Genomic DNA, 72,089 nt, shown 5'->3' on the forward strand with positions numbered 1-72,089 from the left:
TATCGGACTATTGATGTAAGCCCATGAATTATGCAATATTATTCATGTGCATGGTTTTATCACATAAAATCTTTACCTGGCCATCGGGATCGATGACATAGTTGAAGCGTTTTTTTTAACAAACCTCTTGCAATTACTGCAAATTCCACGATACTTCCGGTTATAACTTAAAAGCTTCTAGGGAGAAACAAAGTCAAAATAAAGGTTTAAAAAGAGAAATTTTCAACCGTTCTTGTTTCAGTCGAAGCAAGCAGCAGAGAAGGGAGTAAATGAATCGGGTACACAAAGTATTTTTTAAACACTGTTCGGGGAGAAGAGTCTGCACTGCGCAGGCGCGTGACGTAGGGCGCCAAGGTTTAAAAAGAGAAATTTTCAACGGTTCTTGTTTCAGTCGAAACAAGCAGCTGTGAAAAAAGGAGTGAAGAAATCGGGTACAAAAAGTATTTTTTTAAAACAGAGGGACGGGTTATACTTGAACTACAAGGGGACCAATATCCTTTCAGGGAGGTTTTTTACTGCTGTTGGGGAGGCTTTAAACTAGATTTGCAGGGGGATGAGAACCAGAGTGCCAGAGCTGACAATGGGGCTGGGGTGAAAATAAATGATGTTGAAAGTTCAAGCAAAGCAGCAAATAGAAAGGTTGTGAGTGGTGGTAAAAATCTTTTGAGGTGTATATATTTCAATGCTCGGAGTATTGCGGGGAAGGCAAACGAGTTGAGGGTTGGATTGACACGTGGAATAATGACGTTATAGCAATTAGTGAAACTTGGCTACAAGAGGGACAGGACTGGCAGCTTAATATTCCAGGGTTCCAATGTTTCATATGTGATAGAGGCAGAGGAATGAAAAGTGTGTGGGGGGGGGGTAGCATTGCTTATCAGCGAAAATATTACAGCAGTGCTCAGAGAGGACAGATTAGAGGGCTTGCCTATTGAGTCCTTATGGGTGGAGCTGACAAACAGGAAAGGTATGGCTACATTAGTGGGGTTGTATTATAGACCACCAAACAGTCAGCGAGAATTGGAGGAGCAAATCTGCAGAGATATAGCAGGCAACTGCAAGAAACATAAAGTGGTGGTGAAAGGGGATTTTAATTTTCTACATAATGATTGGGACTCCCATACAGTTAGGAGTCTAAATGGGTTAGAGATTGTAAAACTTGTTCAGTAAAGTTTTCTAAATCTATATATAGAGGTACCAGCTAGAGGGGATGCAATATCAGATCTACAATTAGCAAACGAGTTAGGACAAGTGACGGAAGTGTGTGTAGGGGATCACTTTGTTTCCAGTGATCAAAACACCATTAGTTTCAACTTGATCATGGATAAAAATAGATCTGGTCCTAGGGTTGAGGTTCTAAACTGGAAGAACGCGAAATTTGAAGAAATGAGACAGTATCTAAAAAGCGTGGATTCGGACAGGTTGTTCTCTGACAAGGATGTGATCGATAAGAGAGAAGACTTCAAAGGAGCCACTTTGAGAGTGCAGAGCTTGTATGTTCCTGTCAGGATTAAAGGCAAAGTGAATAGGAATAAGGAGCCTTGGTTCTCAAGGGATATTGCAACTCTGATAAAGAATAAGAGAGAGTTGTATGACATGTATAGAAAACAGGGAGTAAATAAGGTGCTTGAGGAGTATAAAAAGTGCAAGAAGATACTTAAGAAGGAAAACAGCAGACATGAGGTTGCCTTGGTAGTCAAAGTGAAGGATAATCTAAAGAGCTTTTACAGGTATATTAAGAGTAAAAGGATTGTAAGGGTAAAATTGGTCCTCTTGAAGGTCAAAGTGGTCAGCTATGTGCGAAACCAAATGAAATGGGGGAGATCTTAAATGGGTTTTTTTGCGTCTGTATTTACTAAAGAAACTGGCATGAAGTCTATGGAATTAACGGGAACAAGTACTGAGATCATGGAAACTGTACAGATTGAAAAGGATAAGGAGCTTGCTATCTTGAGGCACATTTAAGTGGATAAATCCCCAACACCTGACAGGGTGTTCCCTCGGATCTTGAAGGAGACTAGTGTTGAAATTGCGGGGACCCTGGAAGAAATATTTAAAATGTTGGTGTCTACGTGTGAGGTGCCGAAGGATTGGAGAATGTCTCATGTTGTTCCGTTGTTTAAAAAAGGATTGAAAAGTAATCCGGGAATTTATAGGCCGATAAATTTGAAGTCAGCAGTGGGTAACTTATTGGAGGGAGTACTAAGAGACAGAATCTACAAGCATTTGGATAGACAGGGACATATTAGGGAGAGTCAACATGGCTTTGTGCGTGGTAGGTCATGTTTGACCAATTTGTTGGAGTTTTTCGAGGATTTTACCGGGACAGTGGATGCTGTCTACATATACTTCAGTAAGGCCTTTTGACAAGGTCCCGCATGGGAGGTTAGTTAGGAAAATTCAGTCTCTAAGTATACATGGAGAAGTGGTAAATTGGATTAGACATTAGCTCAATGGAAGAAGCCAAAGAGTGGCAGTGGAGGATTGCTTCTCAGAGTGGCGACCTGTGATTAGTGGTCTGCCACAGGGATCAGTGCTGGGTCCATTGTTATTTGTCATCTATATCAATGACCTGGATGATAACGTGGTAAATTGGATCAGCAAATTTGCTGATGATACACAGATTGTAGGTGTAGTGAACAATGAGGAAGGTTTTCAAAGCTTGTACAGGGATTTGGACCAGCTGGAAAAATGGGCTGAAAAATGGCAGATGGAGTTCAATAGAGGCAGGTGTGAGGTACTGCACTTTAGAAGGGCAAACCAAGGTAGAACATACAGGGTAAATGGTAAGGCACTGAGGAGTGCAGTAGAACAGAGGGATCTGGGAATGCAGATACAAAATTCCCTAAAAGTGGCGTCATAGGTAGATAGGGTCGTAAAGAGAACTTTTTGTACATTGGCCTTTATTAGTCAAAGAACTGGAATGTTATGATGAGGTTGTATAAGGCATTGGTGAGGCCGAATCTGGAGTATTGTGTTCAGTTTTGGTCACCAAATAACAGGAAGGATCTTAATAAGGGTGAAAGAGTGCAGAGAAAGTTTACAAGGATGTTGCAGGGACTTGAGAAACTCAGTTACAGAGAAAGGTTGAATAGGTTAGGACGTTATTCCCTGGAGCATAGAAGAACGAGGGAGATTTGATAGAGGTATATAAAATTATGATGGGTATAGATAGAGTGAATGCAAGCATGCTTTTTCCACTTAGGCAAGGGGAGAAAAAAAACAGAGGACATGGGTTAAGGGTGAAGGGGGAAAGGTTTGAAGGGAACATTGGAGGGGGGGTTTCTTCACACAGAGAGTGGTGGGAGTATGGAATGAGCTGCCAGACGAGGTGGTAAATGCTGGGTTTTTTTTCACACTTAAGAACAAATTGGACCGATACATGGATGGGAGGTATATGGAGGGATATGGTCCGTGTGCATGTCAGCGGGACTAGGCAGAATATGGTTTGGCACAGCCAAGAAGGGCCAAAAGGCCTGTTTCTGGGCTGTAATTTTTCTATGGTTTTCTATGGTTTTATCTAAAGCCTTAGATTTATCTTTCACCGTGTTACTAATCATAAATCTGTTATCTTTCCTGCTCCATCAAAATTCAGACAGAGAAGTGTTGTCACGATAACACGTTGCGAATATTCGAAAATCGTCGAATCTATATTTCCCTCGGTTGAACGTTGGCATTAGTGTGCAAGAATTTTTTTTTTAATTGGCGGGTTTTCCCTGTCAAACTTTTTTTTTTAATTCTCGCCGGTGGTGGCGAATCTCTGGATTTATTTTTTCATCCTGTGGGGTCTGTGGGGGCAAAACTATTGGGACGTTCGAGGGGAAGTAAGTTTTTTTTTGTTTGAAAGATCGGGTCTGTGGGGAGGATTTCAGGGTCACCAAGAGAATAGTAGCGTAGGGAAAATCTTTCGAGCAAAAAAGAACGTAAACTACTCCAAAGTGGAAATTAGACAAATATTTAGTATTGTATAACTATATCAATCAAAGGGGCATGGATGGAGTCTAAGTACAAGAATAAAAAGTCCGCTCAGTAGGCTAATAATATATTGTAAACAGACGCAGCAAGACGAGGGGCCTAGCTCCCCTGAAGGCTAGCCAGGACGGAGATAATGTGAAAGAATCGGTGAATCTGACTTTGATTCTTAGAGAGATTCGTGATTTCCGACAAGATATCAACAAACAGCTGGAAGATATTAAAGGATAAATAGGGAAAACCAATCTGAGTTTAGATGAAGCCGAAGCGAGGGTTGTAGGGACTGTGGAGAGGCTACAAAACGCAGAGGAGGTGATAGGAGAAATGCTGAAGCTACAAGACCAGCTCCAGTGGAAGCTAATTGACCAAGGGGGCCGCTCGAGAAGGGAAAATGTGAGGATCTAAGGAGTTCCCGTAGGAGCTGAAAGTAAACCCGGATTGGTGATTCCATTCGTGGAGAAGCTGTTTCGAGAGAACCTTGAAATACCAGACGCAAAAGACCTACAGGGACAAAGGGCCCACCGCGCCTTGGCACCAGATCCCCCGGCTGATGCCCAGCCCAGATCGATTTTAGTCAGATTTCTCAGTTACAGAACGACGGAAGAAGTGCTTAAACTGCATGACAAAAGAAAGGCTTTATGTAGAACATCTGTAAAATCAGTTTAGACCAGGATTACACACCGGGCATCCTTGCCAGACGGAAGGGATACGCGGAAACACGGAGGGTCCTGAAGGAAAACAACATCAGATTTCAGGCCCTGTATCCAGCTCGGCTAAGAGTCTTTAACGACGAGGGGACAAAAAGCTACGCTGCAGTGGAGGAGGCAACGATGGATTTGGCGGTTCAGGGCTACCCAGAGAAGTTATCACCCAAGCGGAGTGGTTACTGGAGTAGATTCCGCGGTGGACATGGCAGCCAGTGCGGCGAGGATGGTCCATTCGAACCACAGTGCCAAGCTATAAGAAAAAGCTGCAAGTATTCAGACGCGAACCTACAGAGTGCAGAATATTTCAGAAATGTCTGAAAAGAGTAAATCGTCCTTAAAGTTAAAATGAAAGCTGATAGTTGAAAATAATCTAGACTGAATAAATTGAATGATAGCAATATGGCCGAGACATGAAAAGGAGAGAGTTCTCTATGACTGTTCACACTGCGGAGGGCCCTCTCACACAGATTGGAGATCGGGGTTATCCCTCTGTACTGAGGCGAGTCCGTGCTCTGGCCTCAACGTTGGAAGTCGGGGAAATGTTCAAATGTTCTATGTTCAAAAATGCCTCGGGTTTGGTTTTCTTTTCTGGTTTACTGTTGAGAATGGTTTGCTTACTGTGGGTTTAGAGAAGGTGCGTGTTTTTTTTTTCTATTGGAGAAAAACACAAATTGAACTGGTAAAAATAATTTCCTCTAATGTAAATGGGGTTTTGAATCCAATTAAGAGAAATCAGATAATGTCTAAATTGAAGAAAGGGATGACACAAATAACTTTCCTTCAGGAAACGCACATGAGCCACACTGAACTTGCAAAAATTTTTTTTAAATGGTATTTAAGCATTCATTTTACTCATCATATAAATTGTGCCACAAAGGAGGAGTAGCTACTTTAATATCAAGTGCTCTTAATTGTGAACATATTTCAGAGACTAAAGACAAAGATGGATGTTTTGTAAAAATTACAAGAAGTATAAAACGTACCGAAATAACCCTGTTGAATGTTTATGCTGCACCAAGTTGTGAATGATCAGTCTTTCGACACATTTTTGTCCTAATGGTCAGCACTCAAGGGGTAGTAATCTGCGGAGGGGATTTTAATATTAGGTTAAACCCTGTATTAGATTCTTCAAGAACAGCTATTCGGAATAAACCTATGACTAGGAAAGTGAATCCATTGATGGAGGAGCTGTGTGGAATTATAGATATGTGGAGGGAATTACAGCCCACTAGTAAAGACTATACGCATTTATTCTTTCCCTCGTTCAGCTTATTCAAGGATAGACTCCTTTTCTATTTAACAAGGATAGATTAAGGAGGAAACAGTATAATATTGCAACAATTTACCTGTCGGACCATAGTCCAGTCTCTATGACTTTAATTCTGGAAAAGAAAATAAGAAACTCTGAAGGAAATAGCTGTGGAGATTGCGGAGGTGTTAGCGATGTTCTTTCAAAAGTCGATAGATTCTGGCATGGTTCCGGAGGACTGGACGATTGCAATTATCACTCTGCTTTTTAAGAAGGGGGCAAGGAAGCTTGGACGTTAAATTCACATATACACAATAACGTGAAAGTAATGGAGAAATTCCGGACAGAAGTCAAAGAATGCTTAGACCATAATGACACAGGCGAAACATCAGCAGTGATCTTATAAGATATACTGATGGCTGTACTGAGAGGGGAAATTATTTCCATTCCTACCTACATGAAAAATTCGATGCACAAAAGTTCGCAGTCCTTCAAGGAAAATTAAAACAACTTCAAGTTGTGGATAGCAACAAAATTATTTCTAATTTAAAACAGGAAATTTAGAAAGTACAAAGTGAAATTGATTATATACACATTGGAAACTCAAAGAAACTTTATTTACCCGAGACAAAAGAATTATGAAGTAGGAGGAAAATCGGCATATAAGTTACATAAGCAACTAGCAGACAATACAATTCATAGAATAAAGAATCCAAAAACAAAGCTTGTGGAGAATACATTAGGGAAAATTTAAGAGAGTTTTGAAACATATTATCGAGCGCTGTACTCTCAACCCCGGGCCTCCAATGACCCCCATACAGACACTTCCCTGAATTCTTTAGATCTACCCAACCTCATGGATTTACAAAATGAATGCCTATTAGAACCAATAACTGCCAAAGAACTGAAAGCGGCCGTCTCTGATTAAAGGCTGGAGAATCTCCAGGCTCAGATGGGTTTACCTCAGAGTGGTACAAATCGCTGAAGACTCAGCTAGTTCCATTATTACTCAACACCTTTAATTGGATCTTGCAGAGGGGAGAAATTCCAGATGATTCACGGGGGGGGGGGTGCGGGGGGCAACGGCTTGGTGCGAAACGGGTTAATACAATTAAGGTGCCCAATATTTAAGTGTGTATTGATTAGTTGGGAGGGGTGAAATGTCGACTGGCATGTGGTGTGTCTACCGACCAGGTAGAGGGCAGTGCTGAGCCGTGACAGTCGCGGCTCTCTGGAAACAAACTACAAATTACTTACATCTATATTAGCGTGTAGACTGTACAAGCTTCTACCTGGCCTCATCCACTTAGACCAGACTGGATTCATTCAGCAAAACAAAATCAGGACAACATAAGGAGAACTTTACACCAACTGGAACAGGTTTTTAAGAACGGGACAGAGAAAGTGATGTTGGGATTAGACGCTGAGAAAGCTTTTGATTCAGTTAGTTGGGTATTGCTTTAGAGAATGTTAGGAAGATTCGGCTTTCAGGAAAGTTTATTAAAGTAATCCAGACTTTATATGACAGCCCTGCAGCTCTAATTAAGATAAATGGAGACCTCTCTAACTCTTTTATTTTGGAGAGAGGAACTAGACAGGGATACCCAATTTCGCATCTCATTTTTGTATTAAACATTGAACCTCTTGCCCAACAAGTAAGACAGAGCGAAATTGTGAAAGGTATCAAGGTGGCAGGGATTGAAAAGAAAATGGCGCTATTCGCAGATGGAGTTTTAGTCTATTTGAGTGAACCAGAAAAATCATTTAGAGGATTGATTACACTGTTGGACGAGTTCGGGAATATATCAATTTATACAATTAATGTAAAGAAAACACAGGTTTTGTCCTTAAATTATACAGCATCAAAAAACTGCAGGATACATATGATCTTAAGTGAGAAGCTAAATCATTAAAATATTTAGGAATAACCCTGCCAAAAGATCTTTCAACATTGTCACAGGTAAATTAATTTCAGAGATAAATGCAGGTATACATAGGTGGAAACTTATCCCCTTTTTAAGTTTAAATTCAACGATAAATACCATAAAATGAATATTCTCCCTCGTTTACTTAACCTTTTCCGGGTTTTACCTGCGGAGGTGGACGATAATCAATTTAAAGAATGGGACAAATGGATTTCCCGCTTTTTCTGGCAAGGGAAAAAAAAACCTAGAATCCGATTTAACACCTTACAGTTAGGAAAGGAAGGAGGAGGTATGGCATTTTCTTGTTTGAGAAATTATTTTTGTGCTTCACGGATAACCCCTCTGTTATATTGGTGCAATAGTGTATATAGGGCTAGATGGAAGGAAATAGAATTTGGATTGATTGACAGTTTTCCTCTACAAGCCTCAATAGCGAACAAAGGATTGATGGCCCAATTGGAAAAGATTAAAAACAGCTGCATAAATCTCATATTGAAAGTATGGCAGAAGGTGGCTAATTCATCTGGAATTAATAACATACAAAACTTTTCAAATGGTGTGGTTATGATACCGAATTTCCTCCCAGCAGAGGAGACAAAAGATTTGAACTGTGGATCAGGAAAGGACTTACAACCTACCTCTTATTCACACATAAAAGTGTATTGCAAAGTTTCCAATCCCTGCAGGACAAACATGGCCTAGAAAAGAATGACTTTTCAGGTACCTTCAAGTACGACATCATGTTAACCAGAGTTGTAGATATACAGACTTATCAACAGTAGGATTAGAATTTTTTCAAAATTCACAATTCGGCTTACAGTTCAATACTAAGTAAATCAGTTTCTCGATTATATAATGCCCTCTCACATGCCAGAAAGAAAAGGAAACACATTGTATATTAAAGAGAAGTGGGAGAAAATGCAGTGTTGGTACTTTCAGAGGAGGCTGGGGAAAAACTATGCAACTTCCAGTGGTCTTCGACTAACTCTTTGATTTGTAGAGAACCTTGTTGGAAAAATATTATAAGATACTTCAAGACGCTATACCAGGAAAAAATATAATGTATTGGGTGGGCACAGGAATACACTCAGCCAGAGACTCATTCTACTGAGATGCAGCACAGAGAGACATAGGAAGGCATTCCTCCCTGTGGCCATCAAACTTTACAACTCCTCCCTTGGAGGGTCAGACACCCTGAGCCAATAGGCTGGTCCTGTACCATTTCATAATTTACTGGCATAATTTACATATTACTATTTAACTATTTATGGTTCTATTACTATTTATTATTTATGGTGCAACTGTAACGAAAACCAATTTCCCCCGGGATCAATAAAGTATGACTATGACTACTATGACTAATATAAAGACACAAACGTGTCGTGTTGAAGAAGGTGTGGCTCCAAGGAGGCAAATCATTTCCATATTTTTTAGGATTGCCCTAAATTACGTTTATATTGTGAAGGTATTCACAGAACATTAATTAAGGTATTTAAGACTCAGATAACTCTGAACTTTGAGGCATGTATTGTTTTTTGAAACTCAAGAAAGATATAAAGCTGCTGCATGCCTTTTTAAAGGCAAGTAAGAAATCAATCGCCAGAAAGTGGTTAAATCCAACATCACCTACAGCAGAAGATTGGCATGAAATCATTTTAGAAATATTTAACATGGAAAAGATGACCTAATCACAGAGAATTCAAAAGAAAAAAAATCAAATCGGCAATAAATGGATTGAATTTATAACCACAGAGCGATCAGACTTTAGATGACTCTCCTAATGGTTTATACTGTTTAATGCAGCAACATAGTAATAATGTTAACGTAAGGACCCTTCGCTCAAATATCTACCGATTTTTTTTTTTTTTTTGGAAAATGTGGAATTAATACAAGTAAAGAAAAGATCTGTGGAAATTTTGGACCAGAAGAGACACATGAAAATTAATATTCAACCTCTATTATTAATATTTTGTAACAACTATTATCATTATTTAGTTTAATAGCGTGGAATTACAATTGCACATAAACATCTATTTGATTGTCTAATTATTTTCTCTTTGATCTCAATGTGCACTTGTGAATGTACAAATTAATATAGATTTACTCACATAAAAATAGAAAAGGTTATGTATGAAAAAAAGTTTGTGTATTACTTGTGAATACCTTATCCAAATAAAAATAAAAGAAAAAATAAGAAAAAAAAGGAATGATTGGGTCTGTGCAATAGACCGGAAGAGGAGATTCCGACTGAGCATATCAGACATTATCACCTTGAACGGCCGGGCAGTAGACAGGGACGGAATGGCTTGTTGGTGTTCTTTTAATTTTCTTTCTTTTATTTTATTTTATGACAATTGTCTCTAATGAATCGGAAAAATAACCATTTATCTTGCCAATTGTTACATGTGATATCCGTCTTCGATGAATGCAAGAAACGAAACGCAGCGATGCTCTGGCCTGCACTCATCGATAATCTATAGCTCTGAACCGCAATTGGATTCTCAGCTTCACAGCTTCTTTGATGTATTTACATCTGCGTATAATGTATGTTTGCTTTGATCTTTGGATGCCGGTGCGTATTTCGAATCGGGAATCTGCAGAGCGACATAAGTCAGTTTGTCAGCTCCACTTCCAGTAGTCTGTGAAATTAATGCAAAATCAGTGGTCAGTCGAGCACCTAGTGACTAATTGAATCACACGATTGTAAAATAATTTAGAGATGTACTCATAAGTAATGAACTTTAGGTTGCTTTCACTTTGTATACAATTTATGTCAATGTTGTTTCAAGATTTCACTTTATGATTTATATATTAGAGTTTCTTTCCTTACTTAAAAAGAACTTTAACCAAATCAAGTTAGGACAGCAAAGAAATTCTTGAAGTAGCAGTAATGGTACAAACTAACTGGCTAACTTATAATAACATCGCATATTCTGTCATTTGAGTCTGATTACCGCATCCTGTTTCATCTCTAGAGATCACAGGTGTTTACTCAGCTACACCTGCCAACGCAGTTCCAAATGCACATGGGCGTTGTCGTCAATGGACAGCGCATAACTGATAGAACTGTTATGCAGCTGATAATGGGCGTTGGGATGGACGACATACCCAGTTTCGTGCTATTTGGCGTTTCCTCACGTGAAAATTACATGTGAAATTAAATTCGTAAAGGAAAGGAAAAAGTAATCTCTAGAGATTCTGCAGATGTTGGAAATCTTGAAGACTGCAAACAACATACTGAAGGAAATCATTAGGTAAGACAACATGCAAGTAGGTAAATGAACTGCCGGTTGTTTCTGGCAAAGACGCTTTATCGGGATTGGAAAAAAAGGGGCCAGAACCTAGAATATAAACTATGGCGGGGGTGCGGGAAAAATAGCAGGTGACAGGTGAAACCAGGTAAATGCTAAGGTATGTGCATGATTGGTGAAAGAATGACGTAAGAAGCTGGGAGGTGACGGGTGGAAAAGGTAAACCGTGTTTAATGGGTTTCTCCTTTATGATACTGTTTAGGCTAATCAAAATGGTTTCTTTGTTATGTTACTGCTGAGAAAGTGCTTCTCTCTCTCGCAGTTTGTTTGGGTTATAAAGAAAATTGTATTCATTTGCTAACCAATTGGGATATATGCTATTCTTTCTTGTGTGTACGTAAGCTACTGTTTTCGCGGGCTTTGGGCGAGAATGCGCTGTGGGGACAGAGACAGGAGACGCGATGTTGTAAATTTAGCGGCGGGACGGACCCCGAGTGGGAGTCCGAGGCCCGGGGTCTTCGGCGAGGAGAGGAGACGAAGACAGACTCGTGTGTAGCGTCTGGTCGCCACCGTGGTTGGTCCCAGGCGGCGGTTCGAGGAGAGGATCGAACGGTGGAAAGAAGACTACCTTAGCTGAGCTCCAACTGTTGAGCACGAAGTAGTTGAGCTTTGAGAGGTTTGGCGCCTTTTACTTCCATTTTTTTTATTTCTATTAATTACATAGTTCCAGTAACATCTATAAAGTGTAATCAGTTAATCACATATGGTGTATGGTCTGTTATTTGGCGGGGTGGGGTACATCACACAGCATCCACACAAACTAGATTACCCAGCTTGGCGGGGCCGAACACTGCTCCCCCTAGACGAAAGCGAGCTGAGCGAGCCTGAGGCTTAGCAGGAGGCTACACGTGTCTGAAGGAATCGGATACGGAAGGACTGTGGTCCCTGCAAAGCAAAAGAAGGAGGAGCCCGAGGGTGGGCACAGCCTGATGAGCACATGACGAGAAGAGAAAATGTGAAATGCAGAATAAAGGAAAAAGAACGGAATGATAGGGAAATTCCCATAGGTTAGAGAAATCGAAGTTTATGCCTTCAGGTTGGAGTTTCCCGAGATGGAAGAAAATATTATGCTTTTACCACAATATTAAATTGTATGAGGAGATAGGCTACTTTTCACTGAAAGGGGATTAGCTATGACGCGTTTTATATTTTGTTACAGTGTCAGTGGTATGCTTAAGTTTGTAAAATTAACTTCCTCTTGGATGATGATTTTATATATGAACCCTTTGGGGTACTCCGGTTTCCAACCAGATTCCAAAGACTTAGCGGTTAGGATGTCAATTGATCACATGGGTGTTACTGAGCTGCATGGGCTAATTGTACCGGAAGAGCCTGTAACTGTGCTACATCTCTGACGTAAGTCTATATCATAATCATGCTGATCTCCCTGCTTTACCTGGGAATAGATAACGCGCTCCTCCGGTTGTCGATCTTTGCGAAATCGTTTGCTGACGCTGTGGTTTAGTGAAGCGTAGGCAGTGGTGTGCTCAACCGGTGCTTGTTCAGCCTGTTAGAAAAAAATATTTAATACAGCTAACTGAGACGGAACTTAGTGATCATAAACTAAATTAGAGTTGTAAAACCGAGGATAAAAAAATATGTTGGAATAACATTTTGTCTGCGCACAATGATACTGTCCATACATTATACCGGAGGTGCGATCTCGACCGTTTCAGGCTGGAAATCGCTATGTTTAGATTTTCAGAACACCGCTTATAACAGTCCTAGGGAGAGGATGGTGTTCTCAGTTCTGGCCATCTCTGTTTTCTTCATCTCCTAAATCCTATCTCTTACATCGCTTTAAATTCTGTGCATGGGCACAGGCCTATCTTGGCACAGGTTCTATCTTTTACGCATGCGTCGCATTATTGTACTCATTGTCCTAATCAGAATTCGTCTGAAACTCTGACCCTTACCGCTCATATTATTTAAGTTAAGGATATTGGAACAAATGGCAAGTCCTGATGCTAAGTGTCGCTTAACTCAAGCCCATAACACGGGAGCGGCATCCTGGGCTTCTGTTGATTTCATTGGTTTTCCTGGTAAATCACTTAAACTGCGATCGAAGTAGGTAGAGCCAATGGACGTAGTCGTTGCAGTAAATGATAAAAATGGTAATTGCTTTGCTGAAATAATGGCATAGCATTCCAGAGTAATAAAGTAACAGTAAAAATGTAATCATAAATGCTTCAGCTTCAACTTAAATATTACTGTAAGAAGTAGCCCTAAATTTCTGGAAGTTTTACAAACACTGCTAGAAATTTTAGCGGTATTCTACCATTATGAAATCAGTGATGTGTGCATGACTACCTTATCTTAGCTGCTGCAGTCGCTTCATTTGCACCTGAAGTCTTTAGGTAAAATTAAAACGAAATTTGTTGAACTGGGGAAAGTGATTAATGAAACACTAGAAGACAAATGTTATCAGGAGAATGAATCCAGGCAGAAAAAAAAACATTGAAGTGCGGGAAACATGAAGTAAAACAGAGAAATAGAATACAGAAAATTTTTGTAGATCAGGAAACACCAGTTAAACAGAAATAGTTAACGTTCACTTTGCATTCTGCGGTCGTCAATCTAGAGTGTCAACTGGTTCCCTTTCCAAAATCGGTCGGTAGCTACAGATTATTTTCTGCTTTGAATCCAAATGGGAGAGGACAATACTTTTATCCGTTTTAGGCTTTGCTTCCCAAATTGAGGATGATAATCATTCAGCGTAGCATCGTGAACTAGAAGGTGTCATGTGGGGTTTCGTTTAACATGCGGTTATCATTGTTCACCACATACTACAAGGTCTTGTTGCAAGTATATTCGATGCCATTGCAGGTTACGCACTGCTGTGCGTATCTTTTTGCAGATCGGGGTTAAAACTATTTAATATTGCAAGAACCATTTCAATAAAACAAGATTCCGTTACATTTTTACCTTGATGCTGTCCGTCAGTCAAATATAACATACATTACGAATTGATTCGTGCACGTACGGTACTTTCCCATTGTCCAGTCAACTGTGATTCTCGTAAACTAGCATTAAGTAGTTTCTCACACTCTCAGATATGTGTTGAATTACTCGTCAAAACAACTTACCTTTCAATGGTAAATATTACCGTTCACCTGGCAATCCAACCGGTTATGAACTGGTCTGGAACCTTGAAAGGTTACAGGAAGCAGATGCAAGGAGAATATTCAAATAAATCTTGGATGCATACTTGAAAATAAATAATTGACGGGGAAAATTGTTTTATTTTCCCCACCACGCTCCAAAGTGTTATGCAATAAAATACATTCATAATATCTTTGCTTTGCAAATATCCCGCTCTGAAACAAGACGAGTCACTTCACCTACCGGGTCTTCATTCTGACATCCCTCCAAAGAATTTGTGTTACCCCCTTCAGAAAAGAGAACAAAAATAAATGATTTGCATTGTAAACACTGAACATTATTCATTTGATACCAATCGAATTAATACTGTAAGTGGAACTGCTGAAGGTACGGATCTTGCAGAAAATATTTGTTGGTAACAGTCGTGCTAATATACTGTGTTCGCATTAAGTTGGTGCTAAGCTCAAAAGGCATTGACTTCCAACGAGGTTGTAAAGTTATCATAGCATAACAGCGGCGGTGCTGTATTTAAGTATGGCAAACAAAATGGAAATTAAAAGCAATGAGACGTGCATAAGTTGGTCAATGTTCTTTGCACAATCAGAGGGAATTTAGATATACGCCAAGACGTTAATGTTTCAAAATACGGATCTACCATTGTATGGAAAAGACATTTGAAGAACTCCAAAGGGATATAACGGCATTCATAAATGAGATATGAAATACTTCCAGTGGAATGGTGAAATAGTTAAATTTTAAGATCAGGCATGTATTGTGACAGAATATTATCACTGAAATCCGACTTCGAAAATCGTGATCCATGTCCAATCATTCTGTAAATGTCATTTACTGTTTTGAAGTTAAATAACATCAAAGCTTCTATTTTATACGAATAGAGGTGATGTTTAGAAGCGATCAGTTTCCTTACCGTGTGATCTCTTTAACTTCAGTCTCAGCGAAAGTATTATCAGAATTAAAATTGCCGATCCGCCCGCTGCACATTCGAGAATCAATATGGTATCAGCGCCTTGAAAAAGAAACCGTGAACCATTCATACAACTAAACATAAATCCACACATGACAATCAATAGTGCAAACTATTTTTTAGGCTCCTTTCAAATCTCACCACACAATGATTGGAAAAAACATAGAATATACAATATAGAACAAAGATATCCGATTTTTAGTTTCTCCAGACACATACGAGCTATTTTCTGAGACTAAGAATAGGCTCGGCTGCATCTTCCTATACTTCTCTTGACAATAGATATCAGCAAAACTATAGAACGTGTAAACATCAAACCAGATACGAATCTGATCTCGATTCAACCGGTTAAATCATGTCTGTCACGAAGATTCTTTCGTATGATCAAAACCTAAAGGTAACTCGCTGACTCGCCACAGGAGTCCCGGTGCAGCAACAATTCGCTTCCGCATTACATGCTGAAATTACTCGTTAACTTCATGAGTTTATAACACTGTACTCTCTAAGTCTCCTGAATGTGCATCGAGCATATTAAACGTATATTCCGACTGTTATGGTTTCCACAGGTTTAGGAGTGACAAACCCGAGTTCATGGAAAACTGCGTAATGAAAACATAGACCAAACTCGAGTCATCCATTTGAATTGTGTTGCCTACTATTATTGGAAGGTATTACGCGGAGACTAAATTTTGACAAAGTCTGTCCACAGTTTCGCTCCCTATGCATTCGTGTCAGGTGGCAATTAAGTGTCACGCCTCAGTGTTCAGGAATTCCTATCTTGATTCAGATTTTGCTCCATCTCCACATTTTTTCCGGTAAAGCTATGTCAATTAAGTACACCTTCGCTCATCAGCAGATGGTTTCCCCCGTTGTTATATCACCATGAGTTTCAGAGTTTGTTTTACTTTGCCTCATCTTTGACTAATATCCAGAATTTTGTTAGCTTACAAGTACTACACGAATTTAATTTCTTAATTCATCCAACACGATTTAAAATGAGGGTATAAGAAATTTGTTTGTAACACCATTCACATTGAATGTTTACTGCAAACAAGTAATCTTAAAATTTCGCCCTTCTCTGTTTGGTTAGCTATTCCGCCCCTGTTCTTAACCAGGTTTGATCTACCCACCTGTATCGTTTCAAACTTCTCGGAACGCTAGAGATTCTGAAAGTGTTGAAAACTCAGAGTAGCACATAAAATACTGAAGGTACGCAGCAGATCAGGAGAGGAATAAAGTAACGACGTTTAGATCCGAGACCTGATGTCAGGACGCAATCAAGACACCATCTTACCTTGCTCCAGGATGTGGCTGAAACAAGCAGGCACCGTGAGGGAGACATGCAACACCAGACAGATGTAAACATCTTTTCCCCAAGCAGACTGATTAATTTCCAATAAACTGTAAGCCTCATATAAACCCTCCGCCGTCCGGTTAATATCTGTTTTTATTCCAGTGAGAATTTGCCTGTTATTTTTTTGCCAGACGATTTGTAATTCCTTCGGGTAGAAGGCAGCTGTTTTACAAAGGAGCTTCCGAGGAGACGAAAACTCTGCAATAGGAACGATTTCCAATGGAGTTGGGGGAGCTTGAATAAAAAGAGAGTTATATTGGGTGTTACCATCCATTTAGTTCAAATAAATTCCTTTATCTTCCCGTCAATTACAATGACATCTCACTATCAAATTAGTTACCCGCCATAGGTTCACAGCATTTTATAAATTATTTTAAGTTCAAGTTCAAGTTCATAGTTAATAAACCACACAGATGTACATGGCTAAATGAAACATCCTTCTTTATACTTTATACTATATACTTACATTGTCTTCTGGGGTCAACTGCAAAATGCAGTCCATGTATTCACACACAGCACGTGCAGTCACCATCCGGCAGATCCAGTGAAAAATAAACGAAGCAAAATCGAGGCACCGTGCAGAGACAGATGAAAGGAAGAATTCGAAGAAGGCAGCGAGAAGGCGAATCGAAGGGGTGAAAGGTGAGAAAGACCTTCTGTTTTGAATGGTCTTTCAGCTTTACCACATGATTCTCTTTGCGGCAGCGCGTTGGCTTTGGAAAATATTCCTTTCTGCATTTTTTTTTAGTTCCAATAAAAACTGACCGATAAAACCCAAAATATACAGATGTCCACACTACGAACGCAAGAAGCTCTTGCAAATTGGTTTAATATTCTGGCGACTCATTTGTTCAGGTAGCTTTTCAGAGCTTACGTTGGAGCTTTCCAGTTATAAACATTCACTGATAGAGTTTTCCTCGGAATGTATATCATTGCTAGAAAATTTCTCCCGCATCTAATGTGTTGAATTTGGCAAATCATACCCTCCATGAAACAACTAGGAACGGGAAAGCGGAGATGATGTTAAACGCATTTATTCTACATTTCTATTCTTTCATAAACCTGTCGGCCTGCAGCAAAATGGTCGAAAATGACCTGGCACTGCTATACGAACGATGGTGCCCTGCAGAGAGGCAACCGAGGAACTGAACGAACTCCGCTTCTCCCTACAGAGATTTCACTGAAAGATAAGCCCAAAATTCACGATTTTGTAAACTTGGACCGCTTCCGCTGCAACTATGGTCCGTATCTAACTTAGGAAAGTCTATTTTCAGATTTCTTTATAAATATTTCACAACATTTAGCATTTCACTCTGCCTACAATGGCCATCCTGAGATCACGGTTGCCCCCACAGCACTGCCATGGACCATATACAGATGGCAGATGTTTATGTGCTTGTTGCCATGAGGCAAATTAGTTTGTATAAATCCTCATGGCCCGAGATGGAGTCCCATCCGAAGTCTTGGGAGGCTCGTGCATAATTTGAAGGTGCCTTGATAGAGGTATTCAAAATATCCTGACCCACGGGTGAGGAGCCGGAGGACTGGATATGACTAATGTTTTTTAGGTGTTCAAGAAAAGTTCTAAGAAGACGCTGGGATCTTTTAGGCTGGTAAGACTGACGATTGTAAATGATAACTTGTTACAAATATTCCAAGTGACAAGATACATAACTATTTAGATAGAAGGTGGAATAGCCATCAGGATTTTGTGCATGGTAAGTAGTGTCTGGCTAATCTTGAAGAGCTTATCGAGGAGTTTACCAGAGATCATGTTGAAGGAAATGCAGGGGATGTTGTCTACGTGGCAATCCCTTAGGCAAAGTCCGTAATGAGAGGCTGATCAAGAAGGTTCGGTTGGCATTCATGATGTAGTAGTAAACTGCATTCAACATTGGCTTGGCGGGAAAGCCAGGGAGTGGTTGTCGACGGCTGCGGGGATCGGTGCTGGCTACGTTGATACTTCTTAATTAATTTTTTATGACAATGGATTAAACTGATTCAGAATTTTTTTCAGATCTGCACAGTGGGTAACGAATGCAGACAGCTGTAAAATGGGCTGTAAAATGACAGCTGGAATTCATTCGCTTTCGAATTCCATTCGTGCTCAGCTCTCTACCCTTTACATTATAACCCTATCAAAATTGATCTCGATATTACGATTACTATTTCTCTCCCTATTTTGAATGGGAAAAGAGGTATAGGTATTCAGAAATTTTGCAAAGCACATTTGAATTGATAATTTGCAGCGCGTGCGACAAATAGGTGCATTATATTGCTATTAATTCTTTTGGATCTGGGTGAGTTTGTAACCTTGACATATCCTATAAGAGAGTTGATAAAATTGTTCATGATTTGTATCCTGTGTGATGGGAAATCGAGCTTTCCAACTACAGCCACTCACATTAGTAACAATATTATTTCAACATCTTGCCTGCAAAGCAAACATTACTTCACTTGAAAATTAATTCCTTGTTTTTGAAGCACCTTCTCGATAATAATGCTAAAATCGAAGGGCATCACTAACGTTGGACATTAGCTTTAAATAGGAGATTGCCGATCGATAGGTCTGCACTGACAGCAGTTGTAAGGAATACGATACAACAAACAGAATCAGCGTTATTTCTCGTCCAGCTGACCCTGCCTAAAATGTGATTATTTTATTCTGTTCTTTTTAACTCTACAATTGCAGCTTGTAGAATGGGGTTTCCTTTGACGAGTGAAACAAATCCACTCTCGCTTTTTGTTTTATCAAATAGTAACATTACATATTAATCTCATCATGAGCTTTAATTTAAATTGCACAAAAGCGAAAATCTCCTCGCAGCCGCACTAACCGAACACAGTGAGCTTGGAGCCAGTTCCATTCCAGAAAGATTGTTCCCGATACTTTGCTCCACAGTAGTAAATTCCGGAATCGGCGAATTTCACATCCAGAAGAACAAGCGTTCCTCTTGTCTTTTCGAGACTAAATTGTTTTCTGCTGTCACTTTCTAAAAATGCATTCTCGCCTTCCCTCCACCAAAGAAAGCTAACAGTATCTTTTGATATTTGAGTATTGCAGTGCAAGGTAACATTCGTCCCGCCCGGAACGTCCAAGTCCGTAGGGAATTGATATACTCTGAACGCAGGCACTTCGACTACTGCCGGAAAAATAAACAAGAGCATTAATAACAGCTACACACAGGGAATAAATAAGAACCTAAAGACGTGCTGGATATTACTGGATAACAAAGAGACAAAGACGACTGAATTGCTCAACCGCTGAAACTAGGTATGCAGCGCGAACCCAGGTTTAAATTTTTTTAAATAAAATACTCAGTTCAGAAACGGAACATTTAACTTAGCATACATAGACAAGTAATAGCCAGGAGCGCCATGTACGAAACCGTAAATTTCTCTGACATATTACAGAAACCGAACCGAGCAATTTTGGGATACAAGTGATATTCTGAAGAGTTTGCGGAAGGAATAGAAATTCAAGAGTAAATATATGAACCGTGTAATCATGACGTAGGATGACGCCTCAACAAGACAGAAGCAGGTGTTTCAAAGATCCTTATACTGGGCAGACAGGGCAGTGAGATCTCTTCCCTTTTCAATTGTTAAAGGACTATCTAGTGCTTTCAAAATTGTGTTCAGATTTTGTGCACTATGTTGAGTTCAGGAATTATCCATTTCTTTATTTCGAACTAAATTCAAATCTGTTCTCTGCCAAGTAATTCCAGATGTGGAAATCCGCATTGTAGTCATAAATATCTAATAAAATTTGCGGTTTTGAATTGGGTGGGTAAGATGGCACTAGCGACCAATGCGACTAACGGCAAATTCTTGCAAACGTCGACGATTTTTTTCTTCTTCTTTTCCTTCTTTTAAAAAGCATCTAAATGTTATTAATGTGTGCGCGATTGGAGCCTGTAATAAACAATTTGATAATGTGCCTTTAGGCCGACTGAGGGATCTGGCGCTTTTGGTCTCTCCGACTGGATTCGGCGTGTTTGAGAACGTAGTATGCGGCTTACTAGCGGAAAGTGGATCCAATCGGCTCAGTTATTCCCACATCTCGTAATAAAAGCGTCGAGCAAGATTAAAAGTCAAGAAGGACAATAGCGCAAAGCGAACGAGTTTTCAAAGCATCTGCCCGCGTTTGACTTGTATCACTCTCCATCTCGGTTGCCCGAAGAAGATCATGGAGACTTGGATCATGGGCAAGATTTGTAGATTGGAGTCATTTTCTGAGGTCTGTTAGTTCAGGTTATGTGTATTTTTGGTTACACCGTTTATATTGCTATTTAGCACGATTTTGATGGAGCACTTCGACGCGAATTGGTCCTGCGGCCTGCAGCGAAATTTTACACCGAACTCAAAGACACTGAACGTTCCGAGAGTGTTTCAAGGACTCGGCTTTGATGTTTACTAGTCTGTGTGTTATTCGTTCCTTTTTGCCGTCTGCACGAACTGCTCTTTTATCCTCGTTGGTTTTTTGATATATTTTTTTTAAAGTTTCCATGATGTTTATTTTTTTTTACCGGCTGCCTGCGGGAAAACAAATCTCAGGGTTGTATATTGCTTACATAATTGATAGCAAATGTACGTTGATGTTCAATCGGACAAAAATAGTAACAACCTTCCTTCACTATTTATCTTCGTTGTGTTGTTCCGTTTCTATCATATACCATCGGTCAATTATCATCCCGCTGGTTGCAAACCGCAAACGCAAACCCCCACTTCACGTCCTCTACATTCTCTTGATTATATTTTAGCTCGTCTCCCTCTCTTGTTCGAACTCTAGCTGCTCCTGCAAAGACATTCTGGACCTCCAAACTGAAATTTGATAGCTATGAATTCTATTGTTCTTACAATCACCATTGCAGTAAGATTTGCAGAAAACGGGGAGGGCAGGTGCACTTTTACGGCAAGAATGGCTTTAACGGTTTTTCTGTCCTGATAATTTCCTTTAGGGTTTGTTTATAAAAGTCCGACTGATGAATTACTGTTTAATAGCTGGAAAAACAACCGAAAAGAAACTGATGGACGAGACTGGTTTGAACAGTAAGTACATTACCTCGGACACCGTCATTCACACGTCTCCGGTACAATGTGTGATTTTGGATTCTGAGCATTCATGAAACTGCACAAGGGAAGCGACATATGGTCGAGGAGTAGGCCTGTTATTTCAGCAATTCTCATCTAATTTAAATACTTGATCATTTCGAGGCTACATACTTCTTATGAAATAAAAACTTAATACTAAATGTTACTTCATAAATTTATTCCACCGATGGATTTGTCGTTTTTTTTGTACCAAGTTGCCCCCATAGTACTCAGGTTCCTCGCTTGCTGCTCTGGCTAGTTCGCACGCAGAACTCGGCGAGAAGCAACAGCAAGTGTTGTCTCTGATGGAAAACTATACCGGATGTCGGATGATAATCACAGAGAAGAGCGTGCTTAGAGTTGAAACTATACGTTATTCAGTTTAATGATTATGGTAACACAGAGATTTAGGAGGCATTGCGAGAAAATTTATAAAGCGAGCATGGAGGACACCTCAACTGATAGAATGCAGTTCCGAGGCTCCATTTTAAGTCCAATCAGCACGAGCGGAATTGTGGGTAATGCTGCTATTTCAAATATCTCTTAAATGTGCACAAAGTAAAAGATGCAGAATCAATCTGAGCTAATGTTTAACCAGGTACAGACAAAACAGGCATCGGAATGATAATCATTTGTCTGACTCGGCAGCGCATACACGCTTACCCGTTTCCAATATGAGAATACCGAATATTCTTCAAATCATCGTGGTTGGCGGTCAAACTATACTGAATTTCTCGCGAAAGTAGTAAAGACTCTGATTATCATGCCGATCACCGCCCTATTTTGAGTTGTTATGCGTCTGGAATTGCCACGATTTGGCGGGGACGTTGCGCTGTTTTCATTGACACGTTATCGCCATCATTGAATTGCATCTCCTGCCCTGTCAGAAATGAAATCTTTTATGTGTATCGAGCGTGAGGTTGTTCACAGTAACACGCATTTAGTCCATTGGATCCCACTGGACGTAATTAAGTTCGGGTTGTTGAGGAGTTTGTCGAGTAGAGGATAAATCAATGCTCAGCTTCCATGTGCTTCCTACGTTCAGAGTCAATATTCTGATTTCCATGCCAATCACCACACCATTTTACCCAGTTATGTATTGGGAATTTCCACGACTCGTTTGGGATGTTATGCTACTTTCATGGACACATTGTCGCCATCATTGAATTCCATCTGATGTCCTCTCAGAATTGAAATCGATTGCAGAAACACATATTTTGTCCATTGGTACAGCTGGATGTAATTGAGGTGGGGAAGTTGAGGAGGCTGGCCGGATGAGGACACCGACTTAGTTAATTTTACCCTGCTGTTGATCTGGATGATGTGTAAGGGGGGAAAAAAACTAATAAGAGACAGTTCAATATTACCTTTCAAGTGATTTCAGATGCCTAACACAGAAATGCGACTGCGGTTTAAAACACCGCTTCCAGTAGGTAAGTTTTCAGCCGAGACGCGGTGGGGGTGGGGAGGGTTGGGGGACTGGTCTTCATCTTCAGATATTCCTTTTTTCGACACATAAATACCAAAGGTGACAGGACTGTGATTAATTTCCCATGAACCACCGTCTGTTCACTATTGGTCGATTCTTCATGGCGTGTAGGAATTGAACAGTAACTTGGATAGATCACTAATCATTTAAAAATAAGCTGGCTGAAAAAAAAATAACCTGGTTTGAGCACTTGTGAGATTGTCGTGGTTGCTGTTAGGTGACAATTAATTAAGACGGCACATGCATCATTAATTGTAAATGCTTTGGAAATAGTCCCTGTATCTCTTGAGTTTAGCTTGCATATATATTGTTCATTGTTAACTGGCCTGGAAAAGCACAGGACAGTATAAGAAAAAATGTGTTTTTTAAGTATTTAATTTATCAGTTTATTAATTCAAATGCTTGAATATTTCTGATAATGTCAGAAAAATCAAGAGATTTCCAACTGTTAAGCACAGCTCTGGCTATGTCTACGGGCTGACTGTGCATCTAGATTTGTAATTTATGAGACACTTCTGTCCACTTCACGACGAAATCCATTGTAACGTCGCGCCTTTAAATGTCTTTACCTTCATTGGAAACATAATCCCAAATGTTCTCAACAAAATCTTTCTATAAGTGAACAGAACAGGAAGAGGCCACTGACCCACAATGCTGCGCCAAACCAGCTAAAAAGCAAATCAAAACACACAAACACTAATCACATCCACCTGACCCATGTTAATCCTTACATCCATATGCCTATCCAAATGACTGTTGAAATCCTCTATTGTCCTTGCCGCTAGGACCATACCAGGCATCCACAACTCTGTAAGTAAAAGACTTTCCCCCTTTGAACCTGCCCCCTGTCACTGTCAATGTTTGTCCTCTGGTATTAGACATTTCAACTCTGGGTAACAGATGCTCTCTGTACACTTTATCTATGCCTCTCATAACCTTGTAAATCTCTATTAGATCTCCCTTCAGCATGCAACGCGCCAAAGAAAACGACCCAAGTTTATGCTGCTTCTCGTGATAGCATAAATATTTCAACTGAATTTTCATTATTATTTTGGTAAAATAATAGGGTGCTGTGTTGGAGTACTCTGACTGCAAAATTAAAGCTATTGTTTTATACTCTTGGGCCAGGTGACGGGAATATCCCAGAACGCTAGGCTCCATCGTCTGAGAGAGAAATCGTGATACCACTTCCTTGATAGTTTTCCCCTCTTCAGAGAACGTTCCTGACGGGCCTAGGATTTCCAGAGTTTTCTGCTTAATTTCGGCTTACAAACATCGGCAGTGCTATTTAACGTTATTACCCTTCTTTTCATGAACGATCTAACTAGATATAAGTTGAACACATGAAGGCATGACCTTCCTCCCACTTTCATTCGTCTTTAAATGCATCGTGGAAATATTTTGGTTAAAAGACAGCTCTCGACATTGTCTCATCATGCTATTTGTCAACCTGCTCCTTACCCCATTAACACTGCTTTTAATATAAAATGGACGAGTACAGCACAGGATTATGACCTTCGCCAAATCAAACTAAATGCTTGCTAGCTGCGTATGATCTGCAACTCTCAAGTCACTGCACGTTTGTGTCTCTATCCAAAAGCCTCTTTATTACAATATCTTCTTCTGATTTCATTTTCTTTAATGTACAAGGAGTTTTGTTCCATTCCTGAGGGTAAGGTCGCTCTAATTCCCGGCGCTCCTGCATTTCATGCGAATTGAAGTCTTTGTAACAATTTGACACGTTTTTCTGCGCGTCCGTAGAAAAAAAATCATTCCGGTTAAGTGAAGGGACAGGACTTTCAAATAATTGTCAAATGTATTTTTCCAACTCGTCTTAGTCTGGAACACCTTAAAGTCATCAATTAACAATCTAATACTCAGTGACCCGAAACGGATATTATTTCATGTAATTACGAAATCTGACATGATTTACACCACCATCACTTTGGAAAGATATTGTCTAATACACATAAAAGTTATACCGACATCCTATATAACCATATAACTATATAACAATTACAGCACGGAAGCAGGCTATCTCGGCCCTTCTAGTCCGTGCCGAACTCTTACCTAATCCAACCGACCTGCATTCAGCCCAAAACCCTCTATTCCTTTCCTGGCCATAAAGCTGTCCAATCTAACTTTAAACGACAGCATCGAACCTGCATCAACCACTTCTGCTGAAGCTCATTCCACACAACTACGACTCTCTGAGTAAGAAGTTTCCCCTCATGTTACTTCTAAACTTTTGCCCTTTAACTCTCAACTCATGTCCACTTGTTTGTATCTCCCCCACTCTCCACGTCAACTCTATCTATCCCACTCATAATTTTAAATACCTCTATCAAGCCCCCCTCAACTTTCTGCGTTCCAAAGAATAAAGACCCAACTTTTTCAACCTTTTTCTGTAACTTAGATAATGAAACCCAGGTAACATTCTAGTAAATCTTCTCTGTACTCTTTCTATTTTGTTGACATCTTTCCTGTAATTCGGTGACCAAAACGGTACACAATACTCAAAATCTGGCCTCACCAATGCCTTGTACAATTTCAACCTTACATCCCAACTCCTATACTCAATGCTCTGATTTATAAAGGCCAACATATCAAAAGCTTTCTTCACCACCCTTTCCACCTTCAATGAATTATGCACCATTATTCCTAGATCCCTCTGTTATAATGCATTCTTCAATGCCCTAGCATTTACCATGTATGTCCTATTTTGATTAGTCCTACCAAAATGTTTCACCTCACATTTATCAGCATTAAACTCCATCTTTCACCCCACTCTTCTAACGGGCCTAAATCTCTATGCACCCTTTAAAAACCTGCTTCATTATTCACAACTCCACCCATCTAAGTATCATGTACATACTTACTCATCCAATTTACCACCCAATCATCCAGATCATTAATGTATACGACAAATAACATTGGACCCAGGACAGATCCCTGAGGCACCCCACTAGACACTGGCCACCAATCTGACAAACAGTTATCCACCACCACTCTCTGGCGTCACCCATCCAGCCACTGCTGAATCTATTTTACTACTTCAATGTTAATACCTAACGATTGAACCTTCCTAACCAGCCTTCCGTGTGGGAACTTGTCAAAGGCCTTACTGAAATCCATATAGACAACATCCACCGCTTTACCCTCGTCAACTTTCCCAGCATCCTCGTCAAAAAATTCAATAAGATTTGTCAAACATGACCTTCCATGCACAAATCCATGTTGATTGTTTCTAATCAGACCCCGTCTATCCAGATAATTATATATACCATATCTAAGAATACTTTCCAACAATTTACCCACCACTAACGTCAAACTCACAGGCGGATAATTGCCAGGTATACTCTTAGAACCCTTTTTAAACAATGGATCAACATGAGCAATACTCCAATTCTCCGGCACCATCCCCGATTCTAATGACATTTGAAATATTTCTGTCAGAGCCCCTGCTATTTCCACAATAACTTCCTTCAATTTCCCAGGGAATATCCTGTCAGGACCCGGAGAATTATCCACGTTTATATTCCTTAAAAGCTCCAGTACTTCCTCTTCTTTAAAAATCATAGTTTCCATAATTCCCTACCTGTTTCCCTTATCTTACACAATTCAATGTCCTTCTCCTCAGTGAATACGGAAGAGAAGAATTTGTTCAGAATTTCCCTATCTCCTTTGGCTCAACACATAACTGTCCACCCTGATTCTCTAAGGGACCAATTCTATCCCTCACTATCCCTTTGCTAATAATATAACGGTAGAAACCCTTGGGATTTATTTTCACCTTACTTTCCAAAGCAACCTCATATCTTCTTTTAGCTTTTCTAATTTTATTTCTTAAGATTCTTTTTACCTTCTTTATATTCCTCGAGAACCTCATTTACTCCATGCTGCCTATATTTATTGTAGATATCTCTCTTTTACCGAACCAATCTTCCAATATCCCTTGAAAATGGTGGCTCTCTCAAACTTTTAATCTTTCCTTTCAACCTAACAGGAACATAAAGATTCTGTACTCTCAAAATTTCACCTTTAAATGACCTCCATTTCTTTATTACTTTCTACCCATAAAACAAATTGTCCCAATCCACTCCTTTAAAATCCTTTCACATCTCCTCACAGTTAGCCTTTCTCCAATCAAAAATCTCAACCCTGTGTCCAGACCTATGCTTCTCCATAATTATATTCAAACTAATAACATTGTGATCAGTGGACCCGATGTGCTCCCCAACACAAACCTCCTTCACCTGACCAATCTCACTCCCTAGCAGCAGATCCAACACTACCCCTTCTCTCGTTGGTACCTCTATGTATTGCTGCAAAAAACTATCCTGAGGGCTAACTTATCCGGATGAGAGAAAAAAAATTGCACTACCTTACTTTCCCTTTTCTATTTTATATTTGTGATTTATAATTTAAATTTTTACTATTTACTATCGATTTGTAATCCAGAGAGCGCGAAGCGCCGAGTCAAATATCACTGTGATGATTGTACGCTCTAGTATAAATTGTTTGGCGACAATAAAGTAAAGTAAAGTAAAATTATTGTCTATGTTTACATGTAGTTCCTTATTTAAGTAATCAGAAAGGAAAATGTGTTACCCCACTACCGTGATCAAGTTCACATTGCCTTTTAATTTGTGAAGTTATTTCTTCATCATTCAATTTTCTCAGAGAATGAGTCACACATGAATAGCAACTATTTAGCTATTCTTAAAAACATTGTTTCGTGTAGTTATCTCCATATTGAACATGACGTAGAATCAGGAAGCATAGACGCCGCTGCACAGCTTCAGGAACATTTAACTGACAGAAGCAGGCTTTCAAAAAAGAGTTATTTTTAACTTATTGTCCTTCTCTTAAACGCAAACGAGCAGTCTGCAAAATACGTGTTTCAGAGAGGCGCAATCATTGACCACAGATCTTCCATGATGTCACAAGCAGATTCGCGCGTGCAGTTCTGTTCTCAGACGGTGTGTTAGTTCCCGTAAACGCAAATTATAATGACCTTCTTGGTAAACTGATACTTAATTAAAACCTGCATTCCGACCAGCTTTTTATAGAAAACTTGCACAAGCTCGCAGGCAAACATTCGCATTTGCAAATTAAGAACAGGAAGTTAGCAGATATCTGCTTTGAGAGGATATGACAACTCATCGGAAAGGAACATAGTAATGTAATCTGATTGCATTTCAAATGGGCAGTGGAAATAGAAAAGGAAAATACCAAGGTACCCACGGATACACTCATTTAAATATTTTAATATGTTAAAGTAAATGCTTCGATTCATGACTCACGGATGTGGGGTTTGAATTTGGGTCTCCAGAAACAGAATTCCTTGCACATATTCATAACATTCCATATTCAATAGTCAGCAAGCTGAACCGTAACTCTATTTACTTATCTATTTTGTTAGGCCACTTAATATTCATTGAATATGGAATTTTAATATCTGGTTCTTACTCTACCGTAATCCATAAAGCTCCTGATCTCCGCAGGTTTAAATGATCCGCGAGTTAAGTACGCCATTTGGAAGAACATTCATCTGCTGAGGCACATGGCGTGAAACGATGATTGGGTTCCTAGATACAGATTATGGAGTGCTGGAATCTAACAAATAAAGGAGAGGGATAATGGGAGCCATTAGAGGAGAAGTGAAAGCCAGATGAAACCTTCCTTCAGTTAGTCCTGACGAAGGGTCTCGGCCTGAAACGTCGACTGCACCTCTTCCTAGAGCTGCTGCCTGGCCTGCTGCGTTCACCAGCAACTTTTACGTGTGTTGCTTGAAACCAGGGGCAGATGGGGACGGGGAAGACTTTGTGTGAAATATATGTGTGGTGAATGGATGGAACTAGGAGGGGGCGATAACGAAAACGAGTACGTAGACACTGAGGTAAGAAAGTGTTAATAGCAATTAACCTACAACAGCAAACACAGTGTGTAATTTCGTGGTTTGTAGAATATATAGGTGGAATATGAAGCTAGATATAAGCCACAAAATGCTAACCTTCATTGAAAAGGACTTGGTGTATGACCAGAAAGACATGCTGCAGCATGATACAATGAATTGGTTTAGCACTTACAAACTATTTTGAATATTTTTTTGGAAGGAGTACAGCCAAGTCTCTCTAAATTGGGTCAAGCAAAATCTATGTAGCGAAGTGGAAGGTCGACTTTTCTGGACTAGACTCGATCAGGACTGAAAAGAAAGAGGAAAGTTAGTGTTAAAAGGTCACGAAAAAGCTGAGCAATAGTTGGAGATTAATAGGTGGATCCAGGTGAGGAGGTGACAGCCAGTAAAAGGGGCGAGATTTAGTGTGATCCATGAGTCTGGTAGTCATAGATGGAAGCAACAAAGACTGAAGAAGTCAGACGACTTCAGCAGTGAAGAATTCCATTTTTTTACACGCGTGAACTAACAGCTCTAGATCATGTGATATATTGCAGGTGTATCCCGCATTTAAACAAATTCCCCCGCGTCAGCGGCCCACTTACAAATATTTGGAATTTTATTTGCACGTATACTCCAAGATTAGGAGCTTCGAATGGTAGAATGCACAATATTGACTACTCTAAGCAGTTTACAGAAGACCATAAAACTTCGTTTTTTTTCAGCTCTCTCCTAAATCGCTATGATCGTCATTTTTTTCTTCATTCGTTCCTCTGCATACTCACAAGTAACAGGGTAGCTTAACAGGACGAAGATCCTCCCCCTCGATCATGGCCGATGCAGTCACATTCTCAGGCGACACTTTCTTTTTCATCTGATGTTCATATCGGTATTGTGAAATTCCTCCATTACTTTGTGTGTATTGCTTTGATTTCCAGCATCTGCAGAATTTCTCTTGTTCATATCGGTATTAGTCAGCTTTACCTTGCTTTCGAAAAATCTCCAGCGAATTATTGTTATGAGTTTGGTCTTGTAAGTTAACAGGCTGGATCAATGAAGAAAATTTTTTCTTTAAATTATTACTTACGATAATTCAAAAAACTAGGTAATGATCAATAACTGGAAGATTATGAGGCTAGCAGGAAGGAGTTTAGGAATCAAATTAGGAGAGGCAGAAGGGGCCATGAGAAGGCCTTGGCAAGCAGGGTTAAAGAAAATCCCAAGGCATTCTACAAGTATGTGAAGAGCAAGAGGATAAGACGTCAGAGAATAGAACTAAACAAGTGTGATAATGGAAAAGTGTGTATGGAACTGGAGGAGAAAGCAAAGGTAGTTAATGAATACTTTGCTTCGGAAAAGTATTATGACGATTGTGGGGATGACTTCAGCGGATTGAAAGGCTTGAGCATATAGACATTAAGAAAAAGGATATGCTGGAGTTTTTGGAAAGTATCAAGTCTCCGGAACTGGACGAGATGCACTCCAGAATACTGTGGGAGGCGAGGGAAGAGATTGATGAGCTCTGGCAATGACCTTTGGATCATCAGTTGGGACGGGAGAGGGTCCAGAGGATTGGAGGGTTGTAGATGTTGTTCCATTATTCAAGAAAGGGAGTAGACTAGTCAATCTTTCTTCTGTGGTTGGTAAATTGATGGAAAAGATTCTGAGAAGCAGGATTTATGAGACATCTGGAGAGGCATAATATGATTAGCAAAAGTCTACATGGCTTTCTCAAAGGCATGTCGAAACTTACGAGCCTGGTTTAATTTTTTTGGAGGATGTGACTAAATACGTTGATGAAGGCAGAGTAGTAGATGTAGCGTACATGGATTTCAGCAATGCATTTTATAAGGTATCCCATGCGAGGCTTATTGAGAAAGTGAGGAGGCATGGGATCCAAGGGACCTTGCTTTGCCGAAGCAGAACTGGCTTGCCCACAGAAGGCAGAGTAGTTGCAGACTGGTCATACTCTGCATGGAGGCCCGTGACCACTGGTGTGCCTCAGGGATCTGTTCTGCGACCCCGTCTCTTCGTAATTTTTATAAATCACCTGGATGAGGAAGTGGAGGGACGGGTTAAAAAAATTGTTGATGATACAAAGGTCGGGGGTGTTGTGGATAGTGTGGAGGGCTATCAGAGGTTACAGCAGGACATCGATATGGTAAAAAAAATTGGGCTGAGAACTTCCAGATAGAGTTCAAAACAGATAAGTCTGAGGAGATTCATTTTGGAAGGTCAAATATGATGGCAGAATAAAGTATCAATGTCAGGCTCTTGGCAGTGTGGGGGATCAGTGCAATCCTCGGGTGCGAGTCTATTGGACACTCAAACATGCTCCGCAGGTTGACTCTGTTCATAAGAAGGCGTACGGTGCATTGACCGTCATAAACCATGGAATTGAGTTTAAGAGCCGAAAGGTAATGTTACAACTTTATTGAACCCTTGTCAGACCCCACTTGGAGTACTGTGCTCTGTTCTGGTCATCTCACTAGAGGAAGGATGTGGAAACTATAGAAAGCGTGCAGAGGAGATTTTAAAAAAGGTTGCCTAGATTGGGGAGCATGCCTTATGAGAATAGGTTGAGTAAACTCGTCCTTTTCTCCTTAGAGCGGCGGAGAATGAGAGGTGACCTGATAGAGGTGTATAAGATGATGAGAGGGATTGATCGTGTGGATAGTCAGAGGCTTTTTCCTAGGCCTAAAATGGCTCGAGAGGGCACAGTTTTAAGTGTCTGGACGTAGGTACAGAGGAGATGTCAGCGTTTTTTTTACGTGTAACGCTCAGTTATATTGTCTCGTATATGTCTAGCGGAAATCCCACCAGGCACCTGCCTGAACGCTTCCCACTGAGTCGGTTGCTGCACCAATAACGCCCGAATCAATCCCAAACATCAATCATCAGCCAGCACACACAGTACGTTTTACCCAGTACATTGTATACATATCACTAGGTCTATGAAATTAGTATAAATTCCATACAGAAAAGGAAGTAATGGGGGAAAAAAGGCGCCAGTCTTATCAAAGTCTAAGTTCTTCGTGCACAACAGTTGGAGCTCAATAAATTCCTGACGACCACCCTGATCCTGTCGACTCATGGCTTGGGACCACCCGGAGTGATCGACCGGAGCCTTTCGCACCGTCTGCTGTCCTCTCCGTCTCTCCTCTGACTCCCCGCCAAAAACCCCGTTCCCAGTCATATGAGACAGCATTATCACCTGAAAAAAACGATAACATGAATACCCATCGGCTAATAGCACCCTGCTATCTGTATTCACCCAAGAAAATGTCTAGCTAGAGATTTTCTCAGCATTTAACATAACAAAGAAGCATTCCCAAGTATAACATAACAAAGAAGCCATTTTAAATTTAACACAAAAAAAACCCATACATACGCAGTGAGTGGAGCGGTGAGTGCTTGGAATGCGGTGTCGGCGACAGTGGTGGAGGGGGATACCATAGAGTCTTTTAAGAGACTCCTGCATAGGTACATGGAGCTTCGAAAAATAGAGGGCTATTGGTAACCCCAGGAAATTTCTAAAGTACATGTTCGGCACAGCATTGTAGGCCCAAGAACCTGTATTGTGCTGTAGGTTTTCTATGTTTCCATGTTTCTATTACAGTCACAAAACATGGGGTCAAGCAGCATATTTCCACAAATCGCCCTCCAGCCCACGCCTGCGTGTGTAGACTGGATCCTTTAAAGCTGGCTGGCAACCGCGAAGGCTGAGTTTGACAAAATGGAAAGAGTTGGCTTTGTACGCCGGTCGAATGGCCCTTGGGCCTTGCCTCTCTATATGTCCCCACGTCCGATAGTGGTTGCCGCCCATGTGGCGATTACGGACACCTTCATGAGGTGACCACCGCAGATCGTTATCCGGTCCCACGCACGCATGACTTTTCGGCACATTTAGCCGAAAGTAATTTTTTTTTGCCGAAGATGTCTTAGTTCGAGGCTACCATCAGGTACTTGTGTGCTCTGAGGATATTCCCAAAACGGCTGTGTTAATCAAATTTGGACTCAGAGTTCCTGCGCATGCCGTTTGGGCTGAAAAATGCAGCACAGATTTTCCAGCTGTTGTCGGGCATTGCATTAAAAGACGCAAACTCTATTTTTGTTTACCTGGATGACTTGCCAGTGCATCCAAATCCGAATATACATCTCATCTCCGCACACGCTCTGAGCATTTTTGCCAACAAGGGATTGATTATTAACCGTAATAAATGTCAGTTTGGGTTGTCAACTATGACGTTTCTCGCTATCGCATCTCCGCAGAAGGTACGAAACCCACCCCCCACCCCATCGAAAGTAGCCTCTATTATGGTTTCCTACCGCCCTGTAGTATTAGAAAGCACATTCGGTGTTCGGTGTGGTGAATTTCTGTCACCGCCTTATTCTGTGAGCTGCTGAACTGAAGCTTCCCCTGTAAAGGCAACACCCCTAATCATGTGCTTAACTGGTCAGCGGACGTGGCTGGGCATTTAACAACACCAAACACGCCATTCCATGCGCTCCTTATGGTGCACCCGCTCCGCAGCGCACCTATAACCATTACTGCTGATGCTTCAGACTCTGCTGTGTGCGATGTGGACGAACAGTTGGTCGGAGGAATGTGGCAATCGCTCGCCTTCTTTAGCCGGCAGCCCCGTCGCCCCGAAAGGAAGTGCAACATGTTTGACCGTGAGTCTTCCGGTCTCTATCTGATTGTCTGCCACTTTCGTTTTCTTCCGCAACGTCGCCATTTCGCAGCATTCTTTGACCACGAACCCCTCGTGCACGCGATGCCGAAAATATCATCCAACGTGTTGCCTCGCATACGGCGGACTTTTTTTGTGGAGTGATGTGTAGAATTACTCGAAAGTAAAATAGTTTCCGTTTTTGCGCTATGCTTACACTGTCATGTTTCAAATCAAGTACATTTGTCTTTATTATTCCGTCTCCTATCTTCAAATGATTTCCCCGTATGAAACAATTGGTTACTACAGTGATTTAACAAAACAAAAGTAATTATTGAAGACCCACCTCCAATTGCATAAGGGCCAAGCATTTGAGTCTTAAAGAGGAGGCTGAACAATTTATACAGTATTCATTCCGAAGCGCGAATACATAAAACTTGTTGTCTTGCTTCTGAGAGTATCACCGTTCCGGAAGCTGGGTTGCATCCAATTCGATTCACATCATCTAAGAGTACATATGACCGCGTGGACAGATGTATCGAGTCCTTTCTGTAAAACTATAACGTCGCACTCCAGAAACAACTCCGCCTTTAAAGTCCAAAGTTCCAATTTAATGTCGGAGAAATATATACAATCTACATCCTGAAATGCTTTTTCTTCGCAAACATCCACGAACGCAGAGAACTGCCCCAAAGAATGAAGGACAGTTAAACGTGAGAATCTGAAAGTCCCCCACCCCAGTTCCCCGTCCCCCGCGTAAAGGACAATGAGCAGCGATCACCCCCCCCCCCACACACCTCGCACCCCAGCAAAAAAAAGCTCACCCGCTACCATGCGCAAGTCTGAGCTCGGCATAGCAAAGTCACAGACCTTGCAGTTGCCCCAAAGACTATCGCATTTCATCCGGCATTGGAGAAAGCACAGGTTCACTCTCTCCCTAGTAAAGGAGGGGGAGGTGTCCCCTATTTTCACGTTACTTCAGTACTTTTACAGTAATTACATGATCATTGCTATGCCCAGATATATCCATTACAAAACAAAACTTTTCCCACAAGCCATGGACTCACTTTCAAGGACTGCTCATCTTATGTTCTCGATAATTATTTCTTATTATTATTATTATTATTCTAGTTGTTGTATTTTTTTCTGAGCTCAAGCTGGTAAAACTTGACCTACTGGCATAACTAAGCAGACCGTTTTTCAACTGCTAGGAACTTTCGGACTATTCTAGTGGCTTTCTGAAGAATTACGGAATCTGAAGATTTACATTAATATTGCTATGTAGGCCTAATGGTTTAATGCTATTTTGTAGTGACTTTGGGATGACACCTGCTGTGGATATTGCTATTTGGACAATGTATCTCAATCCATAGACTTTTCATTTCCTGTCTTAATCCAGCATTATTTCTGGTGTTAAATTCTTTATGCTCTGTGTGTGTTCCGAATGGCTATATCTGTTCATTAAGTTGTTCTTACTGGTTTATTCCAGGCAGTTATTATTGATTGTTCTGTCTGTAATAACATATTAGTCGGAATGTAATTTGTGGAATTCTGACTCTAAAACTGGATTGGGCTTGTATTTATCGTAAGGTACCGTGGCTTTTATGAGTTTGTATTTTAAATCGAGAGTTTGGGGAATGGTGTTTGCAACTGGATTGTGCTTGTGAAAGTAATCAGATTGATTTAAACTGCGGCAAGATTATGTAATGTGTTGGATATTTCTGGTTTCTCTTGGCATTTATCGTCATCAATGTGTCAGTATTTTCGACATTTTTTTGTATTAAACATCTACTTCATTGCTATAAGAAATCTATCTGTTCCCAACTATTATTATTATTATTATTATTATTATTATTATTATTGTTATTATTGTTATAATTAGTCAGTGTTGGCTCGTGGCCAAGCGGTTAAGGCGTTGGTCTAGTGATTTGAAGGTTGGCTGAGTCAGTGGGTGTGTCCTTGAGCAAGGCACTTAAGACTGATTTATAACTCTGCGTCAAAAAGATGCCGTAGGTGGCGTAACCGCGAACCTTACGCAGATCCTACGCGAATCCCTACGCCGTAGCCTGACGCAATCTCCCAAAAAGTAACTACGCCTCGCGGCAACGCAGACCGCAACAACTGTGATTGGTCCGCTTAGTAGCATCGCATTTCCTCCTACGCTGCAATAACTTCCCATTGGGCGACTGAAGGGCAGGGAAGGAACTCTGGCTGCAATGTTTTCCAGAAAGCTTTACAGATCTCCAAAATGATGAAGGACACATTTCGCTTTTACGAAATAAGATGCTTGCTTTAAACTTGTTTACCCCAAGAAAGACTACCATGACCATGAAGCCTTGCACGGCAGGTGTGTGCGCATACGCGACGTGCCCGAATTACAGAGCTACGCAGACACACCAACGCACAAGTATTAATACTGTCAACGCCCGTATGTTACTTTCGTAGGTTACGACTTCCATTTGATGCAGAAGTATAAATCAGCCATTAAGCACACATTGCTCTGCGACGACACCGGTCCCAAGCTGTATAGGTCCTATGGCCCTTCTCTTGGACAACATTGGTGTCGTGGAGTGGAGAGGATTGCAGCATGGGCACCTGCTGGTCTTCCATACAACCTTGCCCAGGCCTGGGCCCTGGAAACCGTCCAAGGCGCAAATTCATCGTCTCATGAGACTGATGGATGCCTATATATATCATTAGTCAAACGCCTGCTCCGGCAGCAGGAGGTTGAGTTTGGAAAGCCTCTTGAACGGTGAGTCATTCAGCCGCATCGACTTGGAGAACAGGTGAGGAACTGGGGCATCGGTTTCGGGGAGAAGACATCCTCTGTGTAACAATAACCACGCCCCTCCCCTAATCCCGGTCCTGAAAAAAAGAATCCAGATATCATCTGTATCCAGATTCAGCAATGCTCTGGTCAGCGTCTGTTCTCCATGTTCGGTGCGGCTGAAAATAAAATGTGTCTGTAGATTTAAAAAAAAGCTAACCTCTTTCATTTTAGAAACGGAAAAATGTCTACGGAACAGAGTGATACGGCTGATGACTGGCGATCACCAGGGCATAACAGTAAGCGAGCCGCTAGAGGCGCAGTAGAGAATAGGCGGACAGGTACCGGGAAACCGCAGAGAAACACTGCCAGTACTTAAAGTAACCCATCGGCACCACAGGCTGCGACTGCTGCAAGCGTTGCTCAGGGGAGCAGTCCAATTTCAACTGAGAATACCCAAGGCGCTCCCACATAAGTCATTTCCCTTTTCCCCCATCATCCTTACATCCAGGTTCGCTCCAAACGTCTATTAATAGCCCCTATTGTACTTGCTGCTAGCACCTAACCAGGAAGGGCATTCCAGGCACCCACGACGCTCTGAGTAAAAAGTTTACCTCTCACATCCCCTTTGAACCAACCTCCTCCCACCTTCAATTTCATTTCACGTTCCAAACTTGGGCAACAGATACTCTCTATACCCTACATATGTCTCTGATATTTTTTGTGAATCTCTATCAGGTCTCCCCTTAGCCTCCGACGCCCCAAAGGAAATTACCCAAATATATCCAGCCCCTAGTGATAGTATAAACGTTTCACCTTGTATTTTCGTTATTCTTTTGGAGAGATAATAGGGAGCTGTGTTGGACTTAGTCCGATTGAAAAATTAACGCTACTGTTGGAAACCATTGGCAGAAGTGACAGGAATCTCTCAGGACGCTCGGCTGCATCGGCTGAGAAAGAAATCGTGCTAAGACTTCAAGTTGATAGATTTTCACTCCGGCATGAACCGCAATGTTTCGTATTTTCCCCTCTTTGGGGAAGGTTCCTGACCGGTCAATGCTTCCTCATGTTTTTTGCTTCATTTCTGGATACAATCATCTACAATGCTATTTTCCATTAATTACCCTACTTTCCATTAAGAATCTAACTTGATTTGCGATAAACCCATGGAGGCATGAGGCTCCTTCCGCTTCCATTCGTCTTTAAATGCATCGTGGAAATATTCTGGAAATATTCGTCTTTAAATGCATCGTGGAAATATTCTTGACATTGTCTAATCACGGCAGTTTTCCACTTGTTCCTTACACCATTAGCACTGCATTTAATATAAGATGGATGAGTACAGCACAGGAATAGGACCTTCGGCAAAGCTGCCTGTCGCGAACACAATGTCAAATGAAACTAAATCTTTGCGAGCTAATTGCTCTATATCTCATAATTCACTGCATGTTCGTGTGCCCATTCAAAAGTATCTTCTGATTTCACCTTCTTCATGTATAAGGAATTTTGTTCCAATCCTGCCAGTGAAGCACGTCTCGTTCCCTGCCCTCCTGCATTTTATGCGAATTGATTTTATTTAACAATCTTGTACCGTGTTGTTGCGAGTCCGCAGGAAGAAAAATTATACCGTTTAAGTGAAAGGGCAGGAATTTCCACTCATTCTGAAATGTATTTTCCAACTCGTTTCAGACTGGAACACGTGAAAGTCACCAAATGACAATCTAGTTCTCACTGACCTGATGCGGATATTATTTCATGTAATCTATGAATTCTCATATGACTTGCACCATCTAGAAATTACAAGGCTGCCAGTAAGGAGCTTAAGGATAGAATTAGGAGAGCTAGAAAGAGCCATGAGAAGGCCTTTGCGAGCAGCATTAAGGAAAGCCCCAAGGCATTGTACAAGCATGTGAAGAGCAGGAGGTAGAGCCATGGAGAATGGGACCAATAAAGTGAGAGTGGAAACATGTGCATGGAACTGGAGGAGCTAGCAGAAGTACTTATTTTGCTTCAAAATTCACCAGTGAAAAGGATCTTGGCAATTGGAGGGATGACTTACAGCGGACTGAAACGTTCAGTGTATCGACATTAAGAAGCAGGATGTGCTAGAGCTTTTGCAAGGTATTACCACAGAAACGGTAGAAATACTGGAAGATTGGAAGGTTGAAAGTGTTGTTCACTTCTACGACAAAGGGAACAGAGATAACCCGGAAAGTTATAGACCAGTGAATCCGACTTCGGGGGTGGGCCAATTGTTGGAGAATTTACTGAGGGGCAGGATTTGTGAGGATTTGGAGAAACACAATCTCATTAGGGATAGTCAACGTGGCTTTGTCAAGGGAAGATCATGCCCTACGAACCTTATTAAATTCTTTGACGATGTAACATTGATGAATGTAGAATTGAATTGAATGTTTAAATACATGCTCATCTCAGTCCAAAGGTGCAATGCGCAAACTATAACAATTTATGATAAATGGTATGTACAACAGGATAGTCGATATAAGATAGAAATGCAGTTGCGTCAGCATAAGGTAAGCAGTTTGATGATCTGGTGGAAGAATCTGTCCTGGAGCCTGTTGGTCCTGGCTTTTATGTTGTGGTACCGTTTCCCAGATCGTAGCAGCTGGAAGAGTTTCTGCCAAAAGCTTTCTTTACGACCCTATCTACCTGTGACGCCATTTTCAGCAAATTAGGCAGCTGTATTCCCAGATCCTTTTGTTCTACCACCCTCCTCAATGCCCTGCTATTCACGGTCTAAGACCCACACTGGTTGGTCCCGCCAAAATGGAACATCTCGTACTTGTCTGCATTAAATTCCAACTGCCATTTTCAGCCAATTTTTTTCCTGCTGATCCAGATCCATCTGAAGCCAGGAAAGCCTTACTCACTGTATAGTACATGCATCATCCTGGTGTAATCCGCAAATTTGCTGATCTACTTATTCACATTATTTTCCAGATCGATAACATTGATGACAGACAGGAAAGGACCCTGCACAGATCCGTGCGGCATGCCACTAGTCCTCCGACCAGAGAAGCATCCATATAATTTTTATATGTTAAATGTTTTTTTTTTGCTTCTCCCACAAAGTCTATGGCCAATCAAATTTACTACATCACTTTGAATACCAAGAGACTGAATCTTGTTGACCAACCTTCAAAGTGGGCCTTGTCAAATGTCTACTAAAGTCGTTGTTGGCAACATGCACTGTCTTCTCTTCAACCACTTTCCTGGCTCAGAAAACTCTATAAGATTGGTTAGATATGATCTATCATGCACGAAGCCATGCAGGCTCTCCTTCATCAGTCCATGTCTATCCAAATACTTCTACTGTGTATCCAATCACTTAGAATAGCTTCCAATACTTTCGCACTACTGCTGTCAAGCTCGTTGTTGTTCAGTCGTTAAGTCGAGTCAGACTCTTCGTGACCTGACAGAATCCTGCACACTAAGTCTTCTTGTTGGAAACTGTCTCTCTAAGTTCCCCCGAACATCGTACGCATTTGCTGAGTATTATTATCTATCCATTATAGCCTCTGCTGCCCTCTCCTTCTCTTACCCTCTGTTTTACCTCCATGACAGTGTTCTCCAAGGAATGCTGTGTTCTCCTGATGTGGCGTAAATATTTCAACTTTTGTCTCATAATGAAGCGTCGAAATGAGCAGGCTGGCTGTATCTCTTCAAGTATTTTCTTGTTGGATCTTCTTGCTGTCCAACGAACTCTTTACACTTTCCTCCAGCAGCCAAGTCAAAGGCATAGATTATTTTGTATTCAGCCTTACTAATTGTCCAGCTCTCACAGCCATTCAGCACAACTGGAAATACCATAGACTTGACCATACGGATCTTCGTAGACAATGTTATATTTCTGTTCTTCAGGATTTTAACTAAATTTGCCATTGCTTCCCTCTTGAGAAGTAGGCGCTGTTTAATTTCATGGCTGCAGTTACCATCAATAGAAATCTCTGAACGTAGGAAAACAAAATCCATCACTGTTTACATTTGCTTGCCATTTATTAATAAGGCTAATAAACATAATGTTGGCTTTCTTCATATTGAGCGAAAGCCAGCCTTTGCACTTGTTGCTTTCACTTTGCTAGAAGCTTCCTCAGATCCTCTTACATTCAACCATTGGAGTAGTATCATCTGCATATCTGAGTTGTTCATATTTCGTCCGTCAATTTTGATTTCAACATTTGAGTTCTCCAGATCAGCATCCCTCATGATGTGTTCAGCATGTAGATTAAATAATTAGGGTGACAGTCTGCACCTTTATCGTACTCATCCGAATCCTGAACCTTTTTTTTTAGATTGTGAAGACACGCAGTCCTCTTTTATTGTCATTTAGTAATGCATGCATCAAGAAATGATACAATATTTCCTCCGGTGTGATATCACAAAATACAGGACAGACCAAGACTGAAAAAAAACTAACAAAACCACATAATTATAACATATAGTTACAACAGTGAAACAATACCATAAATTGATGAAGTCCATGAGCACAATAAAAGTTCAAAGTCTCTCAAATGTCCAATATCTCACGCAGACAGGAGAAGGAAGAAAAATTCTCCCTGTCATACTCGACCACGATCCGACTCTGAATCATCCGAAGACTTCGAGCTCTGATCAGCTTTCCGACACCGATTACTGAGCGCCATCTCTATCCGAACGATTCGACCTCCATCTCGGTCGCCAACAGCAGGCAAAGCGGGGATTTTGAGGCCTACTCTCCGAAAGATTCCTGACCGCGCAGTAACGACAGTAGCGAACGAGCGTTTCAGAATTTTTTTCCAGATGTTCGTCTGTGCTTTCACGTCCATCATCATCAAATCAGAATTGTCCACGGCCCATATTTAACGGATACGATATGATTCTTCACCGCAGTGCTGCGCACGCGCGGTGCGCTGCTTCTCTCTTCTCCCGCCATTTTTGTTCCGTGTTCGGTCCTAATTATTTATTCTTGAACTTAGTTTCTCACAAGGCAGATCAGATGTCCATGTGGCCCCAGTTCTTTAAAGATTTACTATAGTTCATTATGGTCGACACTGTCGAAGGGTTTATAGTAGTGAATAAAACATAGATAAATACTTTCTTGGAGTTCCCTCGATTTCTCTATTTTCCAGTGTAGATTAGTAATTTTGTGTGTGGTGCCCCGCCTCTTCTAAAACCAGCTTCTAAATCTGGCAGTTCTCGTTCCATATATTGCTGGAGTCTTGCTTGCATGACCTTCAGAATTACCTTGCTAGCATGTGAAATTAATGTAACTGTCAGGTAATAGGAACATTCCTTTACATTTACCTTTTTGGGAAATAGGATATGAACTGATCTTTTCCAGTCTAAAGGCCATTATTGGGTTTTCCAGGTCTGCTGGAAAATTGCATGCAACACTTTTACACAGCATCGCCTTTTGAAGTAGTGAATTTAAAAACGCAAACACGAGAAAATCTGCAGATGCTGGAAATTCAAGCAATACACACACAATGCTGGTGGAACGCAGAAGCCAGGAAGCATCTATAAGAATAAGTACAGTCGACGTTTCGGGCCGACGGTCTCGGTCCGAAACGTCGACTATACTTCTTCCTATAGATGCTGCCAGGCCTGCGGCGTTCCACCAGCATTTTGTGTGTGTTGCTTGATCACCTTTTAAAGATTTAAACAACTCAACTGGAATCCTGTCACATCTTGCAGTCTTCTTATTGGCAATGTTTTCTAACGCCAATTCGATTTCACATTGCAGAACATCTGGCTATAGATCGATGAGCGAATCATTGCAGGCATCTTCACTGAATGAAACCTTCCTTTGATTTCTCTAATCCTCTTGAATAAATCTCTTGATCCTCCATTTCTTTTGGCGGCTTTAGCTTCTTTGCATCACTCCTTAAAGTACGTTTGCTTATTTTTCCTTGAACCTTCTTGAAAATTGTGTTCGATTGAAGGCATTTGTCCCAATCTGTATTGGCCTTCTCTTCACTTCGCTGCTCAGCTCCTTATGGTGCTTCGGCAGAAAGCCATTTTGCTTTCATGGTCTTCTTTTTGTTTGCAATTTTCCTTTGATCCACCTGTTCTATAATGCGCATTACTTCTATCCATAGTTCTTCTGGATTTCCCTCTGGTAGGGTTAATCCATTGAATCTGCTCTTCATATTCTTACGGGATGCTATCAACATCAAACTTTGCTGGTACATTGGTTTTCCTGAAGTCGTCAGTTTCATTCTGAATATTGCAACAAGCAGCTTCGCCTCACTTCTACTGAATGTGTGTCTATCTCTGGCTTAAATACGCATAAGATGTCTTCCAGCTCTTCTGATTCACTACGTGGATGACCATGCCAATTTTCCAGAGGACCAATTTTGTCCCTTGCAATCCTTCCCATCTTAACATATCTGTAGAATCCTTTAGGATTCTCCTTTACCTTGTATGCTATGTCAAACTCATGCCTTCCTTTATTCTTTTAGTCCTGGTAATTTCTTTCTTAAGTATTCTCTTGCATATTGTATACTCCATAAGCACCCCATTTTCCTACATGCTCATACCTGCTATGCAGTTTTTCTTTCCATAACCAGGGTCTCAATAGCTCTTGAAAACGAATGTTCCCGACACGTGTAATCTTTACCTTTTATTCGGACAGGCATATCCAAACTTTGTACTCTCAAAATTTCGCGTTTGTAGACCTTGCTTTTCCCAAGTATATTTTGGCAATAATTTCCTGTCCTAATCCACAATTGCCATATCCTTTCTGATACCATAAAAAAAATCACCTGTCTGCAATTTAGAATATCAACCCACGGACTAGAGCTATTATTTTGCATATTTACTTTTAAACTAATGGAAATGTGATCACTACATACAAAGTCTTCTCTGACGCAAACTTCCGTGAAATGCCCCTTCTCATTTCCTAATAGCAGGTCAAGTATCGTTGGGACGTCTAATAATTATGATGATAACGACATTTGTCTCTCTCGAATGTCAATGAATTTACGGCACTGGAGTGACATCTCGAGGACACGTCTGGGTGGAAGGTATGCAGAGCTTCACATCGTCACGATCTTCCACTTGGTCTCACCGGGCTCACTGGGCTCACAGTTGCAGTACAAAGAAAATCGAAGGAATATGTTTAGCACCAGCTTGGCTGCTAGAGATGCCGGAAGGATGCTTAGTGACGTCCAGCCCCCTTAGATAGTCCACTCTGGATTTTCTCCCTGTGTTTCATTCCGTAGGATTTATCCCCACCGTGGCTGCCCACAAGGCTGTGCATCTATTTTTCCCTATCTGTGGATCTGGTTCTCGAGCACCAGGACATGTCCACGCGCCGATGGGCCTGCGTGCAGGGCAAGACCTCCTCCCCATCCTCTGTAGCTTAGCATGCGTCCGAAATGCTTTCGGTTTCCATTGTCATTAGCGAGGTGGCACCAGATGAGGCTTTCTGTAGAGAGGCTATGCTTTGGTAGTGGTACACTTGAACATTCAAGTCCACTAAAGTAATAACATCACCCCTTCCCTTAATCCCATCCGCTCTGTCTCGTCTAAACAAAGGACCTCGGAATATTAAACCGTTGGTCCTGCAACTCTCGGCACAAAGTCGCGCCAGTGGCTACAATAGCACAATTCCGGGCGTTGGTCCATGCCCTGAGTTCACCGAACTTTCCCACTATACTTCTTTTATTGACATATATGCTGATCAGTAGTTAGTCACGCCATGCTCAACCTTGTGGTTCCGGACTTTATCTGAGGACTTAATGACATCTGCCTTCAGAACCTCTCCACGAACTGTTCCAACACAATCGTTCCTATGCCCTAAATTCTTGCTGCAATCTCACCGCACAGCACGAGCAAACCTCCGCGCTGGGACATTATCGCCTTGCCTCCTACACGAACTCCTCAGCCAGGTACTAAACTGTGTAATCTTTCTAATCTGGCCTCAATACCACGTGACACAGGCAGCAATCCTGAGATTACAAACCCAGAGATCCAGCACTTTAATTTAGCTCCTGACTCTGAACCCATCTTGTGGAACGTTGTCACTCACCCTGCTTATGTCGGTGGTAGCTACGTGAATGACACTTCTGGCTGTTCACGCTCACATTTAAGAATACAAAGGACTCAATCCGAAATGTCCTGGATCCTAGCATCCGGGAGGCAACATCATCGGAAATCTCGTTGTCGTCCACAGAAACTCCTTTCTGTTTTCCTAAAGAACCAACCCATGAACAGCTCGGCTCTTCCCCGCTCCCCTCCCCCTCATTCCTTCTGAGTCGCAGAGCTTGGCTCAATGCCAAAGACCCGACTTGTGTGTGTCCTGGTCCGGTCCGTGAAATCCGCATTCCGGTTCACGGTCCGGTTCATCGATCGTTATTCTGGGTTTTCCTATTTCCCTTGTTCCATTGGGTGCTTTAATTGAGGCCCCTGATTCTCATTTTCGGCTGGCACATAAATACGTCTGCAAACCAAGGATTCCCGACTGGACTGTTCCCTCCCCTTCCCCATCCAAATCACCGACGGTTACCTCGGCAATTTACTTCGGCAGTTTACCTCGGCAATTTACTTCGGCAGTTTACCTCGGCGGTTAACCACGGCAGTCACCTCGGCAAGTATCCTGAACAGTCATCCCGGCACTGGGTCCAAGAAAGGATCCTTGCCCCGCGTCGAGAAAGGGTCCCGGCCCTGCGCTCCAAGAAGGGGTCCCGGCTCCGTCCCCAAGGGCCTAACCAAATCCGGTCCAAGAATCGTGTCAGACCTAGTCCAAAAGCCTTGTCCTGTGCTGGACTTCCTCGTCCTGTGCTGGAGTTCCTCTTCCTGTTCTGGATGTACCTCGTGTTGTACAAGCCACGTCCAAGTACCTCGTCTAGTCCAAGCCTAGTCCAAGAACCTCGTCCTGTCCAAGTCCCGGCTTTGTGTTCTCGTCCTATCAATGTGCCTAGTCCTGTGCAGGAGTTCCACGTCCAGTCCTGTAGCCACGTCTTGTCCTCGCCTAGATCCGGGGTCCGAGCCCGGATCAAGACCCAGGTTTCGAGTCCCTGTCCAGTCTCTGCCTCGGAGTCCTAGCCCAGGCTCCTAGTTCCAAGTTCCTTGTCCTGGTCCCGCTTTCCTAGTCTTAGTCTTAGCCCAGGCCCGCTGTCCTTATCTCGTCCAGAGCCAGTGCCCATACCGAGCGTCGTTTCCTCCTGACTCCCTTTGCTTTCCTGATAAACCTTGTCCTGTTCCTAGTACTTCAGTGTCTGTGTCTTGCATTTGGGTCCGTTCCCAACGCCCCCTTATGACAGAACAGCCCAGTCATACATCGAGCCAGCAACACAGACGCTGTCGTTTAACTCTCGCCATCCTGGGTTCCCTCCTGTTGAATAGCCCGCAACGTGCCCGAGTCATCCTTAGACCTGGAGAGCCTGTTCGGTCGCCAGGAGGTTCCCATATAGGGGGTGGGGGGTTACTATCATGGTCCGGTCCGTGAAATCCGCTTTCCGATTCACGGTCCGGTAAATCGATCCTTATTCCTGGTTTTCCTGATTTCCCTTGTTCCATTGGCTGCCTTAATTGAGGCACCTGATTCTCATTTTGGGCTGCAAATTAAATACCTCTGCAAACCAAGGATTTCCGGCTGGACTGTTCCCTTCCTCTCCCCATTCGAATTCCAGACAGTTAGCTCGGCAGTTAACCTCTGCAGTTTTTTGGCAAGTATCCTCAGCAGTCATCCAGGCCCTGCGTCCAGGAAAGGGTCCAGGCCCTGCGTCCTAGAGAGGGTCCCGGCCCTGTTAAAGCATTCCGGCCCTGCGTCCTAGAAGGAGTCCCGGCCGTGCGTCCTAGGAGGGTCCCGGCTCTGCGCTCCAAGAAGGACTCCCAGTTCCGTACCCAAGGGTCTAACCAAGCCGAGTCCAAGAACGAGCAAACCTAGTCCAAGAGCCACGTACTATGCTGGTGTTCCTCTCCCTGTGTTGGAGTGCCTCGCCCTGGGCTGGAGATCCTCGTCCTGCGCTGGTGTTCGTGGTCCTGCGCTGGAGTTCCTCGCCCAGCCCAAGAGTACGTCGCCCAGCCCAGGAGTACGTCGCCCAGCCCAGGAGTACCTCGCCCAGCCCGGTGCTGGAGATTCCTCGTCCTGCGCTGGAGATTCCTCGTCCTGCGCTGGAGTCCCCTCATCCTGCGCTGGAGTCCCCTCGTCCTGCGCTGGAGTCCCCTCGTCCTGCGCTGGAGTTCCCTCGTCCTGTCCTGGAGTTCCCTCGTCCTGCGGTGGAGTTCCCTCGTCCTGCGGTGGAGTTCCCTTGTCCAGTCCTGGAGTCTGTCGTCCAGTCCAGAAGTCTCACGTCCAGTCCAGGAGTCCCTAGTACAAGCCATGTGCGAGAACCTCGTCTAGTCCAAGCTACGTCCAAGAACCTCGTTAGTCTAAGCCTAGTCCAAGAACCTCGTCCTGTCCAAGTCAAGGCTTGGTGTACTCGTCCTGTCCACGTGTCTTGTTCCACAGGAGTTCCACGTTCAGTCCTGTAGCCCAGCCAAGTCCAGTCCTGTAGCCACGTCTTGTCCTCGCCTAAATCAGGGGTCCGAGCCCGAGTCAAGACCCAGGTTCTGTGTCCCTGTCCAGTCTCTGGCTCGGAGTCCAAGCCCAGGCTCCTAGTTCCAAGTTTTATATCCTGTTCCCGCTTTCCTAGTCTTAGTCCTAGCCCAGGGCTGGTGTGCCTGTCTCGTCCAGGGCCTGTGTCCCTGCCCAGTGTCGTTTCTTCCTGACTCCCCTTGCTTTCTTGCTGAACCTTGTCCTGTTCCTAGTAGAGTGTCTGTGTCTTGCATTTCGGTCTGCCATCAATGCCCCCCGTATAACACTGTGACTTTCCCCTGATAGGTCACTCTCTCCAACAATATCCAAAGTAGTATCCCTGCTTTTGAGGAGGATACTCTGCGCTGGCTGTTTAGATCCTTCCCCTTTCCGACTGTCGTCCAAATATGAATTGCAAATAAACATTCTGCAAGAACAATGATATTACCTGATTCGTGCTTTCAATAAGAAACAGGTAATGAAAGACGCACCTTCAGCAGTACACAGATATAGGTGACTTGCAGAACCACAGGCTGACCAGTGGCACAAGACACAAATGGCAAGTCCATTAACCATATTCAGAAAAGGCTGAAGTACAAACTCGATGGATATCCTGGTTAGAATGCACAACTGAAAAAATGGAAGGAAATAACAGACATAGCATAACAATCAAAGCGCAGTTAACGTAGATTAATGACCTTTTTGTGTAATTAATTGAAATTCTCGTTTTTACGCAACAATTAACATTGTTAAAGGTTCGGAGGTAAAATTTAATGTCGGAGAAATGTATACTATATACATCCTGAAATGCTTTTTCTTCGCAACCAACCACGAAAACAGAGGAGTGCCCCAAAAATGAACGACAGTTAAACGTTAAAACCCCGAAGTCTCCTCCCCCCAGCTCCCCTCCCTCCCGCCCGTAAGCGGCAGTTAGCAACAATCCCCCTCTCCCCACCGGCAAGCGTGATCAAAGCAGTAGCAAAGACACAGACTTGCAGTTACCCCAAAGACTACATTTTTCACCCGATAATTCGACATGCTGCAGGCTCTCTCTCTCCTAATAAGCGAGAAATAGGTGACTACATTTTCCAAAGAGCGGGGGGACAGAAGAAACAAATCACTAGTTTACGATGTCAGAAATCCGTTACGTCGCTTTTTTGAGCTTTGTGCTTGAAGATCGCCAAGATCCCGGGTCTCCAGACCCACAACGGATGTTCCGACTCCGTCAACGACACACGGGTCTCTTGTGGCGACACCGATCCTCGATCCGCCCGTCTCCAGCTCCTGGAGATCCCATGCTTCTGAATCCGTGCCAAAGGGTAAGCCGAGACTTTGGCATGCCGAAAAGCAGCCGATTATGGAACCCCGAGAGTCCCATCCCAGAAAGAACCGTAGTCAGCGTGTAACTCCAGGTCAGGGTCTTCAAAAGAACACTGAAAGGGAAAAATAGAGATACTAACGATGGAAAAGAACTGTTTTCGAAGATGCAAGCAAATGAGTCGCTGTTGGACACCATAACTACTTAGTTCCGCCTCCTTCTTACAGATAACACGATCTAAACGAGTCTTTTAAATATATAAACGTAAAGCTTTAGAGTAAAATATACTGTGTTTGCATGGAATTACTAAACAAACCCCGTTGTTCCTCGGAATATTTACAAGCATCTTTGAAAATATCAAATAATAATTGAAATAAAAGGAAACTACCCGACGAATTCGGTGAGCCAGGTTGTGCGGGTGAATGCAGCCAGTATTTAATGTTTTGAGCTGGAGACTCGTGAGTTAGTATATAGAGGGAATATACGCATTATATTAATGTGAAAAGGAGGTGTGTGACCGGTGATAGTTGGAACCAAGCTCCTGGGGTGGAATAGTGGAGTGTTTGCAAGCGTAGCGAGAGAAGTTTGATTCAATTTGCTCATTGCCGATTCCCGCAAAGACATATAACAACGGTCGAGTCAAACATGTTTTATTAAGATTGATTAAAGAATATATGTTGGGCAGTTAATGGGAGATAACGTTATCATCCAGGAAAACGATACCATGGGACAAATGCTGCTCAGTCGGCAGTACAAAGCGGCCTTTATTTAAGATGTTTAGTGAAACGCATTTTGCGTGTAATGCACCCTCAGAGATTCTCCGAAGCATTTTTAGCCGAGATTTCGTCCTCTGATTCTGAAATGAACTAAAGTGAGAAGCCAAGAATCAAAATCACGTCTGGTGTTCAGAGAATGAGATATCGTTTATCGTTTAATGGATTATTTATTAGTACAGGAGTTTTTCTCATTTGATTGTAACAAATCGAAGCTTTAGAATTGGAGGCGGTGTGGAGGTATCGTTGTAGCAGCGTAGCAATCCGAGATGGCGCCCTCTCCAGGCCGTCGCAGTGACAGAATGCACTTGATTAGGATGATTTAGAGGAATTTACAAGTTTACAGATATTTAAAATCCCTGAACCCGTTATCGTTTATGTTTACTTTCTGTTTGTATTTATTTACTTTCTTCGCCTGACTGTACTGATTTTTTTTCCAAGTAAATGTAGTACACACGTCCTTTTGCATCAGTATTAGAGAACACTTTTTTTTTTGCACAGGGCATTCACCAATGCGAGCAAATAATGACACCGGCTTGAAACGACGTTGAGCTGAGCTGAAACCAAATACGTCCTGAAAAGCACTTTAGAAAATATCACCAGCACTTCGCACGTTTGAGAAATTGTTCTACGCTTGTGACTTTGCCCTTCTGAAAAAATGAAAAACAGCTATTTGTGTTTTTAATGAGTAGATGGAAGTGACGTAGAAGGAAGTGAATAAATGATTCTCAAAGGGAAATCTATCCCAGCCAACATATTCCGCTGAACAGGTCGAAGCGGTCCACTCTTGCTTCCAAGCTTGTACGTTTCTATTATTTTCGCGAATTTATCTGTATTACTGAAACTCCTTCAGAGAATAGATTGTTGTTTGCGCAATGAGACAGAGGATTTACTTCACTGTTGGTGTTCTCTGTACCTTCTCCCCACCTTCCTGAGTCCCGCACCTTAACCACCAACCACGCTGACCTGATGAGCAACAATAATGTATTGGTATACCAGGATGCTCACCCTGTTGTGTCACACATACATCTACCAGAACCAGAATTAAGCCGTCAATTAACTGACTATTATGCTGAGGGTGGAGAGGGCACAGGAAGGATTCACTAGAATGATTCGGGGAATGAGAGGGTTAACATATGAGGAACGGTTGTCCGCTCTTGGACTGTACTCCTTGGAGCTTAGAAGAATGAGGGGAGACCTCATAGAAACACTTTGAATGTTGAAAAACATGGACCGAGTGGATGTGGCAAAGTTGTTTCCCATGATGGGGGAGTCCAGTACGAGAGGGCATGAATTAAGTATTGAACTGCGCCCATTCAGAACAGAAATGCGAAGATTTTTTTTTTAATCAGAGGGTGGTGAATCTATGGAATTTGTTGCCACGGGCAGCAGTGGAGGCCAAGTCATTGGGTGTATTTAAGGCAGAGATTGATAGGTATCTGTGTAGCCAGGGGCATCAAAGGTTATGGTGAGAAGGCGTAGGAGTGGGACTAAATGGAAGAATGGATCAGCCAATGATAAAATGGCGGAGCAGACTCGATGGGCCGAATGGCCGACTTCTGCTCCTTTGTCTTATGGTCTTATGGTCTTATGGTCTATGGCTTCTGCAGATACACGAAACACAAAGGGATAGCGACAGACAAAATTGATCACTTGAAGATCAGCGAGTTCAACACTGCTTGCATTCACTCTATCCATACTGTTCATAATTTTGTATACCTCTATCAAATCTCCCCTCATTCTTCTACGCTCCAGGGAATAAAGTCCGAACCTATTCAACCTTTCTCAGTCACTCAGTTTCTCAAGTCCAAGCAACAATACTCCAGATTCAGCCTCACCAATGCCTTATACAACCTCACCATAACATTCCAACTCTTATACTCAATATTTTGAGTTATAAAGGCCAATGTATCAAATACTGTCTTTACAACCCTATCTACCTGTGACGCCACTTGTAGGGAATTTTGTATCTGAATTCCCAGATCCCTCTGTTCTACTGCTCTGCTCAGTGCCTTACCATTTACCTTGTGTGTTCGACTGTGATTTGTCCTTCCAAAGTGCAATACCTCACACTTGTCTGCATTAAAATCCATCTGCCATTATAGAACAAGGAAGATAGAATAGTACAACACAGTACAGGTCCTTCGGCCCACAATGTTGTGCCGACCCTTAAACCCTGCCTCCAATATAACCTCCCACGTTAAATTCCTCCATATACCTGTCTAGTAGTCTCTTAATTTTCACTAATGTATCTGCCTCCACCGCTGACGCAGCCAGTCCAAGCACCAACCACTCTCTGAGTAAAAAACCTTCCTCTAATATCCCCCTTGAACTTCCCACCCCTTACCTTAAAGCCATGTCCTCTTCTATTGAGCAGTGTTACCCTGGGGAAGAGGCGCCGTCTATCCACTCCATCTATTCCTCTTAATATCTTGTATTCCTCTATCATGTCTCCTCTCATCCTCCTTCTCTCCAAAGAGAAAAGCCCTAGCTCCCTTAATCTCTCATCAGAACGCATACTCTCTAAACCAGGCAGCATCCTGGAAAATCTCCTCTGTACTCTTTCCAATGCTTCCACATCCTTCCTATAGTGAGGCGACCAGTACTGGACACAATACCCCAAGTGTGGCCTAACCAGAGTTTTATAGAGTTGCATCATTACATCGCGACTCTTAAACTATTTCCCTCGACTTATGAAAGCTAACACCCTATATGCTTTCTTAACTACCCTATCCATTTGTGAGGTAACTTTCAGGGATCTGTGGACATGTATCCCCAGATCCCTCTGCTCCTCCACAGTACCAAGTATCCTGCCATTTACTTTGTACTCTGCCTTGGAGTTTGTCCTTCCAAAGTGTACCACTTCACACTTCTTCGGGTTGAACTCCATCTCAGGCTGTCCTGGGCCTGGAAAGCGTCCATGGGCGCTTCACGAAAATATTACCAGAAATGAAAGCATTCACAGCGAGAGGCGTCCGTTATCACAGTACCCACAGTGGATGGAGCTCATATGATCATAAAACTATAAGACGTAGGGACTGAATTAGGCCATTTGGCCCATTGAGCCTGCTCTGCCATTTAATCAAGGATCATCGAATTTTCCTCTGAGCTCCAACATTTGCCTCCTCCCTGTATCCCTTCATGAACTGACCAATTAACAAATATATCAATCTTTACCTTAAATATATAAAGACGTCGCCTTCACAGCTGTTTGTGTTCAATAGTTACCCGGATTCTCCACCTACTGCCTAAAGAAATTACTCCTCATCTCCATTCTAAAAGGACGCCCCTCTATTTTGAGGCTGTGTCCTCTCGTCGCAGACTCGCCCATCATAGGAGATATCCTGTCCATTCTATTCACTCTATCAAGACCCTTCATTATCTGAGAGGTTTCAATAACGTTACCCCTCGTTCTTCTGAATTCTAGTTAATATAGTCCCAGAGCCGTCGAACGCTCTTCATATGAGGGGTGGGGGGGGGGCGGATACCGCGAGTGATCTCAATCAAACATGCCAGATAATGAGAAGCCCAAGGAGAGTAGACGTGGAGAGGTGTCTGTTTTCGAGTCCGAGACTAGGATCGAAGTTTACAGATGCACATTGAAAGGATATGCGTTGGAATTAGCAAGAATTTCTTCTTGGCAGAGGGTGATGAATCTGTGGAACTTGCTGCCAGAGCAGGCTGCGGGGGCTAAGTTTTTGGACGTATTTAAGGCAGAGATTGAAATGTTCTTGACTGGTAATGCATTTAAAGGTTACGAGTAGAAGACGGGAGAACAGGATTGAAAAATATCAGACTGAATTCAACGGCAGAGCAGAATGGATGAGCTAAGTTTCCTCACCTGTTCTCATAATATTATGGTCATTGCAGAACTTAAACTTGCTCATGACAGGTCTTTGACGGAATTATAGTGAGGCGTAAAGAATTTGTTGGATCAATAGTCAACGACCAGAATTTTGTTATCTATTTGTAGATTGCCCAAAATAGAATGCAACCAAAATGAATCACTTCTTTTTCCTTTCGTATTTCAGCATTGCTGTCCTTAAAGGCAGTTAAACTAATCAGACTCAAAAGCTTTCACGTATTGCTACAAATGGAATCTATTTATCAGTTCAATTACTATTTATTTATTTTGGATGTCCAGTCCCTATATACTTCCATCCCCCATCAGGAACGTCTGAAAGCTCTGCGCTTCTCTTTGGATTCCAGACCTAATCAGTTCCCCTCTACAACCACTCTGCTCTGTCTAGCGGAATTAGTCCTTAGTCTTAATAATTTCTCCTTTGGCTCCTCCCACTTCCTCCAAACTAAAGGTGTAGCTATGGGCACCCGTATGGGTCCTAGATATGCCTGCCTATTTGTCGGGTTTGTGGAACAATCTATGTTCCGTGCCTATTCTGGTATCTGTCCCCCACTTTTCCTTCGCTACATCGACGACTGCATTTGCGCTGCTTCCTGCACGCATGCAGAGCTCGTTGACTTTATTAACTTTGCCTCCAACTTTCACCCTGCCCTCAAGTTTACCTGGTCCATTTCCGACACCTCTCTCCCCTTTCTAGATCTTTCTGTCTCTGTCTATGGAGACAGCTTATCCACTGATGTCTACTATAAGCCTACTGACTCCCACAGCTATCTGGACTATTCCTCTTCTCACCCTGTCTCCCGCAAAAATGCCATCCCCTTCTCGCAATTCCTCCGTCTCTGCCGCATCTGCTCTCAGGATGAGGCTTTTCATTCTAGGATGAGGGAGCTGTCCTCCTTTTTTAAAGAAAGGGGCTTCCCTTCCTGCACTATCAACTCTGCTCTTAAACGCATCTCCCCCATTTCACGTACATCTGCTCTCACTCCATCCTCCCGCCACCCCACTAGGAATAGGGCTCCCCTGGTCCTCACCTACCACCCCACCAACCTCTGGATCCAACATATTATTCTCCGTAACTTCCGCCACCTCCAATGGGATCCCACCACTAAGCACATCTTTCCCTCCCCCGCTCTCTCTGCCTTCTGCAGGGATCGCTCCCTACGCGATCCCCTTGTCCATTCGTCCCCCTCCCCCCCATCCCTCCCCACTGATCTCCCTCCTGGCACTTATCCGTGTAAGCGGAACAAGTGCTACACATGCCCTTACACTGCCTCCCTTACCACCATTCAGGGCCCCAAACAGTCCTTCCAGGTGAGGCAACACTTCACCTGTGGGTCGGTTGGGGTGATATACTGCGTCCGGTGCTCCCGATGTGGCCTTTTATATATTGGCGAGACCCGACGCAGACTGGGAGACCACATTGCTGAACACCTACGCTCTGTCTTCCAGAGAAAGCAGGATCTCCCAATGGCTACGCATTTTAATTCCACATCCCATTCCCATTCTGACATGTCTATCCACGGTCTCCTCCACTGTAAAGATAAAGCCACACTCAGGTTGGAGGAACAACACCTTATATTCCGTCTGGGTAGCCTCCAGCCTGATGGCATGAACATCGACTTCTCTAACTTCCGCTAATGCCCCACCTCCCCCTCGTACGCCATCTGTTACTTATTTTTATACACACATTCTTTCTCTCACTCTGCTTTTTCTCCCTCTGTCCCTCTGAATATACCCCTTGCCCATCCTCTGGGTCCCCCCCCCCCCCGCGTCTTTCTTCCCGGACATCCTGTCCCATGATCCTCTCGTATCCTTTTGCCAATCACCTGTCCAGCTCTTGGCTCCATCCCTCCCCCTCCTGTCTTCTCCTATCATTTTCGATCTCCCCCTTCCCCTCCAACTTGCAAATCTCTTACTCACTCTTCCTTCAGTTGGTCCTGACGAAGGGTTTCGGTCTGAAACGTCGACTGCACCTCTTCCTAGAGATACTGCCTGGCCTGCTGCGTTCACCAGCAACTTTGATGTGTGTTGCTTGAATTTCCAGCATCTGCAGAATTCCTGTTGTTTACTATTTATTTATTTCCATTTTTAATTGTATTATGTTCCACGTTCATTATTTGTCAATATTTCTCTGCAGTTTTTATTGGTTCTATTGAATTTCTCAGGTGTATTTTAAATGCATGCAAGGAAATGAATCTCAAGATTGTATATGGTGATATATACATACTTTAAAAATATAGATACTTCCAACTTCGAACTTTTGAAAACTTTTAAAGACACTCATGAAGTTTTTCATACTGGTAGGTCTGCCGAAGGAAATTCAATATGACCAGGGTAGTAACTTTACTTCGGGAACATTCCAGCACATAATTTATGTGCTGAGGGCTAAACAAATTGTGTCACCTGCCTACCACGGTGCTTTGGAGTGGTTTCATTCCACTTTAAAGACCATGATTAAAACCTACTGTCATGAGAATGACAGGGACTGGGATGAAGGGATACACTTATTAGTTTTTGGCGTGTCCATTCCAGAATCCCTGGGGTTTATTCCATTTGAGCTCATTTTCGACCATAGGCCCAAAGAATCTTTGACATAGCAGTGGTCTAACCCAAAAGTGTGTGTCAGTGTGTTAGATTATGTACTGAAATTCTGGAAAAGACTTAATAGGGCAAGTGACCTTGCAAAACAGAATTTACAAAACTCCCAAGTTAAAATAAAACATTGGTATGATAAAAGAGCGAGGGACAGGTGTTCGAGGTTGGAGATAAGGTATTGGTCTTGTTCCCTCTGGTGACCAACCCCGTCCAAGCGCAATTACATGGACCATGTGAAATAATTAAGAAAATTGATTCTTTGAATTATGTTATTCAAACTCCTGACAGAAGAAAGGCCACCCAATTAGTGCATGTAAATATGGTGAAGCCTTATTATGACTCTGAGATGGTACCAGTAAGTACTGTTATGAAAAAAATGGGTTGTAGAATGTGGTAATGAGGTGCAAGATCATTTTAACAAGCTGAATATCATAACAACCAGACTTGAGAATTACAGTATTCTGACAGACCTTACTGATAAAGTCTGTCATCTGGAGCATGGACAGAGAAAGCAATTGAAAGAATTAATTAGCAAGAATAAAGATTTATTTTCAAGACGGTGTACAGCTGCAGTGCATGACGTCATTGTAAATTCTGGCCAGCCAATCAAACAGCAGCCTTACAGAATGATTTTAGAGAAAAGTGAAATGGTTGAACAAGAAATTGGAAACAAGAAAGAACAAGGAAAGAGAGTGGATGACTGTATTGCTAGAGTGAGAATGGCTAAATACCTTACAAAGATTGAGCTGGTGAAAGGATACTGGGGTGTTCCTTTAAAAGAGAGGGTTATAGAAATATCTATATTTGTGACACCATCTGAACTGTATGATTACGTACAATGGTTTACCCTTCAGGATGAAAAATGATCCAGGGACATTTCAAGGAATGATCAACTTTATGATTAGAGGTCTAGAAAACACAGGGGCTTATATTGATGATTTAGTGGTCTGCAATGACACGTGGGAAGAGCATATTGCAGCGGTCGAAAAACTGTTTAAAAGGCTGCCCAAGGTCAATCTTACTGTGAACCAGACAGAAGTGAGTTTGGTCATGCCACAGTTACATATCTGGGCTATGTAGTAGGCCAGAACCAACCGGCTCCTGTACAGGCCAAGGTTCAAGCTATTGCTGAGGTTCCCGTTCCACCGGGCAAGATAGCGTTAAGAAGGTTTTTTGGAACGCATTGGTATTACCGAAAGTTTTGTAAGACCTTCGCAGATAACGCTCTCCCCCTTACGAAACTCCTAGGGAAGAGTGAAAGATTTGTATGCAGTGATCTTTGCCAGGAGGTATTTGAACGCCTGATAACCATCCTTTGTTATCATCCTGTGCTCAAAGCCCCTGATTTTTCCAAGTCATTTTCCATAGCGCCAGACGCTATTGACGAAGCTTCTGGGGTAATACTGTTACAGAGGGGTGAGGAAGAGATTGAACACCCAGTAGCTTATTTCTCAAAGAAATTTAATGTGCATCATAAAAAATTATTCCACTGTTGAAAAGGAGTTGATATCACTTATTTTGGCTTTACAACATTTTGAAATCTACGTTTCTCCTGCGCAGAAATCACTTGTGGTTTCCACGGATCACAATCCATTAGTGTGTCTGATGAAGATGAAGGATAAGAATAGAAGGTTATTAAAGTGGAGTCTGATATTGCAAGAATATGACCGGCAAATAAAACATGTGAAAGGTACTGACATCATTATAGCTGATTGTTTATCCAGTTGTTAAATTAGAAACTATACACGTTTTTGCTCTGTTATCTGATGATTATACAGATATTGTTTAAACTTTGTAATCTACAGTTTTTTTCCTAAAAGGAAGGAAATGTAACGGGATCCTGAATAATCCCTATGAACTGTGCTTTCAAAAAAGAGAGAGCGAGAGAGGGATCCAACACAGACACCTTGTTATTAAGAGAGAGAGAGAGAGCGAATGCTGATTGGAGATGGTGTTATGGTTTCTCTGCAGCATGTTTATACCTCTGCAAGGACACTGGCAGCTTCAAAGTTCTTACAGAGAGAGAAGGGAGGAGCTACTTGATGGACTGCTGGTGTTCAACATGGTAAGATAAAGAGAAGGTCAGATGATAGACTTACAGACACATGATTTTGGACACTGGATGAGCTTTGTTGTGCCCACAGAAAGGATGGGTTTTTGGAGTATCGATCAGAAGAATCGGTCAGTGGTTCTCGCAGTGTGTAAAAGGTGTGACCGGTGGGGAGTTGTCCGTGTGTCCAACCCCGCCTACGTTGATAACTCCACCACAGAAGAACGGCCCCCTTTGTTGTGGTCGCATTCGGTGAATTCTGAAGGATTTCGGTGGACAACGGGAAAATCGACGGCATCAGCTCACTGGAAGACTCAGACCTCTCTCTCTCTCTCATTTACCCCTAGGCTTGAAGAAACTTGTTTTTTTTTTAAATTTCCACACTTATATTTATATAATCATTGCTAACCTGTGGATTTATCTGATTATATATTACTGTTTTGCGGAGTTACTAATAAATACCATTAGTTATTAGCATTACCAGACTCAAGTGTTTTCCATTTCTGCTGGATCTTTAACCCGTCACCGGGTACGTGACAGGGTCTATTCATCACTAGAGCACAGGTGGTTGCACGATAACCATATATAGGTAATGTCAGGATGGGCTGGGCAGGGCTATGATTATAGTCTTTTACCCAAAATTGGTTATCTGAAAATGAGAATACTTCGATTCCAGGCGAGAGAGAAAATATTTAAGAGGAGTCTCGGGAAAGTTTTTCAACGAAAGAGGTTTGTAAATGCTGTCAGAGCGGGCAGCGGATTGAGTGGTAGCATGATGTAGGGCTTTGGCTTCAACGGGCTTCGGCGGTAACGGGAAGAGGCGAGAGCGAAGCACCAACTCTTTTTTCCCCCTTGTCAAATCGGCCCTGACAGACAAGAACAGCAAGGCTCACCCAGCTAACGGCACGAGATAATGGTTTAAAAAGTACGCCTGTTTGGCGAGCTAAGTGGGTGAGTAGACTTATTTTTCCTGCTTCATTCCTGTAGAATTAGATAGCATGCCTGCAGAGTCAGTGCTTCGTTCACGGTGTCAAATGTGGGAATCCTAGGAGACCTCCAGCTTCCCTGATGGCCACATCTGCACCAGGTGAACCGCGATGCAGCTCCTCAGAGACCGTGTTAGGGTTCTGGAGCTGAAGCTTGATGACCTACTGCTTAGTAGGGAAAGTGAAGAGGTGATAGACAGGAGCTACAGGGAGGTAGTCATCCCTAGGCTACAGGGGTAAGAAAACTAGATGACTGTCAGGAGAGGGAGAGAAAATGCCCGGATAGTGGAGAGCACACCTGTGGCTGTCCCCCTCAGCAACAAGTATCTTGTTCTGGATGCTGATGAGGGGGATGACCTGACAGGAGACGCTCACGGTGACCGGGTCTCTGGCACTGAGCCTGGTGCTGTTAGGCAGGGATTAAACGGATTTGACAGGGGGATGGGAACCGGAATGATAGAGCGGAGAAAGGGGAAAACAGAAATAAATCTAAGATAGTGAGCAGTGAAGATGTCAGGAGACAGTCAGGAGATGGGGCAAATTAGCCATTGGGATCAGTTGCAGTGCAACAAAGTTTCACTGAAATCAAAGCGAAAAATACCAAATACTGGTCTTATGGTGTGGTACTTAAAGGAAAGCAGCATAAGGAATAAGGTGGATGATCTTGTTGTACAGCTACAGATTGGCAGGTATGATATTGTGGCCATCACTGAGACGCGGTTAAAGGATGCACGTCTCTGGGAGCTGAACGCCCAAGGATACACGGTGTATCAGAAGGATAGGAAGGAAGGCAGAGTGGGTGGCGTGGCTTTATTGGTAAAAAATGATATTAAATCATTGGAAGGAGGTGACAGGATCGGAAGGTGCAGAATATTTGTGGGTTGAGCTAACAAATCGCATGGGGTAAAAGGACCCTCATGGCAGTTATTTATAGGCCTCCAAACAGCTGCAGTGATGTGGACAAACAAATTACAGCCGGAAATAAAAAAGGATTGTCAGAAGGGCAGTGTTATGACAATTGTTGGGGATTTTAACATGAGAGTGGATTGGGCAAATCAGGTCGGCAGTGGATCTCAAGAGAGAGAATTTGTAGAATGTCTGCGAGATGGCTTCACAGAACAGTTTGTTGTTGAGCCCACTAGGGGATCAGCTGTACTGGATTGGGCATTGTGTAATGAACCGGAGGTGAATAGAGAGAATGAGGTGAAGGAACCCTTAGGAGTCAGTGATCATAACATGATTGAGTTCTCTGTCAAATTTGAAAACGAGTAGCCGAAATCTGATGTGTCGGTAATACAGTGAAGTAAATGAAATTATAGTGGTATCAGAGAGGAAATGACCAAAGTTGACTGGAAAGGGACACTGGTGCGAAGGATGGCAGAGCAGCAGTGGCTGGAGTTTATGCTAGAAGTGAGGAAGGTGCAAGACTGGTATATTCCAAACAAGAAGAAATTTTCGAATGGAAAATGGATGCAACCGTGGCTGACAAGAGAAGTCAAAACCAAAGTTAAAGCAAAGGAGAGGGCATACAAGGAAGCAAAAATTAGGGGGAAGACAGGAGATTGGGAAGATTTTAAAAGCTTACAAAAGAAAACTAAGAAGGTCATTAAGAGGGAGAAGATTAACTAAGAGAGGAAGAATAGCAAATAATATGGAAGAGGATACTAAAATCTTTCTCAAGTGTATAAAGAGTAAAAGTCAGGTGAGAGTAGATATAGGACCGATAGAAAGTGATGCTGGAGAAATTGTAGTTGGAGATAAGGAGATGGCGGAGGAACTGAACGAGTATTTTGCATCAGTCTTCACTGAGGAAGACATCAGCAGTATACCGGACTCTCAAGGGTGGCAGGGAAGAGAAATGTGCGTGGTCACAATTACGACAGCGAAAGTATTCAGGAAGCTGAATAGTCTAAAGGTAGATAAATCTTCCGGACCAGATGGAATGCACACTCGTGTTCTGAAGGAAGTAGCTGTGGAGATTGTGGAGGCATTAGCGATGATCTTTCAATAGTCGATAGATTCTGGCATGGTTCAGGAGGACTTGAAAATTGTAAATGTCACTCCGCTATTTAAGAAGGGGGCAAAGAAGCAAAATGTTGGAGTCGATTGTCAAGGATGAGGTTACGGAGTACCTGGAGGCATATGACAAGATAGGCATAATTCAGCATGGATTTCTTAAAGGAAAATCTTGCCGTACAAACCTATTACAATTTTCTGAGGAAATTACAAGCAGGCTAGACAAGGGAGATGCAGTGGATGTTGTATAGTTAGATTTTCAGAAGGCATTTGACAAGGTACCACACATAGGCTACTTAACAAGATAAGACCCCACAGAATTACGGGAAAGTTGCATACGTGCATAGGGTTTTGGCTGATTGGCAGGAAACAGAGCGTGGGAATAAAGGGATACTATTCTGGTCGGCTGTCGGTTACCAGTGGTGTTCCACAGGGATCCGTGCTGGGGCCGTTTCATTTACGTTATACCTCAACGATTTAGATTATGGAATAGATGGTTTTGTGGCTAAGTTTGCTGATGATAAGAAGATAGGTGCTGAGGAAACAGAGAGTCTGCTGAGAGACTTGGATAGATTGGAAGAATGGGCAAAGAAGTGGCAAATGAAATGCAATGTTGGAAAGTATATGGTTATGTACTTTCGCAAAAGAAATAAACGGGCAGAAGAAATAAACGGGCAGACTATTATTGAAATGGGGAAAGAATTCAAAGTTCTGAGATGCAACGGGACTTAGGAGTCCTCGTACAGGATACCCTTAACGTTAACCTCCTGTCATAAGGTTGTGGCTGGGATGGGCCCATGGGCAAGGCAGAGACACTGAAGTACTAGGGACAGGACTAGGCTACAGAGGGAGGGCTAGGATATGGACAGGAAAATCGAGAAACCCGAACAGGACTGGACAAGAGAGCTAGAAGCCAGGGCTTGGACTCCGAGCCAGAGATTGGACAAGGACCCAGAACCTGGGTCTTGCCTCTGTCTCGGACCCGAGAACTAGGCAAGTATGTGACTTAGCTGACAGGCAGGACGAGGCTGGAGTCTTCAGGCTTGAGGCAAGGCTGGAGACTTGAGTCTTGAGGCGAGGCTTGAGACTAGAGACTTGTGGCGAGGCTTGGGACCATAGACTTGAGGTGAGGCTGGAGACCAGAGATTTGTAGCCTAGGGTCTTGAAGCTTGGCTTGAGGCGAGGCTTGGCGAAGGATTTGAGGCGAGGCTTGGCTAGATATTTAGGCGAGACTTGGCTGGGGACTTGAGGCGAGGCTTGGCTAAAGACTTGGGGCTTGGGGGTTTGAAGCTCTTCCTGGGCAGGGCAAGACTTCAGGCAATGCAAGGCGAGATAAGAACTTCAAGGCGAGACGAGAGTTACCGGCAAGACAAGGTAAGGCTTCAGGTAATGCAAAGCGGGGCAAGAACTTCAAGGCGAGGCAAGGGTTACCGGCAAGACAAGGCAAGGCTTCAGGCACGGAAGCAGAAGGCAGAGGAAGGGAAACGAGGAGTAAGGACAAGAACAACCCAGCACCCCGCCCTAGTCTCTGGAGTTATTTATGCAGCCAGCCCCAACGAGTGCTCAAACAGGAACAGAAACAGGGTAGACAGGAAAACCTGGAGCAAGGGTCGAAGGATGCACCGTGAACCGGAATGCGGACTTCAGGGACAGGACCATGACGCCTCCAGGTTGAGTCGGTGGTGAAGAAATCGAAAGCAATGTTGGCATTCATTTCTAGAGGAAACGAGTATAGGAGCAGGGATGTGATGCTGAGGCTCTATAAGGTGCTGGTGAGACTTCACTTGGAGTACTGTGAGCTGTTTTGGTCTCCTTACTTAAGAAAGATTGTGCTGACTTTGGAGAGGGTACAGAGAAGATTCACTAGAATAACCCAAGCCTCGAAGATACCGCAGTCAAGCTCCAAGAACGCAAGCCTCGAAGATCCCGGAGCCAAGCTCCAAGAACGCAAGCCTCCAGCATCCCGCAGCCAAGGTCCGAAGAACCCAAGCCTCCAGGATCCCGCAGTCAAGCTCCAGGAACACTAGCCTCGAGGATCCCAAGCCAAGCTCCAAGAACACTAGCCTCGAGGATCCCAAGCCAAGCTCCAAGAACACTAGCCTCGAGGATCCCAAGCCAAGCTCCAAGAGCACTCGCCTCGTTGATCCCAAGCCAAGCTCCAAGAACACAATCCTCGACGATCCCAAGCCAAGCTTCAAGAACATAAGCCTGAAGTCCCCAGCCTGCAGCCAAGCTCAAGACCCAAGACCCCAGCATCAAGCCTCAAGAGCAAAGACCCCAGCCTGTCTCCATCTCAGGCCTCTAGACCCCAGCCAACGTCCTGTCCTGAAGGCATGTCATGTCTTTGCCTGGTTCTGGGGTCCGAGCCTGAGGCAAGACCCAGGTTCTGGGTCCTTGCCCAGGTTCGGGCTCGGAATCGAAGCCTTGTCTCCTAGTCCCTGGTTTCTCGTCCTGGCCCTGCTTTCCCGAGCCCAAATCTGCATTCTTGTCCCTGCTCCCTGTCTGTATCCTGTCACGTCCCTACTCTAGTCAAGTCCTGTTCCTTGTACTTCATTGTCTGTGTCTCGCATTTGGGATCGTTCACAGCACCCTAGTGTGACAACCCAAGAAAGACCATGATTTGCAGTACAGAAAAACTAATCGCCCTGCCAACGAATTCAACGTGCCCCATCTCCCTCTTTCCCTAATAAAGGGACAGAGATTTGTCAGGAGCGACAGAGGGGAACAACAAAGCAAACAGTTCGATGAGTTACGGTGTTCAATCTGCTGTATCGCTCTTATTCGAGAGAAAGAGGAGAGAGAGAGAGAGAGAGAGAGAGAGAGAGAGAGAGAGAGAGAGTCTCCAGCGAATCAGTAAAAAGTGGAACCCCACCTATGAAATCAATTTGAGTGCAAAACTACCTACCTGGAGTTTAGAACTGCAAGGTATATTGTCCGACTGGAAGGGAATGGTGGGAATCACATTTAAGGGGAAAACAAAGTACAGATACCTTATCAGTTCCAAATACACTTTACAAATATTGACCAGATTGTTTTTAATTCAACAGGTGCTTGTTAATTGAAACTTGTACTGGAAAAATGTATTCTGGTCTTTGAAAGTAGAGATAACAAAGAAAAACATCTATTTGCCTGTTGGGATGAAAGATCTTGGATGCTTTAAATTTAGCCCCAAAAAAATGAATCACCCGTTTAAATCGATTTCGATTTGACAGTCGGAGTTAACACTGGAGACTACTGAACTAATTTTCTCAAGATACGTATCGGACTATTGATGTAAGACCATGCATTATGTAATATTATTCATGTGCATGGTTTTATCACATAAAATCTTTCCCTGGCCATCGGGATCGATGACATAATTGAAGAGATTTTTTTTACAAACCACTTGCAATTGCGGCAAGTTCCACGATACTTTCGGTTATTACTTAAAAGGTTCTAGGGAGAATCAAAGGTGAGAAACAAAGTTAAAACAAAGGTTTAAAAAGAGAAATTTTCAACGGTCCTTGTTTCAGTCGAAGCAAGCAGCTGAGAAAAAGAGAGTGAAAAAATCGGGTACAAAGAGTCTTTTTTTTAAACACTGCTCGGGGAGAAGGGTCTGCACTGCGTAGGCGCGTGACGTAGCGCGCCAAGTTTTAAAAAGAGAAATTTTCAACGGTTGTTGTTTCAGTCGAAGTAAGTAGCTGAGAAAAAAGGAGTGGAGAAATCGGGTACAAAAAGTATTTTTTTAAAAACACTGCTCGGGGAGAATGGTCTGCACTGCGCAGGGCGTGACGTAACGCGCCAAGGTTTGAAAACAGACCACCATATACAGCGGGCAGCATTGTGAGCGGGCAGCGGAGTAAGAGAGAGCAGAGTGGGGCGGCTTTGGCTCAGCAGGCTTCGGCGAGAACAGGTAGAGGCCAGGGTAGGTTCCGGTAAGTTTTTTTTTGTCCAGAGTAGAGAGAATGCGAGGCAGGGTGTTAGAATGCTCCTCTTGCAGGATGTGGGAGGTCATGGAGCCCTCCGGTGTCCCTGACAACTACACCTGCAAGAAGTGCATGCAGATGCAGCTGCTAACAAACCGCTTTAGGGAACTGGAGCAGGAACTGGATGACCTCCGGATCATTCGGGAGAATGAGGAGATTATATATAGTAGCTACAGGAAGGTAGTTACACCAAAGGAGCAGACCACAGGAAATTGTGTCACTTTCAGGCTAGGGAAGAGGAAGGGGCAGGAAGAGTACGGTTCCCCTGTGGCCATTCCCCTCAACAACAAGTATACCGAATTGGATACTGTTCAGGGGCGGGGGGTGGGACGACTTACCTGGGACAAGCTGCAGCAGCCAGATCTCTGGCACTGAACCTGGTTCTGCAGTGCAGAAGGGAGGGTGGATAAAGAGGAGAGCAGTAGTGATAGGGGACTCAATAGTTAGAGGTACAGATAGGAGGTTCTGTGGTTGTGACAGGGAATCCAGGATGGTTTGTTACCTCCCGGGTGCCAGGGTCAAGGATGTCTCTGATCGATTGCATGACCTTCTGAAGTGGGAGTGTGATCAGCCCGATGTCGTGGTGCACATCGGTACCAATGACATAGCAAGGAAGAGTGAGGAGGTCCTGGAGAGTGAGTATAGAGCTTGGCAGGAAGTTGAAAAGCAGGACCTCGAGGGTGGTAATCTCAGGATTGCTACCTGTGCTACGTGCCAGTGAGGGTAGGAATAGGATGCTCTGGAGGATGAACAAGTAGCTGAGGAACTGGTGTAGGGGGCAGGGTTTCAGATTTCAGGAACATTGGGACCTCCTCTGGGGCAGATGGGACTTGTACAAGAGAGACGGGTTACACTTGAACTACAAGGGAACCAATATCCTTTCAGGGAGGTTTGTTAGTGCTATTGGGGAGGCTTTAAATTAGATTTGCAGGGGGATGGGAACCAAAGTGCCAGAGCTGACAGTGGGACGGGTGTGAAAATAAATGATGTTAAATGTTCAAGCAAAGCCGCTAATAGAAAGGTTGTGAGTGGTGGTAAAAATATTCTGAGGTGTATATATTTCGAAGCTAGGAGTATTGCCGGGAAGGCAAACGAGTTGAGGGTGTGGATTGACACGTGGAATTATGATGTTATAGCAACTAGTGAAGCTTGGCTACAGGAGGGACAGGACTGGCAGCTTAATATTCCAGGGTTCCGATGTTTCATATGTGATAGAGGCAGAGGAATGAAAAGTAGGGGGGGGTGTAGAATTGCTTGTCAGGGAAAATGTTCAGGCAGGACAGATTAGAGGATTGTCAACTGAGTCCTTATGGGTGGAGCTGAGAAAAAGGAAAGGTATGGCCACATTAGTGGGGTTGTATTATAGACCACCCAATAGTCAGCGAGATATGGAGGAGCAAATCTGCAGAGAGATAGCTGGCACTTGTAGGAAACATGAAGTTGTGGTGTTAGGGGATTTTAATTTTCTACATATTGATTGGGACTCCTATACAGTTAGGGGTCTAGATGGGTTAGAGTTTGTAAAATCTGTTCAGGAAAGTTTTCGAAATCTATATATAGAGGTACCAACTAGAGGGGATGCAATATTAGGTCTCCTGTTAGGAAACGAATGAGGGCAAGTGACAGAAGTCTGTGTAGTGGAGCACTTTGTTTCCAGTGATCAAAACACCATTAGTTTCAACTTGATCATGGATAAAGATAAATTTGGTCCTAGGGTTGAGGTTCTAAACTAGAAGAAGGAGAAATTTGAAGAAATGGGAAAGGATCTGAAAAGCGTGGATTGGGACAGGTTGTTCTCTGGCAAGGATGCGATCGGTAAGTGAAAAGCCTTCAAAGGAGACATTTTGAGAGTGCAGAGCTTTCATGTTCCTGTCAGGATTAAAGGCAAAGTGAATAGGAATAAGGAGCCTTGGTTCTCAAGGGATATTGCAACTCTGATAAAGAAGAAGAGAGAGTTGTATGACATGTATAGGAAACAGGGAGCAAATAAGCTGCTTGAGTAGTATAAAAAGTGTAACAAAATACTTAAGAAGGAAATCAGAGGGCCGAAAGAAGACATAAGGTTGCCTTGGCAGTCAAAGTGAAGGATAGTCCAAAGACCTTTTACGGGTATATTAACAGTAACAGTAAGGGCTAAAATTGGTCCTCTTGAAATCAGTGATCGGCTGTGGGTGGAACCAAAAGAAATGGGGGAGATCTTAAATGGGTGTTTTGCGTCTGTATTTACTAAGGAAACTGGCATGAAGTCTATGGAATTAACGGAAACAAGTACTGAGATCATGGAAACTGTACAGATTGAAAAGGATGAGGAGCTTGCTATCTTGAGGCAAATTAAAGTGGATAAATCCCCAACACCTGACAGGGTATTCCCTCGGACCTTGAAGGAGACTAGTGCTGAGATTGTAGGGGCCCTGGCAGATATATTTAAAAAGTCAGTGTCTACAGGTAAGGTGCCGGAGGATTGGAGAATGGCTCATGTTCTTCCGTTGTTTAAAAAAGGATCGAAAAGTAATCCGGGAAATTATAGGCCGGTAAATTTGATGTAAGTAGTGGGTAAGTAACTGGAGGGAGTACTAAGAGACAGAATTTACAAGCATTTGGATAGACGGGGACTTATTAGGGAGAGTCAACGTGGCTTTGTGCGTGGTAGGTGATGTTTAAACAATCTATTGGAGTTTTTCGAGGAGGTTACCAGGAAAGTAGATGAAAGGAAGGCAGTGAATGTTGTCTACATGGACTTCAGTAAGGCCTTTGACAAGGTCCCGCATGGGAAGTTGGTTAGGAAAATTTAGTCGGAAGGTATACATGGAGAAGTGGTAAATTTGATTAGAAATTGGCTCAATGGAAGAAGCCAAAGAGTGGTAGTAGAGGATTGCTTCTCCGAGTGGAGGGCTGTGACTAGTGGTGTGCCACAGGGATCAGTGCTGGGTCCGGTATTATTTGTCATCTATGTCAATGATTTGGATGATAATGTAGTAAATTGGATCAGCAAATTTGCTGATGACATACAGATTGGAGGTGTAGTGAACAATGAGAAAGGATTTCAAAGCTTGCAGAGGGATTTGGAAGATCTGGAAAAACGGGCTGAAAAATGGCAGATGGAGTTTAATACAGACAAGTGTGAGGTATTGCACTTTGGAAAGACAAACCAAGGTAAAACATACAGGGTGAACGGTAAGGCACTGAGGAGTGCAGTAGAACAGAGGGATCTGGGAATACAGATGCAACATTCCCTAAAAGTGGCGTCACAGGTAGATAGGGTCATAAAGAGAGCTTTTGGTACATTGGCCTTTATTAATCGAAGTATTGAGTATAAGAGCTGGAATGTTATGATGAGGTTGTATAAGGCATTGGTGAGGCCGAATCTGGAGTATTGTGTTCAGTTTTGGTCACCAAATTACAGGAAGGATATAAATAAGGTTGAAAGAGTGCAGAGAAGGTTTACAAGGATGTTGCAGGGACTTGAGAAACTCAGTTACAGAGAAATGTTGAATAGGTTAGGACTTTATTCCCTGGAGCGTAGAAGAATGAGGGGAGATTTGATAGAGGTATATCAAATTATGATGGGTATAGATGGAGTGAATGAAAGCAGGCTTTTTCCACTGAGGCAAGGGGAGAAAAAGAGGACTTGGGTTAAGGGTTGGCGGGGGAGTTTAAAGGAAACATTAGGGGGCGGCTTCTTCACACAGAGAGTGGTGGGAGTGTGGAATGAGCTGCCAGACGAGGTGGTAAATGCTGGTTCTTCTTTAACATTTAAAAATAAATTGGACAGATACACGGATGGGAGGTGTATGGAGGGATATGGTCCATGTGCAGTGCAGTGGGACTAGGCAGAATATGGTTCGGCACAGCCAAGAAGGGCCAAAAGGCCTGTTTCTGTGCTGTAGTTTTTCTATGGTTTTCTATGTTTTTTTTCTAAAGCCTTAGGTTTATAAACTTTCATCAGGTTACTGATCATAAATCTCTGTTATCTTTCCTGCTCCATCAAAATTCAGGCAGAGAAGTGTTGTCACGAGAATGCGTTGTGAATATTCGAATATCGTCCGATCTATATTTCCGTCGGTTGAACGTTGACATTAGTGTGCAAGAATATTTTCTAATTGGCGGGTTTTCCCTGTCAAAAAAATTGTTTTAAAAATTCTCGCCGGTGGTGGCGAATCTCTGGATTTATTTTTCATCCTGTAAGGTTTGTGGGGACTAAACTATTGGGTCGTTCGAGGGGAAGAAAGTTCTTTTGTCTTTGAATGATCGGATCTGTGGGGAGGACTTCAGGGTCACCAAGAGAATAGTAGCGTAGGGAAAATCTCTCGACAAAAAAGAACGTAAACTGCTCCAAAGTCGAAATTAGACAAATATTTAGTATTGTATAACTATATCAATAAAAGGGGCATGGATGGAGTCTAAGTACAAGAATAAAAAGTCCGTTCAGAAGGCTGATATGTATAAACAGACGCAGCAAGACGAGGGGCCTAGCTCCACTCACGGAGAGCCAGGACGGATATAATGTGGAAGAATCGGTGAATCTGACTTTGACTCTTAGCGAAATTCGTGATTTCTGACAAGATATCAACAAACAGCTGGAAGATATTAAAGGATAAATAGGGAAAACCAATCTGTGTTTAGATGAAGCCGAAGCGAGGGTTGTAGGGACTGAGGAGAGGCTGCAAAACGCAGAGGAAGTGATAGAAGAAATGCTGAAGCTACAAGAGCAGCTCCAGTGGAGGCTAATTGACCAAAAAGGTCACTCTAGAAGGGAAAATATGACGATCTAGGAGTTCCCGAAGGAGTTGAAGGTAAGCCCGGACTGGTGATTCCATTCGTGGAGAAGCTGCTTCGAGAGAACCTTGAAAGACCAGACGCAAAAGACCTACAGAGACAAAGGGCCTACCAAGCGTTGGCACCCCATCCCCCGGTTGATGCCCAGCCCAGATCGATTTTAGTCAGATTTCCCAGTTACAGAACGAAGGAAGAAGCTAGTACTACGTGACAGTGATGGTAAAAATTAGAGGAGATGGCAGTTGAATGCGTGGCTGAGGAGTTGGTACAGGGAGCAGGGATTTAGATTTTTAGATCATTGGGATCTCTTCTGGGGAAGGTGGGACCTGTACAGATTGGATGGGTTGAACCTGAACTCGAGGAGGAGCAATATCCTTGCAGGTAGGTTTGCTAGCATGGTTCGGGATGGTTTAAACTAATTTGAGAGGGGGATGGGACCCAGAGCGATGGAGCAGTGAAAGAAGTGCATGCAGTAAAGCCAGATCTAACATACAGAGAGGCTTTGAGCAAAGAGAAGCAGAATAAACGGTGTAAAGACAGTAAGGTAGAAGGGCTGAAATGTGTGTACCTCAATGCAAGAAGCATCAGGAACAAAGGTGATGAAAGGTGAGCTTGGATACATACATGGAATTATGATGTAGTGGCCATTACAGAGACTTGGCTGGCACCAGGGCAGGAATGGATTCTCAGTATTCCTGGATTTCAGTGCTTTAAAATGGATAGAGAGGGCGGAAAAATGGGAGGAGGGTTGGCATTACTGGTCAGGGATACTATTACAGCTACAGAAAGGGTGGGTAATGTAGCAGGATCCTCTTTTGAGTCAATATGGGTGGAAATCAGGAACAGGAAGGGAGCAGTTACTCTACTGGGGGTATTCTATAGGCCCCCTAGTAGCAGCAGAGATACAGAGGAGCAGATTGGGAGGCAGATTTTGGAAAGGTGCAAAAATAACAGGGCTGTATTCATGGGTGACTTTAACTTCTCTAATATTGATTGGCACCTGATTAATTCCAAGGGTTTAGATGGGGCAGAGTTCAAGTGTGTCCAGGATGGATTCCTGTCACAGTATGTGGACAGGCCGACCAGGGGGAATGCCGTACTAGATCTAGTAATAGGTAATGAACCGGGTCAGGTCACAGATTTCTCAGTGGGTGAGCATCTGGGGGACAGTGACCACCGCTCCCTGGCCTTTATAATTATCATGGAAAAGGATAGAATCAAAGAGGACAGGAAATTTTTTAATTGGGGAAAGGCAAATTATGAGGCTATAAGGCTAGAACTTGCGGGTGTGAATTGGGATGATGTTTTTGCAGGGAAATGTACTATGGACATGTGGTCGATGTTTAGACATCTCTTGCGGGATGTAAGGGATATATTTGTCCCGGTGAGGAAGATAAAGAATGGTAGGGTGAAGAAACCATGGGTGGCAAGTGAGGTGGAAAATCTAGTCAGGTGGAAGAAGGCAGCATACATGAGCTTTTGGAAACAAGGATCAGATGGATCATTTGAGGAATATAGGGAAGCAAGAAGGGAGCTTAAGAAGGGGCTGAGAAGAGCAAGAAGGGGGCATGAGAAGGCCTTGGCGAGTAGGGTAAAGGAAAACCCCAAGGCATTCTTAAATTATGTGAAGAAAAAAAGGATGACAGGAGTGAAGGTAGGACCGATTAGAGATAAAGGTGGGAAGATGTGCTTAGAGGCTGTGGAAGTGAGTGAGGTCCTCAATGAATACTTCTCTTCGGTATTCACCAATGAGAGGGAACTTGATGATGGTGAGGACAATATGAGTGAGGTTGATGTTATGGAGCACGTTGATATTAAGGGAGAGGAGGTGTTGGAGTTGTTAAAATACATTAGGATGGATAAGTCCCCGGGGCCTGACGGAATATTCCCCAGGCTGCTCCACGAGGCGAGAGAAGAGATTGCTGAGCCTCTGGCTAGGATCTTTATGTCCTCGTTGTCCACGGGAATGGTACCGGAGGATTGGAGGGAGGCGAATGTTGTTCCCTTGTTCAAAAAAGGTAGTAGGGATAGTCCGGGTAATTATAGACCAGTGAACCTTACGTCTGTGGTGGGAAAGCTGCTGGAAAAGATTCTTAGAGATAGAATCTATAGGCATTTAGAGAATCATGGTCTGATCAAGGACAGTTAACATGGCTTTGTGAAGGGCAGATAATGTCTAACAAGCCTGATAGAGTTCTTTGAGGAGGTGACCAGGCATATAGATGAGGGTAGTGTAGTGGATGTGATCTATATGGAGTTTAGTAAGGCATTTGACAACGTTCCACACGGTAAGCTTATTCAGAAAGTTAGAAGGCATGGGATCCAGCAAAGTTTGGCCAGGTGGATTCAGAATTGGCTTGCCTGCAGAAGGCAGAATGTGGTGGTGGAGAGAGTACATTCAAATTGGAGGATTGTGACTAGTGGTGTCCCACAAGGATCTGTTCTGGGACCTCTACTTTTCGTGATTTCCATTAACGACCTGGATGTGGGGGTAGAAGGGTGGATTGGCAAGTTTGCAGACAACACAAAGGTTGGTGGTGTTGTAGATAGTGTAGAGGATTGTCAAAGATTGCAGAGAGACATTGATAGGATGCAGAAGTGGGCTGAGAAGTGGCAGCTGGAGTTCAACCCGGAGAAGTGTGAGGTGGTACACTTTGGAAGGACAAACTGCAAAGCAGAGTACAAAGTAAATGGCAGGA

At 42.8% G+C, this 72,089-nt stretch overlaps 1 protein-coding gene across 1 annotated transcript; it reads right to left on the minus strand.

The window, feature by feature from the left end:
* Nucleotides 1-14,449: 14,449 nt before the first annotated feature.
* On the minus strand, nucleotides 14,450-20,038 carry LOC134356588 (natural cytotoxicity triggering receptor 3 ligand 1-like). Its single transcript, XM_063067548.1, has 5 exons — nucleotides 19,958-20,038; nucleotides 19,443-19,748; nucleotides 16,546-16,839; nucleotides 15,195-15,293; nucleotides 14,450-14,553 (listed from the first exon to the last, which is right to left on the minus strand). The coding sequence occupies exons 1-5, from the start codon at nucleotides 20,010-20,012 to the stop codon at nucleotides 14,450-14,452; spliced, it is 858 nt and encodes a 285-aa protein (XP_062923618.1). The 5' UTR covers nucleotides 20,013-20,038.
* Between the last annotated feature and the right edge of the window lie 52,051 nt (nucleotides 20,039-72,089).

Source organism: Mobula hypostoma, chromosome 14 (genome assembly GCF_963921235.1).
Source record: "Mobula hypostoma chromosome 14, sMobHyp1.1, whole genome shotgun sequence".
NCBI classification, from domain to species: Eukaryota; Metazoa; Chordata; class Chondrichthyes; order Myliobatiformes; family Myliobatidae; genus Mobula; species Mobula hypostoma.

Excerpts from the sequence above, each read along its gene's own strand:
- LOC134356588 (XM_063067548.1), bottom strand. The coding sequence starts at position 20,012 with ATGTCAGAGAAATTTACGGTTTCGTACATGGCGCTCCTGGCTATTACT. Across the intron at positions 16,840-19,442 it reads CTCCAAGCTCACTGTGTTCG|CTCCCCCAACTCCATTGGAA; the intron begins GTTAGTGCGGCT and ends TTTTTATTCAAG. Across the intron at positions 14,554-15,194 it reads GAAGTTAAAGAGATCACACG|GGGGTAACACAAATTCTTTG; the intron begins GTAAGGAAACTG and ends TCTTTTCTGAAG.